Source organism: Falco cherrug, chromosome 5 (genome assembly GCF_023634085.1).
Source record: "Falco cherrug isolate bFalChe1 chromosome 5, bFalChe1.pri, whole genome shotgun sequence".
In the NCBI taxonomy this organism is placed as follows: domain Eukaryota; kingdom Metazoa; phylum Chordata; class Aves; order Falconiformes; family Falconidae; genus Falco; species Falco cherrug.
In genome coordinates, this window is record NC_073701.1 from 25,885,470 (window position 1) to 25,946,417 (window position 60,948).

A 60,948-nucleotide genomic window follows, 5' to 3' on the forward strand; every position below is an offset into this window, starting at 1 on the left:
GTTCCTTTGAATGAACCGAGTCTGTTTTTCTTTCTTTTCCAGTTGAGGACTCTGGAACTTGCCTGTGAAAAAAAACATATGAAGCTGCTGATTTTCTGTGTAGTTTTGTCAGTGTTTGCTTTAATATTTTTAGGATGTTTGGCATACCATCGCAGAGATTGTTTTGATTGACCATTGTCACCACGTTTAATATCCAGGGAAACTCCTGTGCCCCCCCTGGCTCTCAGAGGGTGGCAAAATGAATTTATGGCTTTAGGCCAGCAGATGGCCAACATTTTTAACTTGACTAATTGTTGGATATGTGGGAGCCCTTTAGGATTTAAGATTGGCCATGGACATCAAAACCACTATCCCCACAATGGCTCGTGAATAATCTGAGTGGCATAACTATTGGTAATAACTCGTTCTATTGGAATGAGGAGATCAGCCCATGGGAAATCCAAGTTCCAGAAAAAGGAGAATATTGTCTTAATCAGAACAACAGTAATAGAGTTTTTGTGGGTCACAGTGTGTGTAATTGGACATTTAAATATGGAAATCATTGTATTATTCCAGGCTGTCAACTCATTAATTGTTCAACTTATAACCACTCTCTTCATGTGAAGGGCGACATGGTATGGTGTTTGTATAGCAACACCACTGATGAAAAGCTTATCCCTCGCAGGCTAAGTTGGGCATGGGTCAATGAAACTCGACATAGAAAACAATTTAATAACTTTTGGTCTAGTATTGATCTCACTGGAGCTAAGGTATTGAGAGAGTCTAACCCTTTAACTTGTGCCATCAGTGGCATAACCAACCAAACAATAACGATTAAGTGTAACTACAGTAATCTGGTAGAAGCGTGGAAATGTGATCTTTGGATTAAAGGGAAAAAGGCGAATAATCAAATTAAGCACCCTTTGGGTTTAAAAAATACCACCTATTTTGAAACTCCTTGTAATTCCAATTTAAGACACAAAGGGAATGGACTGTTTGTAAATGGAACTTGGGCCTTAAAAGGTCATTATTGGATTTGTGGTCATCATGCTTATTGAAAACTACTAAATAATTGGAGTGGAATGTGTTATGTAGGTTATATACACCCCTTCTATTTCTTGTTACCAGAGGGAAATGGAGACAGTTTGGGAGTTAGGATATATGATTACCTTAATTGATATCGGTAGTCCATTGATACCTCTGTAACAGGTGGAAGTGATCAAACCTGGGGCAAAGAGGAGTGGACCCCTCGACATATCATACATTATGGACTTGCCACCTGGAATGAATGGTTTAATGGTGCTCGAGAACCTATCTATAATCTAAATTGAGTTATTTGATTGCAAGCTGTACTAGAGATCATTACTAACAAGACAGGCCATGCCCTTGGCCTATCAGTGGATCAGGCCACACAAACACAAACAACAAGACTGCAACATCGCATGGTTTTCGATTACCTGCTAGCCAAAAAAGGAGGTGTTTGTGGTAAACTAAATGATTCTAATTGCTGCTTAAAAATTGATGATACCTGCAAAATTGTTAAACATATTACCGCAGGAATATGAAAGGTGGCCCATGTTCCTGCCCAGACATAGAAAGGCTGGGGTATTGATATGTTTTCTTGGCTCCCTGGTGGTCCATGGATTAAGCAAATCCTATTTTATTTGTTATGTGGTCTTGCCATGCTGATGTTTTTACCATATATCATTCCATGCTTTATACAATTGATTTGACATGTGGCTAAGATGCAATTTATAACTACTGTCTCACCTGGCAGTGTTAAACAAATTCATGCCGTGCACCAAACTATACCACCAGCAGTACAGATTATATAGTGTTACTGCTTATTTTCCTTCACCTAAATCTGGGACAGAAGTTTCTAGGCCCAGATGGTATATACACTTTTAGCTAAGGGGGCATGGAAACTGATTTTCCTGTTGCATATCCCAACCCTGACTCTGGCAGACCAGGGCAGCAGACCACATGGACCACGACAGCCACAATCACTCAGCTTCATGTCATCAAAGTCACAGGAAATAATGGATCAGATGTATGTGCTTGTGCCAATTTATTGTGTAGCCTTGTGTTAACTATTGCTTTATTTGCTCTTGTAGTATGTGTTACTTGCCCTTGCAAATGCTCACCTTGTAATTGCCCCGGTAAAACTTTTTCTTCTTCTGAACCCCCAGAACCATAAAATCAGGTTTTGGTTTTGTTAAGTTAGTTATATATAGTTATTAGCCAAAGTTAATTAGATGTTGTTAATTATTGTGACATGCACTCTGTCTTTCCCTTCCTCCTTTCTCTACCTCTATTGTTAATGCCATGAAGAACAATCTCTAAAATAGAAATGTTGATACATGGGCAGATGTAAGAGACTGCGCTGGTGACCACCACCACAGCAGATGTTTGTCTCAAGCATTGCTATAGCAGGAAGTGGTCATCACAGAGTAAGGCGAGCTAATTCTGAGAAACTTAATCAAACCCCTGTGCATCAGCCCAGACCCAGGGTCAGGGAAATTGAGGGGCCTGGAGACCCTTGAGCTTGGAGACTTGACGGCAATGGGCATGCACACCACCGCTGAGTGGAAGGTGTGGTTAAGCAGAACTTCCCGTGACAACCCTATAGAAGAACGGAACCAACCAACATCAGACAGAACGTTCCCCCACTGGACTTGGAAATGAATTGGACTGTCAGATGCCACAGCTCCGGGGTGGTAGCTATTGCTATGAAATCTTTCATTCTTTCATTCTTTCTCGGCTTCCTTTCTCTATTTATCTTTCTCTCTCTCCTTTGCATTTGCAAACCTGTTGTTGGGCAAATAAAGTTCCTTGGCACTTGACTCTGTTTTGAGTCTTAATTCTGTTCCTGAGAATATGAGCAGAACCTCACCCCAGTCTCGGACCAGCATGTGACAAATAAGAAATACAAGAATGTAATAATTAGACTATGCAGGTATCAAACCAGGGAATACAAGATAAAGTTATATACCTGCAGGTACATTTAACTTCTACTGCACAGGAGATAAAGTTGCAAAAGTATCAGAAGCAGGCGGCAAGTCTGTAAGTTTTGATTTAAATGGCTGACTGTAGAAACCCAAGGTGATGGTACTACAACAGATAAAGCACAATGAATTTTTGCTATGTTAATTACATATTGTGTCCGAGTAAAGCAAAACATAAGCTATAAGGAAGCTTATAGCTTCTATCAGTTTCACCCAAACCAAATGAGTCCTTAGTCAGGCACTGGTCTTTCTGTAGGGAAGGGCAGTTTCACGATAAATGGTTCTTTTTCTTTTCTTTCTTCAGAAATTACCTTCTTTTATGTTAGTGTGTTACCACTCATGCATTAACTCCTTTTTCCTACCTCACTGCTACCTTCTCTGTCAAGACAGCGACATCCTACTTTCATATCAAAGTTTTCATGGCAATGGCAGTTTCTTTTAAAAAGCTAATGATTATTTTGTATCAGGAGGCATTGGTTCTTTTTGGTTCCCAACAAGAAAGACACAAACATGCTCAAGAAAAATAGGGTTTTTTTAATGTCCCAGAAAAGGTGATAACAAGTTATAAAATCTTACATTCCTTCTGCTGTTGGGAACCCTGAGATGGCACAGCATCAAATGGACCTCTGGTGATAGCACGGCATGATGCACAGATCTCACCCATAGTGAGGTTGGTCAGATCTGTGCTCACCTGCACTCTTATAGAGCTTTGCTCACAGTACAGATTCATCAGCCCCAATAGCAGTCAGGTTTGGGACATGGACTTAGCTTTGAAAAGTCCCTTGGCAATACACTTAATATCCTTATTACATTAATAAAGCCACACTTGCTAGGATCAGTATATACAATTGGTGATTAAAGACTCACAGTGTTTCAAGTGGACAGAACAATATACTACACATGTGCTTATGTTTAAACACATTGATTAATTACACAATGATTAAATACACATCTGTGTCAGGGTTAAGCAAGGGTCACGTGGTATTCATGACACAGGGGCAAACACCTGGCTTAGATATTATGTGGATCACTAACTCCTCTCACAATAGTCTTACAGGCTGCCCACTGCAATGACATATGTAGAAATCCTATACATCAGCAAAAGGTTCTCTACAGCTTTAACTATAAGCTTAAAAACTTTATGTGGCACTTGCGAGGGCATCTGTCATAATAGATATAGGCCTATGCAGGCAAAGGTAAAGTTTTAGCAGAGTTACAGCTACAGAAGATACAAAGCAAGAAACATGAATGAGAACTAGGAGGGTGTTAAAACCGATCAAACAGAGCAAATTCAAAAACAACTGAAGTAAAGCCTGGTTAGTGCAGATGGATGTCAGATGATGGGAAATACAATTGTTACATCAGGAATGTCAAACAGTAAACCCCAAACAAAACAAACCTAAAAACATTGCTTGAAATGCCAACCCCTGTAGGAGATCGCTAGGAATGGTACTGGGAGAACTGCACCACCGATTTGCACCTGCATACTCCTAAATATACAGAAACATCACATCTGCTAACACAGTTGCTAAAGAAGGAAACAGAGTGAGAATGAGGTCCAAGGCAGAAGGAGGCTGCAAGACAATAAAATTGGCAACTTTTCAAGATGCAAGGCTCAAAATGCCAGATTCAACACAACCTTCTTAGCTACCACGCCAACAACAGGCAATGTCTTGCCATGAAAAACATCAGGAAGGCAAGCTGGTACCAGCTACAAATCCAAAAAACCAATCAGCGCTGAATCAGATGATACAGTCCATGTTTGGACAAAGCAAATATCCCAGGTACACATGGTCAGAGATTCTAAAATCCCCTTTAAGGCATATCTTATTAGGATCATTGGCAGGAAATAGAGTTTCTTAGACTTGTGTTGCCTGAAACAGCAGATACTCCAGGAACCTCATCTCTTGGCCCATTGTTGCAACCATGTTAGAGCAGGCTTTGAGTGGAAGTAATCAGAGGCCACACAAATATCAGAGATATATTTGCCCTTAATAAGATAAAACTGAAATACATAACAACTGCAGAATGGCAGTGATTGATTCTGCACAGTTGAATCCGAGGCAATGATGCCCACACCATTTGCAGTTACTATCATATTGCAGTTATAACCATTAGCCTGCTAGTGGTGTGTGGGGTTTGTTGTCATTGTTGCAGTCTTAGATGCACATCTAAAGATCATTCCAATTCTGATTATGTTACATACATCCTCAACTGTTTCTGCACATGGTCAACTGACATGTCTCTTATGCAATGTTTGAATGACAGTTTTTCTTCAATATTGGGCTGCAACATGTACCATTTGTGTGGGCTGAAGAAATGCACTTTACTAGCACTGTAGAAGAATTGTAGAGGAATGAAGGCAGGTTAATTAACATTGACAATATACAGCTGTGGGCTTGCTTCAAGGCAGTGGGTTGATGGACGTGGATGATGTGCAGCTGTAGCTCGTTCCCACTAACTAGTTAAATAGCCCTGAGGATTGGGGGGGGGAAGAAGGTGGCTGCATGGAGGATAGTGCTGTGATATAGCACCAACAATTCACTGTTTGAATAACTGAAGTCTTAACAGTAAAGTGTTGTTATCAGTCTGATGATGATGGTACCAACATTAACAGTCTGATTCATATAACTATTATAGAAAAAGCCATGTTAATTAGCAGTTTTAACAGCTGTACAGAAACTTTCTAGTACCCCCCCCCGTTCTCTGGTGTCAAGACTTGTCATTCCACTGTCCCTGTTCTCTGGTGTTAAGATGCTTGATTCCACTGCCCAGCTGGCCCCAAAGGCTGACAGCGATAACTCTTACTTGGAAAAGAGAATTACTGATTTGTTGATGTCTTGTGTTCTTCACTGGGGGGAATTAGATGTTGCTGGTGCGGACTTCTTCCTTACTCTAGGGTTTGTGCTTAAATTTATTTTTATATATTTTGGAAAATGCAGCATATCTTCCCTTCTTTATTTCTTCATAATTCCTTACTATAAAAAAATTCGCTGTCTGTGGTGCAGTTTATGTTATGTTGGAAGCCTACTCTTTGTTCTCTGTGTTATCCTGAAAACCGGTTTTATCCAGCTCCCAATGCTGCATTCCTTTAGTGACCAGTAATTGACCACTGGTGATTTGTTTATAAACCTGGGGCCTCTGGTATCATCTGGTGCCTGTACTTTCAAGGCCTCTGCTATCATCCTGCACTTGTACTCCTTTACGCTTCTAGCTCATAGATAGTGCCCTCTACACAGAAGTACATCAAAACTACTATAACAATATAGCATACCATTGCACAAAGGTAACAAATTAAAACAAGTTAGGTAATATTATAGGTAATCTAATTGTTAGGCAACTGCTGTTACAGCTTGTAAGAGACTGCGCTGGTGAGACCCACCATCACCACAGCAGATATGTTGTCTCAACATTGCTATGGCAGGAAACTCATGCCATCCCACAGTGAATGATCTATACATTGTTAAGGCAGGAAGATAACACCACAACCACTGCAGAGATTTATCTATACATTGTTAAAGGAGGAAACCGACTGATGCCATGGAGCAACGGGGGAGGCTGATCCTGCAAAACTTAACCAAACCCCTGTGCATGTGCCCAGACTTGGGGTCAGGGGGATCAAGGTGCCTGGAGGCCCCTGAGGAATGTTGGGCACGTACATCATTGCCAGGTGGAAGGTGTGGTTAAGCAGAACAGCTTGTAACAACTCTATAAAAAAATGGAACCAACTAACATCGGACGGAACATTCCCCCACCGGACTTGGAAATGAATCAGACTGTTGGGATGCCGCAGCTCCAGGGTGGTAGCTATTGATGCAAACTCTTTCCTTCTTTCTTTCCTTCCTTCCTCTCTTTATGTCTTGCTCTCTCTCCCATTGCATTCACAGATTTATTGTTGGGCAAATAAAGTTCCTCGGCTCTTGACTCCATTTTGAGTCTTAATTCTGTTCCTGAGAATACAAACAGAACCACACTCCGGTCTCAGACAGGCATGTGACACAGCTAAACTTGCTAAGGCAAACCCCCAGGCAGGCCAAAACAAGCCCAGATGACTGATCCCAGCCTTCAAGCTATACCAAACTAAACCACAGCCTCCAGCCTCTGAACCAGCAGTGGCAACGGCTACTTTACCTGGGCTACAAGGCTACACTGTCAAGATATAGTTTCCTAACAGCACTTGCATTTGTGACTCCATGAGTTTTAAATCCATCAAGATATAATTCCTTGGAAGCATAGTTCATGTTTTCCATGGTGTAGTTTAACATAATTTAACATACAGTATCTTGTATAGTGTCTTGATAGTATTCTCTGGGTGTAGAGTCCTAACAGTCTCAGCACATTCCAATACGGTCCTCTTCTAGGGTTAATAACTAGATACTTCGTTATTCTAGCAACCTTCAGAATTCACTTTATACATTAATGATAAAATAATACAGGCATACAATGCTTCTTTCAACTGCTTGTCCTTAATATCTATGGCCTATTACTGGTAGGAATTAAATCTGATTCTTTTCAGGTTATGATACAATGCCTAACTACTGTAAGAGAATATCCTATGGGTAGAGGGGTTTGAAGCATGAATGCGTAATTTCACCATAAGCAAAATTTGGTTCACTGTTGCAAGTTCAAAGTTAAGTGGAAGATGGTGCATTGGGTGTGCAGCCCTGAACATCTGTGGGGACAAACTTCTGGGCAGGTGATCCCACATGTGATGTGGACTTACAAGTGATTTTCGAGATCATGAGGTGATAAAAGGATGGGTGGTTTGAGATTCAGATCATTGTGTGCAGGTGATACAATTCTGGATATATGCTTGAGCCAAAAGGTGGTAGAAGTCAGGAGACTGGAAGATCATTTCAAATAAGGATCCATGTAAGGTGACTGATAAATGGATGAATCAGTCTGGGAAACATTTGTGGATCAGGTGTGAAAGCTCATCAGAGGAACAGGATTAGGAAACTGAACAAAAGAATGGTGGGTAGGCCTGTTAGAGAAATTGCCAGCATAAGGCATGTGACAAATCTGTAACAGCAAATATTAGTACTCAACAGAAACATGATGTCATGGTTTAACCCCAGCCAGCAGCTAAACACCACACAGCTGCTGGCTTACTGCCCCCTGCATTGGGATAGGGGACAGAATTGGAAGGGCAGAAGTGAGAAAGCTCATGCGTTGAGATAAAGACAGTTTAATAGGTAAAGAAAAAGCTGTGCACACAAGAAGAGCAAAACAAGAAAACTATTCACCACTTCCCATCAGCAGGCCGTCAGTTCAGCCATCTTCAGTAAGCAGGGCTCCATCATGCATGATAGTTACCTGGGAAGACAAACTCCATTACTCCGAATGCCCCCCTCCGAGCCCTTCCTTCTTCTTCCCAGCTTTATATGCTGAGCATGACGTTATGTGGTGTGGAATATCCCTTTGGTCAGTTGTGGTCAGCCGTCCTGGCTGTGTCTCCCGCCAACTTCTTGTGCACCCCCAGCCCACTTGCTGGCAGAGTGGGGTGAGAAGCAGAAAAGGGCTTGGCTCTGTGCGAGCACTGCTCAGTAATAATGAAAACATCCCTGTATTATCAACACAGTTTTCAGTACAAATCAAAACCACAGCCCCATACCCACTACTATGAAGAAAATCAACTCTATCCCAGCCAAAACCATCTCACACAAAGATCAAGAAAACAGGAAAGGGAAAAGAAGACAGAGGAATAAATAAACATATAATTATGACATGATAAGTGGAAACATACCCCACATGCATGACCCCACAAGTCACTGACTCAGCTGGAGGTCTTTGCTTCAAGGGTTAGCGATCACATCTAACCTCCAAGGTCTGAGGATAAAGCAAAGGTTGCAAGTGCTGAATGACCTTCAGTCATCCTGACTGCACAAGTGGTGCATTAAAACTAAACCATTACAAAGGCATTATGGAAGATAGCGAGTAAGAGCAAGAAGGACTGAAATTGCCTGTTATTCCTGATCTTGACAGTTTTAAGAAGCTCCAGTTGATTAGCCTCTCCGATTTATTTCTTCCAAATCCTTTTTTTGGAATGCAGATGTCATTCATTATGCCCCTAATGTCACTCTGAAACTCCTTCAGAGGGAGATATTTTAACCTAGATAACTGAATGCATCAGGAACGGTCAGGGATAGAAGCGAAAATAAAGTACAAGATTTAAAGATCAGGAATGATAGAAGTGAAGGTGCCCCTTTGAATATATGCAGAGGTTGGGGACACAGTTTTGTACTTCAGAAAGCTGATGACAGAACACAATTAACAGGATAAAGGTGATGGTCCATCTGTGACTATAAATAGGATGGGTCTTCTGTCATACCAAATCAAGGAAATGCCACAATGAAAAATGAGCATGTGCATCATGTTAAAGGAAAAATTCACACAGACGTGGGTACCACTAGGCTTGCTTTAATCACAACTCAGTTGGGCCAACACCTCAGTGACCGGCAGAGAACAAAAGGTTGCAGTACAACTCATATACACTTATTAAATCATTAGTCAATGTCCAAGTTCTTAGAAGTTTCCTTTGGTCTTGCCAGTTCTGAGAATCCATTACCTGACTCTGTCCCAGTTCATTCATCTATCCTGGTTCCAGTCTCTGCCTCGGTTTCAAGGCCCTCTTTGATTCATGATCTTCTTTCCGCTTGCTTTAACTTACACAATCCTTCAAGCACACTTATTCTTTGAACAAGCAGTTCCTGTTCACATATACTAATGTTTCTAAAGACACCTGTGTTTCTGAGAGCACCTGTGTATACAAATTGTTCATCTATTGTTTCTCTATTCTTCTACTGATTTTCTTAACTGAGTTTTAAACCAGCCTTGGATTAGGGCTATCCAAGGAACAAGGCCTGGTTCTGCCTTTTAGCAGCTTCAGCACTTTAAATTTCTTCATTCAAAATATATTTTTTTTATCACATCACATCACATCACATCACATCACATCACATCACATCACATCACATCACATCACATCACATCACATCACATCACATCACATCACATCACAGTTCAAACATATGGACTACTAAGACTATTCTGCTGTTTTACACACCTTGGATAGCTATGTTAGTCATTGCAAGGCAAGGACTTGGAAGATTGGTGAGGAGTCGAGGACATGGCTTGGTTTGCTTGATCTAGCCTTAAGTTCATGAAGCAAACATCCTGCCCCTTATGAATTATCAGTTCACCATGACAACAGCTTCTAATTACTGCAACATTGAATTTTGATGTTCAGCCATGTGAGAGTGATAATACATAGTCTACTGTCAAAAAGAAAAGAGTATATACGTGGAGGCAGGGACACCCCTGAGCTGAGCCTCAGCTGGATGCCTGCCCTGACTGTTTTTCTCATGGGCAGCAGGGCAGGGCTGGCAGCCAGGGCCATCCCGCCACCCCAGATGAGGAGCAGGGCAGCCAGGGGCAGCCCCAGCCCTTGGCATTGGGCATTGCTGGGATATCAGTCTGTGGATGGGGGTCAGGGTCAAGCCCAGTGAGGGGGACCAGCATCAGACACAGCCCCAGGATGGCTGGGCAGTGCCCTGGAGATGCGAGGAGATTAACAACACAGACTCCTGAATACTGATCAGAAGACCCTTTATTAGTCCAAAACCCACGCTTATATATCCTAATTCACTGTTCACGCACACCATACTAAATATCATTGGTCAATCAATACTATTCATGAGCTTCTTAGCTACATTTCATTGGTTAGTTGCTAAGCTATAAACATACTAAACTTCTTGCTTAAGATCCTGTTTTTAAGCCAAAGTTCCTGTTTCTCTTCTGGGCATTCAGCCAACCTTATCTTACTTCCTTCCTCTTCACCCTTCAAGGTCCTTCAAAGGCATTGTAGCCTCTGGCACTCACCATAAAGCTCTTTGCAAGACTGGGCCAGGATATTGACCTGTGCCTTGGTGCAGCTCAGTGGGGCCCATTGCTGGGCAGGGCAGGGCTGTGGGGAAGCTGGAGACTGGCACTGCTGTGGTGTCACTGGCAGCCCTAGGAGGGCTCTGAAATGGGGTCCTGGGCCATAGTAATAAGAAAAGATGGATCCAGTTTGGCAGCATCCCCATTGCAAGGAAAACCCTCTTTCTTTCAGTGAAAGTAGGTTTTCCACCTATTATTGGCGATGATCATGGAAGTAATGAGTGCATCTGCCCTCACTCCAAGAACTATGGGAAGTCAGTGCAATGGGTCAGTAATATTGTTTCTGTTTCAAGATGCTGAAAACAACATTGTTACTGAGGGAGGTTTTTGATGGGCAGAAAATGAGCTGTGTGGACTAACTGCATGGTAGTAACCTGACCTGAAGAGTTTATTCAGACTCACTCATGTTAACAATCATTAAAACAGAGTAGTTATTATGGAACCTGAACATTGAGATGCACTGAAACACAAGGACAAAACATGCCACAGACTGAAATTAAGATGTGAGGCTCTAGGACAAAGTGGAAACTGAAACCAGGAAGTGTTTAGTCCACAGTACCTCAATTTTTGAGTATCACCACCTGTTGCAGCACAAACAAGCTAGTAGGCTGCAACAAGGCTTTTACCATCAGTCAGATTCTATTGTCCATGGTGTTTCTTCATCCTCTTCAGGCCAATCCTTCTTGCCTCTACTACATCCAGATTCTTCCTTCTCCAGGCTCCTCTTCATACTGTCCTTAGAGCCATTTAACTGCTTAGCAGGAACCAGCCACAGCTGCACCTTATCCATGTCAGCCAACCCACCGCCCCTGAAGCAAGCCCACAGCTGTATATTATCAATGTTAATTAACCTGCCTTCATTCCTCTATAATTCCTCTACAACCATCAATAAGCACTTACAGTCCTAGTGCTAAAAGATCCTATCCTTCTTTGTTCTTTATCTCCTCATATACCTAATTACCCATTTTCTCTTTCCTCCAGCCTACCTTTTCATTATCCCTACACATACTGGCTTGTCCCTACCCAGATGACTCCCAAAATAAACAACGCTACCCATTACTTATTCCTCATTGACATCAATTCTGTTACTTCTGCTTCTTAACCTAGTGTTTCCAGCACTGTTACCTAGACAATTTTGGCCTGGTGCAGTGTAACTGGTTGTGGGGGTGCATCTCGCCCCCTTCCCTGGGCCACTCTACGATCTCAGGAATCCCTGTTAGGCCTTGGTCTCTGTGTAATTAGTGTGGATGGTTAAGCGTCCCTTGACCACACCAGCAATTCTTGCATGGCTGAGGTGGGAAAACAGCATTGACCATACCACAACCGTTCATTATCTGAATCATAACATCCCCTGACAGCCTTGGAACATTCCTTATCTGAATTGTAACCTGAGTGGTACGGTATCACCGTTGCTGGAATTTTGAAAATTCCAGTAATTACTGACTTGGATTGTGGCCAGAATGGTAATTTACTGTTGACTAAAGCAAACCATCTCTGACCTTATGAACAGCAGACCTAAGTGAGGCCCTTTAGAGCTCTCCTGGACCTCAGTGTGCTGCAAACAGCACCTCCCTCTGAGTGAGATGCTTCTCAGAGTTCACAAACTCCCAAGTCTGCAGTTAGAAGGACCATCACCAAAAGCTGATGACAGAGCCTGGGCTGGTACCCCAACTCCTTGAGGCTCAACCCTTTGCCCATAGAGAAATGCAAAGGTATTCTGTGTGAATATTTCACTGGACTCGAGGGGAAATTTTAACAGGTATACCTTTGTACATTTATATATGTTCATCTCTATACATCTACTCCTTTGTGTCTCTGTGTGTGTGTGATCTGATTTTGGTACCTCATAACAAGTACAGAATGTTACCATCTTGGATCAATAATAAAGTTACTTTTGTGATTGTAGTAAATCATATTGATCCACCTTGTAAATGATAATTTAGTCAATGATTAAGTGTTGCTAAAATCTTGTGATCAACCCTAAACTGGGGATAGACCTTAGACATCCTTTAGATATAAACCATTGTTCAAGTCTGAGACTGAGATCAGATCTAGCTGCACCTAAGCTGTATCAAGAGTTTAGAAAGCAAGGGGGCCCACTCTGAATCTCATGACTCAATGGGAGGGTCTCCCTTACCCTTTTATGTCTTTAGTCTTTGTGTAAATCATTCCAGCTTAATTTTAATTTTACTCTTTGTGTGATTTATCTATGTAATAAGTAAGAGGGTGGGCCTTGCCATCAAACTTTGTGAAGTCACACTCCCACAAATTCATATTAAAACTATTTTGCTAATACCTTTGATGGTGATTCTTTAAGTGACCTAAACCACTTGCAATAGTGATATAACTGCTGGACTGTATCAGCCTTCAAGTAAAGCAGGCTTTACTACCTTCCAACACTCAATTCATCGTGGTTTTGTTTCATTTATGTTATATGCTTTCCAAAGAGAATGATTTCACTTTATCCTTGACTCTCTTTCTTTTGCAGAATGTTTTCCTGTCCATAGTTCAGCCATGGCAGCCATCAAGGTTCACTACACCCAGTTCCTGTTTGCATCATCCTATTGGTCACATCTCATTACAGGCAGCTCCTGTTTGCGTAGTATACTCAGCTCTTGACCCAGGAGAGGCCAGGCCTGACAGTGAAGGAGGTGCAGCCATACCACACAAACAGCACTAGGATGGGAGGCATGCTCTGGTAGCTTGGAATCTGGAGAAGGCAAAGGTCAAGGATCCCCAAAAGATTAAGCACCGAGTGGCAAAGAAACCATAAAGCCTTGGGCAACAGGGAAACTAATACCCAATAAGCACCTCAAGCCCATCTGCTGCATCAGACTCCTGATCTCTCTGGCTGTAATGTGAAGTGGGGAGGCGGGGGGTGGGGGTGGGGGGTGGGGGGTGAGAGCTGGGGGAAGGGAGGAGAGAGAGAGATATGGAGATTTTCAGGTCACAGAATCATAGAATATCTCAAGTTGGAAGGGACCCATAAGGATCATTGCGTCCAACTCCCTAGTACTCACAGAACTTTCTAAAACTAAACCATATGACTAAGAGCATCACCCAGATGTTCCTTGAACTCTGACAGGCTTGGTGCTGTGACCACTTCCCTGAGGACCCTGTTCAAGTGACCAAACACCCTCTCAGTGAAGAACCTTTTCCTAATGTCCAACCTGAACTTCCCCTGACACAGCTTTATTCATTTCCTTGTGTACTACTATTGCTGGTCACCACAGAGAGGGGATCAGCATTTCCCCCTCTGCTGCCCTCCTTGAGGAAGTTGTAGGTTGCAAGGAGATCACTGCTCAGCCTTCTCTTCTCCAGGCTGAACAAAACAAGTGACCTCAGCTGTTCCTTGTAAGTCTTGCCCTTGAAGCCTTTCACCATCTTGGTTGCTCTCCTCTGGACATCCTCTAATAGTTTGATGTCCTTCTTATATTGAGGAGCCCAAAACTGCACACAGTACTTGAGGTGGGGCTGCACCAGTGCAGTGTAGAGTGTGAAGATCACCTCCCTCAACTGGTTAGCTACGCTGTGCTTGATGCACCCCTGGACAGTTGGCCCTTCTGGCTGCTGGGGCACACTTGACTCATATTCAGCTTTCCATCAGCCCAGACCCCCAGATCTCTTTCCACAGTGTCACCAAAATTGGGAATAAGAAAACTCCTTAACACCAACGTAGCATTAAGAAGCAGGCATTCCTTTACTGCTGCACTGGATGCACGGGGGATCGCTCCACCTGATGTGCATGCCGTATGTTTCATTCCAGCAAAGTTATGTAGTCCACATACGTTTATGCATTACATTTCTCAGAAAAACCATACATATTCATGCAACAGAGAGTACTACGTTGATTAAATGTCACGCATGATCCTTACAAGTGTTTTAGAGTCTTCTAAGGGGTCTCAAACAATAGTCAACCTTATAGTTACAGCTGACCAATCACTGAACCTTGATTTCCTTCCCTTACATGGAAAGTCCAAGTTTGTTTCATTAGTTACCTATACAACAGTCTCCTCAGCTACTGTACAGTCTCCTCAGTGACTGTAAGTTTTAGACAATTCTTTCCCTCTCGGCATAAAATTACACAACTAAGGTTGGTTAACAGTCTCTCCATAGTGATTATTCTGAAACAAACAATATAGTTACAAAGCTAAAATAAACTATACCACATGGTAACAACAGGGCTGCTTTCCAGCCTCTCATCCCCCAGTTTGTACATATAACCAGGATTACCCTGTCCCAGGTGGAGAATCTGGCATTTGCTCTTGTTGCATTTCATACGGTTGGTGATTGCCTGAGCTCTCCAGTGTGTCCATATCTCTCTGTAAGGCCTCTCTAACCTTGAGGGAGTCTACAGCTTCTCCTAATTTAGTATCAGCAGCATAACTTTGACTCATGCATCCAGATCATTTATAAAAACATTGAAGAGTACTGGACCTAAAATTGAGCCCTGGGGGACCCCATTGGTGACTGGCTGTCAGCCTGATGTAACCCCACTTACTATAACTCTTTGAGCACGAACCACCAGCCAATTGCTCACCTAATGTATTAAGGACTTGTCTGGCTGTGTGCTGGACTCTTTGTCCAGAAGGACATCATGAGACAGTAGGGCCTTCAGTTCTCTCTTGCTGGTGCCACCTCAGTCTCTGAGAAGCTTTTTAATGTTTTGGCTTTTTTTAGTTTCTGTGGCCCCTTGCACTTCCTGATATCCTTTAGATTAATTGCTAATTCTCCCTGGTATATCACAATTTGTACAATCATCCCAGAGATAATCAGAGAAAATTGGTCACTGCACTGTTATCCTGCAGCTTTCTTAAGCACAGCATTCTTACATAGGTTATCCTGTTGCCTTCTAGACATCAGATCAGAGATCTAAATGTGCTAAACCAGCAAGCTGGTCTTTTTCTCATCACAAGAAATGCTAAATGTGTTTGTGCTGTGCTGGGAGTGTGGTTGCTGTCCTGTCGTGGCACATGGTCTCATTTCCCCTGTTGTGGGTTTGTTGTCTCTGGCTATTCTTAGATTTCCTCTTACATGTGGGATGATAGAAATTTGTAAGAGAAATTCTGAAGTTGTTTTGAATAAAATAGGGATGATGCATTGTTACTTAAGGTTGGCAGTTCACCTGGATCACAGCACAAGCCACACATGTTTTCATTCAATAGCCAGAGAGCAAGAAAATGAAGTCATGTGACTGATATCCCCTGCTTCTGACATCTGGTACAGGATTGCACCAGGACATGGTGACAACTGTTACAGAACAATGGAACAAGCGTATGTGAGATATTCTGGATGGCAAAACCCGTGATCTTCCTGTGGTCAGGGATGCTTCCTCTGAGTGCTCACTCTACTCTTGCTTAGATTTTGTCTAACGCACAGATCGTGCTAAGGCCTGATGTATGCTAGGAGCAGCATCACTAGGTCAAAGCCAGAGCAACATCAGGTAGACAGGATGGACTGGACAGGAAGAGATAAGAGATAAAGACCCTTATTCAGCCATTGCCACCCACAGCTTGCTGTCTCCTTCAGCCAGAATTCTTGCCTATTGTTTTTCTGGCAAGCTCTTCAGAATCTACTAGTTTATGGAAATGGTAAAGACCATACTCCCAAATTGAGAGATATATGTAGATCAGCTTATCCAAAAGGTTTTTGAAGTGGATCCAACAGCACCTGGACTGCTAAGACCTTTGTGTTCCCCAGTGTGATATAGGCACAGAGAACGCTAACCATCGGCTAGAGTATTGGCCTCCTTGTTCTTCTTCCTTTGAGGGTTGATACAGATTAAAACCAGCCCAGTGGGCAAGTATTAGCTTGATGCGTTTAGAGTGGGCAATCAGGAAGGGCTAATCTTTAGCTAGCAGATGTTTTACACTTGAATGAAAGCTAGATAATAGATGATGTGTATGTAGATAGAACAATGATCTTTAGCAGATAACACAAACTAAACAGTGAAGGCCTGCTAATGTATGCAAAGATAAGCAAGAATTTTAGGTAATCACCGAAGAAGAAACCCATTTCAAAGCATTCTATACCAAAGGTGAAACTATATCTTGAAGAAGACTGCGAGCCTTCCTCCCAGAGGACCTCCCACCACGATCAGCAGGTGTCAGTGCGCAGGCGCCAGAGGGTGGAGATTTATGATAATAAATTCTCGGAAATCTTATGTATATGCATGTCTTTGTATAATAAATACCCGGCTGCTTGTCGAAACGGTGTGCAAGTTAGGAAAAGTGATCCCCCTTGCACCCAGTGCTACAAGAATAACCTTTCAAGGGTTGTGAAGTTTATTTCTGGAAGTCAGGGTGAATGGGTAGACTCACACTTTTAAAAGTAAGTCTAGATTTACTAGTATTGTTTACTGATTATTAAGAATTTGACCTGATCTGTAGAGGGTGTCCAGGTGATAAAAAAATCTAGTTAACTGAAATTTTAGGTAATAGGAAAGTTATGCCAATTGCCAGAAATTCTGTGTAACCACCTATGCTGTTGCTAAAATCTTCATGTAACAATAAAGCTCTAATCTAACTACAAACCTGTGGGCAGTTCTCATTCTACAAGAGTCCTTAAAAGAACCTACCTGTCACCATGAAGTGGGGCACAACTGGCCTGGAGACAGAAAGTAACTAGAAAGGGAAAACAAAAGCACAACAATAACTAAGCAACGTTTTTGAAGACTCACATGGAGGCAAAAGATCACAATAACTATTTGCTCTGAAAGGTTATATATATAAGGTCTATCCAAAAGCAGTTTGTTCTGAGCAATGAAGAGAAACTTAGGATGTACAGAGACGATTCAGCAGCTGCCATGTCCTCTGTCACATACCAGTCCTATGTGTCACCCCAACCTGGTTGAAGAAATGCATTCTGATACTTGTGAGTGAGCAGAGTTGACTCATTTGTAAAGCTTAGTAAAAATGACTTTCCCTGACTATATAGTTATATAATGAGCTTTGTTTGCCTAACTGCTACTCAGGATACATAATTTATAAGATTTATACAGTTGACGTATGGAATTAGACTCTATAACTCGAAAGTTATAAAGTAGGTATGTTTATTGCGCGCAGATGCACGGGGGATCGCTCTACCACAAACGTGCATGCCCGAAGTGACGAACCATCTCACATTTATACAATAAAATAAATGAATATTCAATTAACACCTATACGATTTCGTTACCTAAACCCGCTTACTCTCGCTCCGTATGTTAATTAGCTTATCAGTCCTTTGCCTGGAATGTGGTGGTCTTGCAGGTTTGTAGGTGATTCATGTCCTTGTGACCACCCGATGTTCTCCAGCAAGAAGACTTAGCACTCCCTCCCTGTAGATAACATTGGAATGTCTCTCATCCTTTTCTCACCCTTTTTTAAATAGCCCCTTTGTTAGAGGAAGAAGGGTAGGTGTCTCCTCAAAGCTGTGTGGCTATGTGGCTATGTGACCAGACACCACACCCATGACCAGTCACCATACCCACATTCCTTGAGCAGACATATACAATCACGATAGATGTCCATTGTCCCCATTTCACACTATTTCTCCATATCACAGTGTAGGCTTGTTACTTGTATCAAACGGAAACTTAGACCTTTTAAGGTAATTCTGTGATGTGAAACTGAAGTACTTATGTGTATGAAACGGGAATTCATGCATTGCTTGCCAGTTCGGTAACAATTGCCTGATGGTTGAAATACAGTGTGAGTGCAGTGAGACAGGGGCCTGTTTTGCAAACATATTAGGCGCTGATGCTTCTGTTTCTGTAAATAAGCTTATAAGCAGGGGTGGTACTTATAAAATAAGAGTAAAGCAGCGATGAGAACAGCTACTGCCATGTACGAGGCCACGTAGGAGGTGAGCAGGGTCCAGGTGAGGGGAGGACCAGCGCCTAAGTACCAGAGGTCTGCCCGGAGGTCCACCCTACATGGGCCCTAGAGGTAGGAACCTCTGCCTTCAGTATGCATCGCATGTGACAACTATTATCAAATAACCAAAAGGTATAATTTACCTGTAATTTCAAAGATCGTTGGACAAGTACGGGGAGGTGCCAACCCCTACGTGCTCCCGGCACCAACAAAGGTGTGCTTTACTTGACAGTTGCAGACCGTGAGGTGATTTCTTTGAATCAAGTATTTCCATCAAATATTAAAAATTTTATTTTCATCTAGCTAGTATTTACCACAGAGCCTCTATACATACCAGTCTCCATTTCCCCTAATTGCAAGCTCCCCTTGAAGTCCCAGCTGGTCCTCAAGTCTCGGCGGGGGATGAAAGAAGCACTGTATTTTTCTTAGAAATCATGATGTGCCTGAAGCTGGAGTTCTCCAGGGACGGAGAGGGCAGGCAGGGAGACAGGCAGGGAGGAGGGAGGCAGGCAGGCAGGCAGGCAGGCAGGGAGGAGGGAGGGGCTCCGGCTGCAGAGGCTGGAGAAGTCGGGAGCCAAACCCGACCGCGCCGCACAGCTCCTGCCAGTTGCGCGGCGCGACCACGAGGAAACCTGCGCTCCCGCCGATCGACCTCGCCCCGCGTGGCGCACCGGCCGGCCGCACCGCTGCCTTCCCACCGCCCCCCGGCCGGGCGGCTGCAGCGCGCCCGCCGCAGGCCGCAGGCCTCGGGGCCCCTCACCGCCGCCCGGGGTCGGACAGAGCGGCGGGGTCGGCGCTGGCGTCCCGCCCCGGGACGGGCCTTGGCGTTCGCCTCGCCGTGCCGGCCGCCGGCGGCCTCCTTCCGCCTCTCATCGGAGTCTACGGGGCCGCTGGCTTCGCCTCTGCGCGCCGAGAGGCTCGCCGGGCGGCCGCGCCGGGTTCGGTGAGTACCGGCGGCGGCGGCGCGCAGGGAGGGGAAGGGAAGGGACCGGGGCGGCCGTGCCTGCCGGCGGCTGGTGACAGCCGCTCCCTTGGCCGCCGGGCGGGCAGGGAGGGAGCTGGAGGGCCGCTAGCAAGGGCCGCGTCGCTCCTCCGGCGGGGCCGGGGGCCGGTGGCGGAGCCGTTTCCTCAGGCTGGCCCAGTGAGGCCGTTCCCAGCTCCTCCCCGGGGCGGCGGGGGAGGCCTTGGCAGAGCCGCCCGGGGCCGCCGCAAGGCGAGTGTCCCGCGGGACCGCACGGTCTGCCGGGGCGGCTGGGGGCCCCCTCCTGACGGGCAGGGACGGGGGCGGCCGGCGGGGAGCGGGCTGGGCGCCGCGGGGCACGGACGGTAGTTTGCGTCTCGTCCCGCAGAACCGGCGGTCGGGGGCCGGCGGGGCAGGCGCGCCTCGGGCCGGGCTGTGTGCCTCCGAAACATCCCCCGCCCCCCCCCGCCTTCAGCAGAAGTTGATTTACTGTCTTTTCCCCATCGGGTGTGCCCATCCAGGGAGATAGGACTGAATTTTTTTTTTTTTTTTTTGAAAGAGTAACTGCATTCAGGGTTGTGAGCTAACAGTGTTTCGGGTCCCCTGTGTTTAAGCTCTGTGGTGGAAGCCCAGGGCTTGCCTGTGATTTTGGCTTGAGCCTTTCAGGTGGGTATCGCAAGGCAGGTGGTGAGGAGCCGGTGCTCGGCCTTGTGTAAGAGGGACACCTGCAGTCTCATATTGTGGTTGAACTGACAAACCTGTTTATATAACTAAAAAAAAAATTGTTTTAAAGAGCTATAGGTCGCTCTTACTGCTTTGGGTTGAATTGTGTAGTTGAAAGAATTATGTAGCTTATTCCATCTGCAAAGGCAGATGGAAATGTGAGAAAAGAGGCAAGTACCCCATTGATACTTCTTTATCGACTTTCTTCGTGTGCTCGGGGAAATATGTTTCATATGCTCTTGGTATTGGTTGAAAACTAGAGGCATCAGGTAGAACATGAGGTTTCCCCCTTTTCCCCCTGAAGTGCTGGATATACTTCAGAAGCCCATAGGAATGCTGGAGGTTGTTTTCCTAGAAGTTGTTGCGAGGTTGACTCAACTCTTTCTAGGAGCTCTGTGGTAATGTTGGGCCTTTCCCCGCTCTTAACTAGCCTCCTGGGAGGACTTAAAATTAGAACAAAACAAACCCAGCGCATCGTGACTCCTGGTAAATGTTTTCTAGCTCTTGCATCTGAGAATGCTGAGAGTGAAACTTGTAACGCCAAAAGCTGGGCTCTTATCGCCCGGTTTCCTTGAACTAACCAGCCAGTGTCCCAAAACGCTTAGATAGGTGTTCCAGGCAGAGACAGCAGACTTGTTAATGATCAGTTTTATATTACTGTCCACAAAATTAAATCCTTTACTCTTGATAGCTGGCCAGTATAAAAGTTCCCCCAAGCCTTTCAAAGCAAAGCCGTTGCCATTGTGCTGAGGCAGTTCTGAAAATGTTTATTAGGAAATGGTTGGTGCTTTGCAGTTAAAAGGATGGAGCCCTCTTTGTAGTTCAAGCTTAAACGATATTTTTTCTCCAGGAAATACTATATTGTCTGATGTTTTCGCAGAGAAAAACCACAAACATTACAGCATGCTTCGTATCAAGTCTGTTACAGGGTGTTTCGGTTTTGTGCTTAATAGTAGATGAAACTTCCTCCAGCTCACTGTTCTGCCAAGTTTTTAGAACTTCTATTTTGTCATTGTGGTTCTGTTTTATACTTAAGAGCACAGATGCTTTTTCGATCCTCCCCCCTCCTACCGCTCTTCAACAAAAATAATTGTAGACCAGTAAAATACTTAGATCTACAGGAGGCTGTCCTTTAAACAATGGCTTTTAACAAGTAAGCAAGTTATTATGGCTTTATGTGTTTTCTGCAGGCAAACCTGTTGTGGTAGTAGAATATTTTTACATCTGTTTCTAAAAATTACACAAAACAATGTTTCCCAGTTCTTTTGTTTGCTTTTTTTTGGTGAGAAATAATGATCAGAAGGGGCCTGTTGTGTTTGCTTAGTCACTTCTGATGGAGTAGAGGTGTGATGGTTCACCTGGTCAAGTGAGGGTGTGTGCTCCTCTGGCAACCAGCAGTTCTTGCCAGGCCTTTTGCCCATAATGGACCAGCTGAGCTACTTAGCTACAACCTCCTGAGCCATCACTCGGGTCTGTTGATTTTTGTCTGTGGCTTGCAAACAGGGAAGTGTTTTCTTAAATTCTGTATGTGCAGAGCTTGCTCGATTTCGTTTGCTGTGACCATGAGCAATGTATTAGTGGGCTGGAGATTTGTGACTTTGTCACAGTGTTTGTGGTCTCTCCTGGTCCTAATCAAAGCAATAATAAACCTGTTAGTTTGATGTTGAACCTTTCTTCTCATTGATTAATAGTCAACAAGAGGGCACAGGAGGGAGATTGATACTCCCCACCCCCTAATTTAAAAGCATTGAGGAGGGAAGGCTGGAGACAGCAAACAAAGGGAGCTAAAGTCTAAGAAGGTGCTGTTCTGCTATCTTAATTCCTAGAGTACTTCATGCTTTGCGAAGCCTGACCATGAAAACTTGTGAGAAACAGTAGAGCCTGCTGATGATTCTTAAGAAGAGGAAAGAAAAATTAAAAAAAAAAAAAAAAAGACAAGGAAAAATGATGAAAACAGCATTGTGGTTACCATTAGGTGATTGCTGTTCTTAGCCTTCATGAATTGATACTGGTCACTAACAAAAGGAAGCTGTTCACAGCAAATTGGACTTCCGAGCCTGCCAGGAAACCTGATGTATTATGAGTAATCAGGAATGCAGGAAGGCTGTCCAGTGATATTGTTGGTACAGGCCATTGTTACTTTGGTAAAAGTTGCACTTGCAGCTTAATGACTATTGTCCATTCCAGGAGCAAAGGCCAGTAAGGAGCTCCTGCTGTTCCACAGGGTGCCACAGATCTGGCTGAAGGGACACACAAAGAAGATTGCCGAGGTATGTAATCTTACTTTCTTTTTAAAAAAAATTTTAAAAAATACGAAAGCTATTTTATTACCTATAGTCTGGCTCATCCTGAAGCACCACAAGTAGCATCAGTGCTCCCGAAGATGTAGAAATGGGGAAGAAAATGAGTTTGGGGGAAATGTGAACTTCTTAACCTGTCTTTGCCACTCAAAGTATTTCTAAGCTATACTTAACTAGTATTACATATTACAGCCTCAGTTTTTTGAAGGACTCTAGTGCTTTCCCATTGCTGACAGGGAATGGATGTTTGCTTTTTCACACATTTGATTGCTAGACACCACTAAGATCTTTTTGACTATTATTTGCGTTTCTGATAAATACGAGAGTTTTAAGTTTTCAACAGTTTTGAAAATGCAAAGGGCAGTAAAAGTATAAACCAAAAAAGCCTTAAGATTTTAAACTTGGAGGAGTTGAAAGGAAGATAATGTAATGAGTGGAATAATATAACTTACAGTGTACAGGAAACTTCACAATTCAGCAGAGAAGAAAGGCATTATCGCAGCTATACTTTTTTTTTTTTAACTCCTGTGATCTTGAAGCTAGTAATATGCCTTATTGCCAGTATAAACGGTCTCCATAAAATGCAAGTATGCCAAAGAGCTCTTCTAGTACGTGTTTGTGAAAGATTACTGTTACTCTCCATGACTGAAATTAAGTTGAAACATCTTAATTTGTACTTCAGCTAGTATTCCATACATAGATTGCAAACTTTTCTTCTGTTAGTAGTCATTAGGTGTTGAATGATTAGAGAGCAGTACTTTTTTAAAAGGACATAACTATAACTACTGGAGATGTAAGACAGTTCTTTGTGCCTTAAAACTTGGAAATTCTTCAGAGATTGAAGCACGTTTCATGGTTTCTCTGCATTTCACTGCTGTTTCCGTGAAGTGTGATAAGTAGAAATCTGCAGCTGTAGCATAGGGGTGTAAGTGTATTCTAAGAAACGGCATTCCAGCCAAGAAAAAAGCAACTTTGGACTCTGCTTCATTGTTAGCTGACCTCTTCCATCACAGTAATGCTCACAACTGGAAAAGCATGAGCTATAGTTGTATACTTACAGGTATATATTTTATATACATGAACTATACTACAGAGGCAGGGATTTTTCCATATAGAGGAGTCTGCTAGTTTATCTGTAGGCTTCTGAATAGAATATTAGGAGAATATTTTGTGTGATGAATTCATCACACGTTACTAATGTCTTTTCCCTGCAAATCTGCTTTGTGTTAAAAATTACTTTCTCGTGCTTATGGATATTAGTCAAAAGTGAACATATTTTTTTTTCCTGAGGAGTATAAGCAGTAAATACTTTGTTGATGCCATCAAACCATCAGATACAATCTTGCAAATTTCGTTTTGGTCTGAACAGTGACATCTCTTTTGCTGATGTTGGTATGTTGCTTGGTATTGTGGAAAACTAGAATTTTAAAACTCCTTGTGAAGCATGGCTCTTCCAAATAGGTAGAGTTCTTACAGAAAAATCTGGATTTGTTTTAAGCAGCATCTAAACTGAGCTCAAAGAGATTATTCTGAAAGATAAAAGTGAATTTGCTGTATCTAGCGCTCCTGATGGTTGATATGTGGCATAGTGTTTATTTGTATTATCTCATCCTGATGAGAAGAATGGCCTCTTTACTGCTGCCCTTCTGGCTGTGACTGCAATTCCCGTGACTTTTATGGCAGTGCTGCCTGGTGCGATTGTATAGCTATAAGACTGATCAGGTCCATTGCCAGTATGATGGAGTAATTTGTCCTTGGTTTTTTTATTTTTGTCCTATCTCTGAATAAGTCTTAAAATTTAATTATATGATTGTGATTTCTCAGCTGCAGAATTTCCAAGTTTTAAAGGTGCATTCAGAGACAGAAGCACATTTTGTGGTTTCTCTGCATTTTGCTGCTGTTTTCATGAAGTGTGATGAGAAGTAGAAACCTGCAGCTGTAGCCCTGCCTCAAATAGCCCCATTGAGACATAATTTCAGATTTGTAACATAAATATTGAAACTGCCACAACTCATGTATCAATGGAAATATGTGAGAAAGCAGCAGAAGAAATAGCGGACCAAGAGTTAAAAGAATTGCCTGCATTGGCAGTGCAGGGCTACTTTTTCCAGGACACTGTTTCCAGCAATAAAATTGAGGAATGTGTGGAATGTAAGGGTACATGGAAGGTGAGAGCATCTGCTGCTTTAAGGTTATCTGCTCAAGGACTGACCTCTTCAGTGCAAAAGAGACAGCAAGGGGGAAGGAATAAACCAAATGTTCAGGGATGCAAACCTGATGGGCAAAGAGTACTGGGGATAACAAGAAGCAAACCTCCTCAGCTGTGCTAATTGATAAGAATATGTGGGATATGAGTGTTTATTTCGGCAATGTTATCTGGTCCTGGACCTTGTCCAATTGGATTTTAGGGAAAAGAAGGAAGCAGTGAAGAAGGCTTAGAGAGACAAACCTGATTGACAAGGTTTGTTTCTTCTGTTTCCTTCACACTTGCCTGTTTCTTCTAATTGATGGACCACTGAGAAACTGCAGACAAACCTAGACTTCTAAACTAGTGAGAATGCAAACCTGGGAGTCACAGGTATGGGTGGGAGGAAGAGGATGGTGGAACTACACAGAGAGAGAACAGACAGAAGAGAGTATGAAAGGGGCTAGTTGTGTCTAAACTGTGACTGTCCAGGAGGTCTGTTGTTGTGATGGAGAGACGGGACGCAGTTTGATGCAAGCAAATGTCAATTTATTGTACAGAAGCACGAGTTTATATACATTTTCAGAAGCTGCGCGTTTTAAACAGATTGGTTCTTTAAGCTAAGCATTGCATACTAGGCAATCACCGATTGGTGGTTAACTACCATCAATTAACAGCAAGGTGTTACCTCTCCTTGGCGCCATCCCCCCCACTCCCCTATGCTCTCTCAGCATGACTCATCATGTTAATGTGTCTATTGACACTCCTTGTCCTCCCAGGGTTTGTGACCTACAAGCTCAAGCACATTCCCCTCAGCTAACTGATTCCTACGCATGGTCCTAATTTCCAGCCCGCTCCTGCAGTCTGTCTGACTGAGCCCTGTGCCTGACTCCTGCAGCCAGTCTGTCATCTTCAGTCCTTTCTTAACTATCTGTCTGCATAGTCTCACTCTGTCCTTGTGTGTATGTGCTGCAAGGACTAGGTGCCAGCTACTGAGGTGACCAATGTGAGCTGGTAACTGGGCCAGCAAGTGGAGTCAGACTGGAGGTGTAGTCATCCCTGGGCCATTGTGCCAGCAACTGGAGCAGGAGGGTGTCTGTGTCAGTAGCTGGAAAGACCATAGCTCCAGGGAGCATCTCCACAGGTTCCACAGACTTTGTCTGGAGTGCCAGCTACTGGGGGGACACATGAGTGGATTTGGTGCGAGCAACTGGGGTCACAGTGGGGTGTAGACACCTGTAGCCTGTGGTGCTAGCAATTGGAGTAAGTGGGGGCCTCATTGCAGGGTGAGTGGAGTGAGAAGGTGGGACTGTGGGTCACAGCCTGCATGCCCGATGCTGCCTGCTGGTGGGGGTGCATGGGACATATCTTCCCCAACTGGGTTTGTGGCATTTGCTTGTATAATTTGCTAGCGGATTTCAAATGGACTGATTGGTGGGTAGGAGGGTCTAGGTCCAGGCAGGGGCATCAGATGGGCAGAGGGCCCATGCTGGTGTTTAGGGGGATCTGTGAGTGTGGAGTGCTTATGAAACAAGTGTGTAAGTGCACGTGTCTGTTTGCTAGTGAGCATCAAGCTGGACCAGCCTGCAACTATGAGATCCTGTGAAGTGGGCAAGAGGGCCTGAGCTCTGTGCGGGGGTATAGAATGGGCAGAGGGGCTGTACTGAATTAAGAGATCTGTGGATGTGTGTGTGCCTGTGACTGTAGAGGGTGGGGATGTGTGGATTTTAGAGAGATTCAGTCCTGATCAACCAAAGAGGAGGAAAGAGACTTGTCTGTCTATACTTCTGTTTTATGTGAGTCATACATGTAGATGCTGTTGAAGGCAGCACCTGGTCTGTGGCTGTTTGTGTCAGTGTCCTACGTGGGTCTCTGGCTTGCATGCCCAGCTTTGCTACTTGTTGAACCTGCAAACAGGAAAGCAGCAGCAGCTGTGTTAAAGGGCCTACAACGGAGACATCTGGGTCTCCAGACTGGGCTCCAGGAGCCTCTGGGCAAGAGGAACCATCAAGCCACAGAGTTTCTGGAGGTGGTCACTTAAGGCATCCCTTAACAAGTACTGGGGCTATGCTAATGACATAATTTTGAAGAGGATAATTTTGATCATTTTTGTTTTAATGACTGTCATTTGAACCAAAAAATCTTCGTCCTGTTACTTTATCTGTTCTGAAATGGTCCTGTTTGTTCTGAGTGCTCTTCCTGCTGTGGTAGATTTGGGCCCTGAGGACTCGGAGAACGAAGTGTGATCATTTACAAAAAATAATCCCCAAACAAGCAAAAAGAACCCACTAACAAACTGCCTCAGAAATACTGCTGGATCATACTGAATAAAATCACATAAAATATCCTGGCAGTTCAAAGAGACAATGCTAAGAACACAGGAAGGCTGGGAGAAGAGCCGGATTCAACATGAAGTTCATGGATGTAAAACTAAAATAGGCCCATCCAATAATCACTTTGTAATGCGTATCTGTAGCAGCAGATGGCATTAGGACAACAAAGGTGTTATAAATTGAGACCACAATGGATCATAATCCAATTAAAATTTTATTAATTATAGCAAGTAGAATATGAGCAAAGACAGCGCTGGACGGCAGGGGAGTCTGCGCTCCGCCAACTGCCGTCCTGAGCAGTTCAAACAGTCCCTTTTTATACATCTTTACTTCCGTGTTCATGAAGTAGTGGAGGTACTCTGCGCATGCTTCAGTTGTTGTTAGGGGGTCGTTTTCTGCCTCCTGGTGGTCGTTGAGGCCGAAGTAAGAAGTCTTCCTCCTTTGTCCCATAGTTGACCCCTCACTCATATGTCCTTATATGGGGTTGTTTGTCCTGTTTCTGTCGGTTCCTGGACATCTGGCGGTTATCTTATCTTGCACAAGCGGTATCTGGTTTAGTTTGTGTAAGCGATTGCGGTTATCCTATCTTACACAAGGGGTGTCTGGTGGCTGTTTGCATAAGCGATTTCCTATCTTTTGTTGCCTAACCTTTACATTGGGCTTAACATAAATCTTAATAAACAATACCCTAGTCCATAGTTTCTTACAAAGGTGAAGTGGAAGTGAAAGTGGAAAATACACTGTTGGAAGTAGTGGAATGGGAATCTGCAGAGAGAAGTGACTAGTCTCTAGATCAGGGGTCCTCAAACTACGGCCCGCGGGCGGGATACGGCCCCCCAGGGTCCTCAATCCGGCCCCCGGTATTTACAGACCCCCCCCCGCCGGGGGTTGGGGGGAAACCAAGCAGCCGCAGATGACTGCCTGCCACTGCATCCGCGCGCCGGCCCCCTGGTTAAAAAGTTTGAGGACCCCTGCTCTAGATGCTTACAGTTACTCTAACCACCCTGTGATTGACTGTCAATCTGAGATATAAGTAATTTCTGACAGATTTTCTCTTGCATAACTGCTGAGAATCCTCGTGGCAAGAAAACTTTTGTCTGCTTGTTCTTCTGTGATATCTAAAATACAGTTATAAACTGAGGAAAATGAGAATTCATGGTGTATATGTACTCTTTGGGCATGTTTGGTTGATTTAGGCCATCTTGTACCACAGGTGCAGGTCTGCCAAGCTTCTCTAATCTTTCTATGATGTCAGACATGCTGAATTAATTTTAAATGCTTTTGTTTAATTGAGACTGACTGCTAGAAGTGCAGAAGCAGAAACAGGGGAGCAAAGGTGTGCTGGCCTGCAGCTGAACTTTTGTCCTTTCAGTTCTTGGAAGTTTGTATTTGCTGAACTCCATATCCTGGAGAGATGGGAAACAACCGAGATCGGAGTGACTGGCATTGAAACAGAGTTTTGGTCCAATTAAAGGAAGCTTTTAATAATGAATAAGAATATTTTATAACTATTATGAGTGCCTCAGTTACACTTGTTGCAGAAGAGGTTTACACCACTTAAAGAACCACCATCTAAGTAGCAGCAAAAATGGGTTTGTTTGAAGTAAGATGTTGTAAAGGTGAGGCACAAGGAAGTCCAGTGGCAAGGTTCAATCTATTACTTACTGTACGGAGGGTATAATAATAATTCAAAAATAGCAATACAAAATCTTAGTGCCCTATGATACAAGGTTATGCAAAACATTGGTCACATACCAAAGAAGTTGGTAAGGGGTCTCTCAGCCTTGAGGAGTAACCTTGAGAGGCTGCCCAAACTCAAGGGGAGATCACTGCTGTGCAGCCAGTTGCTTAGCAGGGAGAGCTCAAAAAGGTTTTCAATCTGTCATATTTATGGAATAAAACGGTTGGCTCATAGTCAAATTACATGTGATGGAGAGGGTAGGCATGAGATTATTTGTACCCACAACTTCATTTGTTCCTTGACAAATTAGTCTTGGAAGAACCACCTGCTATTCATGTGTTAATCGTATGATCAGCGTTCCCATTTCCCAGCTCATGCATCAAAGCTCACCATGTCATCCTGCTCCTGTGTGGGTTTTCAAAGAACAGGTTGAAACTAGAGAAGTTCTTGACCTGGTCATGACCTAGGCTTTTGCTTCCTTGGGAGCCTGAACCAAACTATTTGCTAGTTTGGTCCAGAAGTCAAGTGTATCCATCACACTCCACCCTGTGACTACAGTCAATCAAACTTTATTGACTCAGAGTGGTGGTATGGTTACTTCTTGCCTCTGCACCATAAATACGCAGTGTATTGCAGATCAGCGGTAAGGCTACAGTTGAGTTGCTTAATGCTGATTATATACCATCACACATACAGAATCAGTTGATTACATATGTTTTACATGTTGGATTAACAGGATTTGTTTCCTTATTCACCCAGCTTTGATAGACAGAATGATTATAAGCAATAAACACAAGTCAAAACTAATAAAACTGCAACTGGATGTAACATCAAATTCAAAGCTTTAGTTACTGTTGATCATTCAAGATCATGAATACACACAGCTGTTGCCGACATAGACAAGTACTGTCTCAGCTTGTTTGTCAGAGTGTACTGAAAAATGTCATACTCCCTCAGGGGAATTCCTTTCACGTGAGCCCCATCCTACATCAGGGATGCAAGCTTCAATATCTATCTATTGTCATCCTTTATTTCTCTGCCAGGCCTGTTGTTGATCCATAGGATGGATCACAGATCCATCTTGGTGTAAAACCAGAGATGGTAGGGTAGATTTGTTTAGTAACATCTCCTATAGTCAATACACAGGCAACAGCTAAGTTTGCATTTGCATTGTATGGAAGTTTACTGAGAGCTGCTGGGCTTGCAGGTGTCATTTGGTGTCAGTGGCGTTGTTCTGGACAACTTCTATGCATTTGAGCAGCTGGGATTCTGCTGTCACCTTGTCTTAAAATTCTGGCTACTGCAGCTGAAGTGCTTGGTAGGGCTTGAAGGCAGCTCTGAGCTGAGGAAAACCCCAGAAGATTAAGTAATAACGTGCAGTCACTGTGTTTTGGACATTCCCATAAAGGTAAAGTGTTTGTGGTCAACCACTGTCCTAGTCCCAATTTAAGTAATAACTATAAGGGAAAGTGGAAGATTCTCCAGTGAGGGGGTCATTGTGTTTAGTTTATTGGTTAAGGCTTCTGCACCCGTACTGTTGAGCACTCCAAATAGTTTGTAAGGCTTCCGTATGTTCTGCTGAGGTAGCTTACAGCTGTGGAGCCAGGCTAGCTATCCTTCCGAAGCGGTAGACAAGAAGGGGGGGCATACTGAGTCTAGACACATTGGTTAGCAGTGTTAACTCTGCCTGTTTAAGGACCAGTTAGGATCCAAAAGTAGCTGTTGCACATGATTTTTTCTAAATCACCTAAGTACCTGTTTGTCCAGAGGAGGGCCACGAAGAGTTCAGGGGGCTGGAACACGTCCCCTTTGAGGATGTGTTGAGAGAATTTGGGTGGTTTAGCCTAGAGAAGAGAAGGAGACCTCGTAACAGCCTTCTAGTGTTTAAAGGGAGCCTACAGGAAAGACAGGGAGGGACCCTGTCTTGGGGAATGTAGTGATAGGATGAGGGATAGCAATTTTAAACTGAAAGAAGGTAGATTTAGATTAGATATTAGGAAGAAATTATTTACTGTGCAGGTGGTGAGACACTGGAACAGGGTGCCTAGAGGAGTTGTGGATGCCCCATTGCTGGAAGTGTTCATGGTCAGAATGGATGGGGCACTGAGCCACCTGGTCTAGTAAAAGGTGTCCCTGCCCATGGCAGGGGGGTTGGAACTAGACAATTTTTAAGGTCCCTTCAACCCAAACATTTGATTCTAATCAATGCTTTGGTAACAATGGGAGATTGAGTTGAGAGTTAGTCAGGAAGAGCAGTTGGAGGCTTGGCTGCGATAAACTTGGGAAGGGGAGTACCAAGTGGGACTCAGACAAGAGAATACTATTAAACTTAACCTAAAGGCAGACAATGTCAACAGGGTGAGAAGATATAAGGGACATGCGACAAAAGGGTTGGTACAGGCGCATGTGTCCTGTTTTTTGTGGGTAAAGCCTGTGGGTTTTATCTTTTTGCAGTTCTCTGTGGAAAGGGGGAAGTGAGCAAGCAGGAGTGGTTAAACCATGACAGTCCTTTTTGGTGCCCAGTGTGGGACAAAGAAGAGTTGAGATAATGACAGATCTGACCAGAGCATGTTAAACCCAACTTTTTTATAAGCATTCATTGTATTAGTTTAATAATGACTGTTCCTAATATTGATTTATTTGTGCTGAGTTGTTGCGCTTGTTCTTACGTTACGTATGTGTTCTCTGTTGTGGTGTTTGTCACCTCGGGGGGCTGGGCTAAGGTTATTTTGTAATACTGGCTTATAATATGATAGAATTGCTGGTTGTGAAACTAGTATTTGTACTCAGCCCTGCAGTCACATCTGCCAGGAGCCATCTATTGGAAACTATTAATAATTACACCTTTTACCTTTGTCTCCTCAGAGAGCCAGCCTCTGGAGGAGACATCTTCCCCTTCTCCTCCAGGCTAATTACGGTAGCATCTGAGAATTTTCAACAACTTGAATATCCTTGGGATGTTGAAACCAGCGTGGTCCTATTGCTAGAAACCATGAATCTAGTTCTGGTCATCTTTAGGGTTAAGCTATTTGTGGCTACTCCAGTGCCAGTGACAGGTACTGCAGCTACTCCAGCCTCGGTGGTGAGTGATGCAATTGATACAGAGGACCAGCCTGTGCTGGTATCAAACACTTCTATACACAACAAGAAATGGGTTTGAAAGACAGCTCATTTAGTAAAGGAGGATGAAATAGAGCTACCACAAGAACAGGAGGAGGAGGCAAAACAAGAGGTAACGACTTGATCCCTGTCCCTGTGGGATATGCAAAAAGATTTCGGCTGTCGTCCAGGTGAGCGCATTATCACGTAACTGCTCCAGTGCTGGAATAATGGGGCTGATAGTTTGGAATTAGAGTAGGAAAGCTAAGCAACTGGGATCACTTACTAGGAAAGAGGGTATTGACGAGGCAATTGGAAGAGGGACACAAGTCCTGAGCCTCTGGAGGCGACTCCTGTCAAGTGTGTAGGAAAGGTATCCCTTCAAGGAAGACACTATGTGTTGCCCAGGCAAGTGGACTGCAACAGATGAGAGGTATCCAGTATCTGAGGGAATTAGCTGGCTAGAGATGATTTATTGAGACCTGAACAACACACAGTCCCCCACAGATCCAGACGAAGTCTGATGGACTTGACCCGTGTGGTGGAAATGTCTACAGAGTGCACCATCGTTGTATGCCAGTTCCTTGGCAGTAATGAGCTGGAGAGATGAAGTGGTGCCAGCAGTGGATGAAGTGGATTGCCAGCTCTGGGAATATGAAGAAAATCTCTCTTCCTCACTCAAGCTGTGGAGAAACTGGTTGAGCAATTTGATGAGTATAGATCCTACTCCCCATGTGTACCGACCCGGATCTCGGCTATTAACAGCAAGCGTCCGTATGCTCAAGAGGAAGGATATAGAAGGTACACACCACAGGATACCCTGTGGTTTTACCTACAGGACCACAGAGAGGACATAAGGAAGTGGGATGGAAAAGCTGCCTTGACCTTAGAGGCATGAGTATGTGAATTCAAAGGAAAAACAATCACAAATGGGGATTCTTCCAGGAAAATTGCTACTCCAATTTCCAGTGGGTAGTTCCCCAGACGGAGTGAAAGGGCTGGTCTTACTCCTGATCGTATGGAAAGCAATTCTAATCTGTTCTTACAAGAAGTGGAGGATCCTATGACTAGGGCTAGAGAGGCTCTTCCTCCAGCCAGGTGGAGGAGAGAGAAACTGGGTTTTGGACTGTGTGGGTCTGTTGGTCTGGCATGTTAGGATTATAAGGCTCTAGTAGACACTAATGCACAGTGTACCCTAATGCCATCAAGCTATAAAGGGGCAGAACCCATTTATATTTCTGGAGTGACAGGGGGATCCCAACATCTAACTGTATTGGAGGCTGCAGTAAGCTTAATTTACGGGTATGAGTGGCGAAAGCACCCCATGGTGACTGGCCTAGAAGCTCTGTGCATCCTTGGCATAGACTATCTCAGGAGAGGGTATTTCAAGGACCAAAAGGGGTACCAGTGGGCTTTTGGTACAGCTGCTGTGGAGGTGGAGGAACTTAAACAGATGCCTACCTTGCCCAGTCTCTTGGAGGACCCTTCTGTTGTAGGTTTGCTGTGCGTTGAAGAATAACAGATGCCAATCACTACCACAACAGTGCAGTGGTGGCAATGTCACACCAACTGAGACTCTTTGATTCCCATCCGTAAGTTGATCTGTCAACTGGAGAGTCAAGGAGTGATCAGCAGGATTCACTCATCCTTTAATAGACCTATATGGCTAGTATGAAAGTTGAATGGAGACTTAACAGTAGACTATCATGGCCTGAATAAAGTCGTGCTGCCACACTGGCTAGGCTACGACTTTGATATGAACTGGAGTTAAAGACAGCCAAGTGGTATGCCACAATTGATATCACTAATGCATTTTTCTCAATCCCTTTGACAGCAAAGTACAGGTTGCTTTTACTTGGACGGTCATCCAGTACACCTGGAATTGACTGCTGGGGGAGTGAAAACACAGCCCTGTCATCTGCTATGGACTGATCTGTACTGCACTGGGGCAGAGTGAAGCTCCAGAACACCTGCAATACATTGATGATACCATCATGTGGGGCAATACAGGAGAAGTTTTGGAGAAAGGAAAAAAATTGTCCAAATCCTTCTGAAAGCTGGGTTTGCCATAAAACAAGGTAAGGTCAAGGGACCTGCACAGGAGATCCAATTAAGAATAGAATGGCAAGATGGATATTGTCAAATCGCAATGGATGTGATCAATAAAATAACAACCATGTCTCCGCCAACTGGTAAGGAAGAAACAAGCTTTCTTAGGTGTTGTAGAATGCACATTCTTTCTTAGGTTTTTGGAGAATGCACATTCCAAATTACTGTCTGATTGTAAGCCCTCTTTATCAAGTGACCTGGAAGAAGAATGATTTCAAATGGGACCCTGAGCAACGACAAGCATTTGAACAAATTAAACAGGAACCAATTCAAGCAAGCAGTAGCCCATGGGCCAGTCTGAGCAAGGCAAGATGTAATGTGCTCTACACTGCAGCCAGGGAGAATGGCCCTGCCTGGAGCCTCTGGCAGAAAACATTGAGGGAGACTCAAGGTCAGCCCTGAGGCTTTTGGAGTTGGGGATACAGAGGATGTGAGACCCGCTATATGCCAACTGAAAGAGATACTGGCAGCTTATGTAGTGGTTTGAGCTGCTTTGGAAGTGATTGGTACTGAAGTGCAGTTTCTTCTGGCACCCTGGCTGCTGGTGCTGGCCTGGATGTTTGAAGGGAGGGTCTGATCTACACTGTGCAACTGATGCTACATAGAGTAAGCGGGTTGCACTGATCACGCATCAAGCTTGAATAGGAAACTGCAGTTGTCCAGGAATCTTGGAAGTGCTCGTAGACTGGCCAGAAGGCAAAGAACTCAGAATGTCACTGGAGGAGGAGGTGATATGCTGAAAAGGCACCACTGTATAATAAATTACCAGAAAGTGAGAAGCAATATGCCCTGTTTTCTGATGGGTCCTGTCATATTGTAGGAAAGCATTGAAGGTGGAAGGTGGCTGTACAGAGTCCCCTACAACAAGTTGCAGAAACTGCTGAAGAAGGTGAATCACCTCAGTTTGCAGAGGTGAAAGCCGTCCAGCTGGCTTTAGACATTGCTGAATGAGAAAAATGGTCAATACTTTTATCTCTATACCAACTTAGAGATGGTGGCAAATGCCCTGTGGGGGTGGTTGTAGCAACTGGCAGCCCAGAGGTAAACCCATCTGGGCTGCTGTACAGTGGCAAGATACTGCTACCTGGTTGTGAAGATAAGTCATGTAGATGCTCATGTACAGAGTTGGGCTACTGAAGAACATCAAAACAACTGTCGGGTGGATCAGGCTGCTAAGGTTGGAGTGGCTCAGGTAGATCTGGACTGGGACCATAAAGGTGAATTACTCATAGATTGCTGGGCCCATGACACTTCAGGCCATCAAGGGAGAGGTGCGGCATATAGATGGGCTTGTGATTGAGGGGTGGAAGTAGCAATGGATGCTATCACACAGAGTATCTGTGAATGTAAAACAAGCGCTGCAGTTAAGCAGGCCAAGCAGTTAAAGCCTTTTTGGTACGGAGGATGATAGCTGAAGTATAAACATGGGGAGGCCTGGCAGACTGATTATATCGCACTCGCACAAGCCTGCCAAGGCAAGTGCTACGTGCTTGCAGTGGTGGAAGCAACCGCTGGATGGCTGGAAACAGACAGTGTCCCATGCCACTGTCCACAACATGGGCCTTGAAAAGGCAAATCTTACTTGGATGCTGCACCCCAGAAAGAATAGACATGGATAATGGGGCTCATTTGCAAAACAACCTTATAGACACCTGGGCTAAAGAACACGGTACTGAATGCCCCTATCACGTACCAGCCTCCAGGAAAACTGAATGATGCTATGGACCGTTAAAGGCTACACTGAGGGCAGTGGGTGGTAGGACCTTCAGACATGGGGCTACACATTAGCAAAAGCCACCTGGTTAGTCAGCATTTGAGGATCTGTCAATTGGGCTGGCCCTGCTTAATCAAAACTTTTACATACTATAGAAAGGGATAAAGTTCCTGTAGTGCATATAAAAAATACGCCAGGGGAAACGGCCTGGGTTATTCCTGCCTCAGGCAAAGGCAAACCCATTTGTGGGATTGCTTTTGCTCAAGGGCCTGGATGTACCTGGTGGGTAATGTGGGAGGATGGGGAATTATGATGTGTGCCTTGAGGGGATTTGATTTTGAGTGAGAAGAGCCAATGAATTAAATTGTATGATGTTAACTGCTTTATAATATGGTATATCATAATTTCTATGGTGCTATATGTCATATCAAGAATATTACAGTAAAAGTCACTCAGATTAATGAAGCATGAACTTCAGTGAAACCAGAGCAGCACAGCAGTGATATAATTGGAATTGACTTCAGCATGCAACAGTCCAACATCATGCACCATCTTTCCTGCTCTGAAAGATTTAGGATGGATGGAGCCTGAAGTTAGGGACTAAATTAACTCAATGGACTTTTGTAGGGATTGCCCCATAGACTAAGGGGATTGTACGTGTGTATATATCAATAGACAGGGAAGGTGGTGGGGGTTAACTGGGATGTACTGGAAAGTGTGAGGCCTGGGCATGGCAAATGGTATAGAATAAGGGGTGGATGCTGTCCTGGTTTAGGCTGGGATAGAGTTATTTTTCTTCCTAGTAGCTGGTACAGTGCTGTGCTTTGGATTTAGTATGAGAATAATGTTGATACCATACTGCAGAGCAGTGGTCCTCAAACTATGGCCCCCCAGGGTCCTCAATCTGGCCCCTGGTATTTACAGAACTGTGCCCCCGCCCCCCAGCCAGGGGGTGGGGAGGGGGAACCAAGCAGCCGCAGATGACTGCCTGCCACTTCATTCGCATGCAGGCCCCCTGGTTAAAAAGTTTGAGGACCCCTGCTGCAGAAGAATGCAGCAGTGGGTTGATTAGCATTGATAATATGCAGCTGTGGCCTTGCTTTGGAGGCAGTGGGTTGATGGACGTGGATGATGTGCAGGTGTAGCTCGTTCCTGCTAAGTGGTTAAATAGCCCTGAGGATGGTGGGAGAGGTGGCTGGATGGAGGAGGAGCAGTGTGGTCTGGCCTCTGGAGGGAGGAGAAACAGCATGGACAGTAGAATCTGACTGATGGTAAAAGCCTTGGTGCAGCCTGATAGCTTGCTTGTGCTGTGACACCACACTGACATTTTAGTTGTTGCTGAGTAGTGCTTACTGCTTACCCTAAGTCAAGGACTTTTCAGTTTCCCATGCTTTGCCAGTGAGCCAGTGCACAAGAAGCTGGGAGGTAGCATGGCCAGAGCAACTGATCTGAACTAACCAAAGGGGTATTTCCTACCATTTGTGCTTAGTATATACACTGTGGGGAGTTGACTGGGGTGGGGATCACTGCTCAGGGACTGGCTGGGCATCAGTCGGTGGGTGGTGAGCAATTGTATTATGCATGGCTTGTTTTTCATGGGTTTTATTCCTCTCGCTCTTGTTTTTGTTATCTCCCTTTTCATTACTGTTATTATTTAACTTACTAAATCAGTCTTATCTCAACCCATGGGTTTTACCTTTTTCAGATTCTCCTCCCCGTCCTGCTGTGGTGGTGGGGGCAGAAGTGAGTGAGCAGCTGCATGGTGCTTAGTTGCTGGTTGGGTTAAACCATGACAACACCAGTTCTTGTGACACTTTGTGCCATGTCTGAGGGAAGATGTATTTCATAGTGTGCTGCAGCCCTGACTAAAGCTTTAGCAGCAGGATGACCCCAACACTTGTGCAACCAGAGAGCTACTATGGTGGTTCTGTGGTTCAGGTTGGAGGCTTGGGTTGAAGATTCTGCAGTTTCATCTGTTACTGTTGAACTGTGACTGGCTTTATCGTAGGTGTCAGTGTTTGCTACCACTGCTACCCTTCTCATCACAGCAGTGACACCTGCTTGGGCATTTCATATGGCCTTGGCTATGGGACAAACAGAGTAGGAATGTGGCTGACAGCCAAAGCACGAGTGGGTGTAGTCCTGTATTTCTTCAGATGTGTGACTTGGCCTGCTAAGAGGCCTGGGGAATAAAAAATTGTCTGGTTGGACTGTCCTGCCTTTATTGAGTCATGGAAGCATGATCTGGATTTGCTGCCCAGGCGTTGCATCCAACTTCTCCCTTCTGTGCTGCTTCTTTTTTTTGGTGTGATCAAAACCACTGTATAATACAATACTAACCCCTCATTTCCACCCCTTCATTATGTGATTCAGTGGGGAAAAGCATTCTTGTTGTGTCCTGTTTGTGCAATGCCAGGACTGATATCTGTGCCACACGTGCCCCCTGAGGGTATTGAGTGCAGAGAGGAGTTTGTTGTGGAGTCTCTTTATATTGTCCCTTTTAAATGGAAATACTCTGTTCTTTTTAGAAAATGTGAAATCTCAAATGACTGAAACAGAAAAAGCAGAGGTCTGGAAGGAGAGTTTGTAGGGCTAAAACTGGGTGTTGCCCTGAGAATTGGGTTCTCTCCTGGTTGTGCTACAGAGTTCTGGTGGGAAGATGGGAAAGTGATGCAACTAAAGGCATTACAGATGTTAATAGTCTTGTATGTTTTGTGCAGAGCTCCAGCTTGGCCCTGGGCAGTCCGCTGACCCACAGAAAGTTAGATCCAAAGCAACAAGGGTTAAGCAGGAAGGTTTGCCCAGCTGTGCCTGAGGGTGAGTGGATAGGAGTCTTTGGCAATAAAGAAAAGAAAAGGGGCTGGATGGGCAGTCAGGCTCAAGTGCTTCTGAATCAATTGGACCCCCTGCTGTGGCAACTCGGGGATCCCAGCACCTGTGATGGGCATGGGCTGGGGATGCATCATGGTGCAGTTTCCCCTTCCAGGCATGGTACCCCAGTCTCCTTCAAGGGACAAGTGCCTGGAGTGAACTAGGAAGAGCTGCTGGCTGCTCACGTCCCTGCCCTGGGTGTCCTGCCCAAGGTAATGGCTGTCTGGTGTGTCTCTCTTGTTCCTAGGAGAAGCAGCCATCTCCCACTCCCTGACTCAGCTCCAGGACTCACAGCACCCCTGGTTTTGTGCCAGTGCTGCCCCAAACACCGCTTCCGAGTTAAGGGTCCCTTTCTGTTAATACATGTAAACCTGAAAAGGCTCCATAAGAATCAATGTAAATAAATAGCAGAAGGAAGGAAGGGGAGCCGGCAGGACTAAATCGCACACCAGGGACCCTGACTCCACTCACCACAAACTTAAGGACAGGTATAAATTCTCCTCACTTTACTCATGTGAAAAAGGAAAGCTGGCTTACTCTCGTTCTCTCTCACTTTCTTTCTCTCTTCACTGCAAGCTCAGACACTTCTGTCATTAGTCGCTCCTTGTTGCTCTAAATTTCTTTAGATTGGAATTGGATAATTGCCCAGGTTCTGGGAGACCCATTTGTCAAAGGAACCTCTGTGGATATAGCCCCTATTTGGTGGTGTGTTAGTAGTTACTGACTCTCAGATTCAATGGGCTGATTGAAGATATGATTCTTCAGTAGTATGATTCCTGATGTATTGCCAACTATTTTTAAGGAGCTCTGTAACAAACTGTTTATGCTTGTACATTCACGTTCCTGTATTTTATTTTCTGATAAATAAGACCCTGAGTTTTGCTGTCATGATTTGTGTGTCTCACTGGGAATTTGGACGTTAAGCCTGTATGCTTGCTACCCAGGACCTTGGAGATCCCAAACGTAGGCACCAGTGAGGAGATGATCCCGACCAAGTAGTGCCCTGGGCTTGTGTGGCAACAGCAAAATGACACCACTAAGCAGTGACTGCAGAAAGCACTGAGGAGAGTGATGTATGAACTGCTGCCTGGGAGCCCTGATGGGAGCACTCCTGAGGAGTGGCTGGCCCATGCCTTGGTGATCCTCCCTGTTACTTGGGATGCCAGGTGAGGGCACTTTCCTGGGAACTGAGTGATGCCTATTAGGCAGATTGTAAGGAATTTGGAATAGAAACAGGATAGTCCTCACTTGCAGGGTGGTGTAATTGTTACCTATTTAACAAGTGCCTTATCCCAATAAACCTCACTCTGTGCCTTGAAACTATTCCTTCAAGGGGTTCATAGCAGCAGAGGCTCTGACTACAACAGCACAATTTGAACTAATTTCTCCACACCAGTTTATTTTTGCACTCTTTGAGTGTATGAATGGCTCTTAGTCACATGCACGAGCACTACATGTAGGGGTGTATATATAGTAGTGAGAGATCGCTTTTTAATGCTGTTGTACTGGGTGTTCAGGCTAACAGTTTACATTGAAGATCCTCTCAGTTAAGATGTTCATTCTTAGTTTGTGTTCCTACGTTTTTACATGTATATATAAATAAACTTTTATGTCAAGTTTGATTTAAGAAAAAAGAAGTGGGAGCTCAAAATGCAGTTTTAACTTAAGTTCCCACATATAAGTGAAATGCATAGCATCAGTATCAGCAAAGCATGTTGGCTTGAATGTGATGCCAATGTGCAGTTACCTCTGGGCTCAAGCCAGATCTTATTTGGCCAGCTAAAAATACATAGCAAGATTAGGTCAGTCTGTACTTGGCCGAAGAGACAAGACTTAACACCTAAATGGAAATAATTGGTATGTTTATTAATTAACCCTTACATACAAGTCGTCATCTTGCAAACCTGAGGCAGACAAACTACTTTTATTCGCATTGCTTTCTATACCGTGCATTACTTCCTGACTGTTTATATCCCTGATTAATTTATGTATACTTGTGTGCTGTGGGGATATTGTAGGACAGCCTCTGTGCTGTCTGCATTCTCCACCTGATTATCCCAGGACAGCCATGGCACTGGAGCACAAGGATCAATTTGTAGCAGTTGATACCTTTAATGCCTTCAGCATGCTGAATTTCATCATGTTGTGATGGGACTAGCTGATTGATTAGTGTGGAAGTGGATATGCCAGGAAAAAAGATGAGCCTGTGATTCAAGAATCTGTTACCTGAAACTAATAAAACAGTAGTTCTAAATAAGGCATATTGGCTGTGAGTTTTACATGCTCTTTGCAGCCCTGTACTGAGTGTGGCTGGGATGGAGTTAATTTTCTTCACAGCAGCTGTGTGGTGCTGAATTTTGGATCTGTGGCTAAAACAGTGCTGGTAACTCACCAGTGTTTTGGTGACTGCTGAGCAGTGCGTGCACAGCACTGTTATCCCAAATCAGGGTTCTTCAAGCTGATCCACGTGCAGAGTCAAGATACTAGTTAATTGCATGTCTGCACAGAGCTGGGTACTCAGTGGTAAGTAAACAAAGCTAGCACACCTCTTAAAGCATATAAATTGTCTTACCATGTGTTGAACAATTGTTTACAATTGCATTTAGTCACACTGTTATAAAAATGAACTAGAGTCAATTTGCAGTTTGAACGGTTAATTTATTGAGATTAGCAAGCAAAGCAGTGCTGGGCGGCCGGGGAGTCAGCACTCCACCAACAGCTCACAATTTGCAGGTTTGCAGCATTCCTTTTTATACGTTCTTCTTTTGATTTCCGAGAAATCCCCTCCTTACTCCATTTCCTGGGTTTTGCATAAGCTTCAGTCTATTGCGCATGCTCTTGTCTGTTACTAGGCGTCATTTGTCCTCCTTTGGTGATCTTGGGATGCGGAGAATATATGTGGCTGATTCTTGTACAATCGCATATCCTGTTTGATTTCTTTGTCCTTATTTGGCATACCTGCAAAACCCACTGTACACACTTTCGTGAACAGCTTTGCAATCTTTACAACTGCAGTTTTCCACTTGATTGTGCAAACATGAATTACAACCGTGCTTTCCTTCATTTCAGTACAGACAACCATTACAACACTTAATTCTCATTGGTTCTTACAAGCCCCCTCTCCCATTTAAAGGTGCATGTTCTGTGTGTGGGGGTGTGTGCTTTGTTAGTAGGGGGCTTGCTTTGCTCGAGGGGGGATCTTCTAGTATGCTAGTTAGGATAGTTCGAGTATAGGTCAAGTAATTTTCTGTTTGGTCTCATTAACCATTTTGTTCTCCTTGAGCTGATCTTATTATTTCTTTGTGGGAGAGGAGGATGGAGAATGTCTGATCATTACTGATGGGAGATAAGAGAGATCTATGAGAGGACAGAGAATGTCTGAAGAGAGATGTATGAGAGGAGGATGGAGAATGTCTGATTTGACAGGAGATAGAGAACAGCTGGGTATTATGAAGGAAAGTAAGAAAGATAAACATGGTTATCTAGCCAAAAAGTGTTTGCATGCTTGTAATAATATATAGCTATGTAACTGCATAAACAGTTTCTGCCCTGAGCCTGGTGGTACCTGCAGCTGGAATTTATATCCAGACTGAGATATATTAATATGACCTCTGCACAATAGTGTCTCTGGTTGAACCACAACCGGAGTCTATGCCTTCATACGCCACATCTCTTAGCTTGACTTATTTATGGTGTCTATGCCTTCCCTCAAGGCCATATCTTATTAACTGTTTATAAGGGTTGATTAACATCCTCAGTTTTTTTCAAATTTTTTTCATTATAAATATTTACATATTTATTTTTAAGATAAATAATTATTGTATCAAAATCTTCCTTTGAGACTGTATAAAGGAAGAATTTATCTTTTTCCCGTATATTAAGTCTCGCCTTTTCATTAGTTGGTCCACCCAAGATCAAACAACGTCCCTCATGTGAGTACATATGTATTAATTCAATGTACAAACATTAGAACTCCTACAGTCACAATGCATATCACCACCTTTATCGGTGAACCTAAATCTGGTACCCAAGAGGTCAGCCATTTCCATGTTTCAGCAAAGACAATAGAAGTGTCATCCTTTTGCATCTCATGTAAAATTTTAGTTTGTTTCCAAATATTGTTGATCTTCTACTGCTCTGAAACACCACCACACACCCCCCTTAGATGCTAATAGCATGTCAAATAAAGCCATTCTATTCTGAATAGTATTTTCTGCTAATTTTGATACTTCCTCCTATGATGTGGACGCTGCATCCCAGGTCTCATTTCCTATTTTCTCTACTATTGCTGATACATTTATTATAGCTTTTTTGAGCTCACTTACTCCTAACCGTGCTGTAGGTCTTTCAGTCAAAGGATTACTTCTCTTGTGTCTCTTCATATGTGATCATACCCATAATCCTGGTGCCAATTCTTCGACTGTAGTTAAATTGGGTAATATGGCTCCTAAAGTACGAACTCCTGACCAATGTACAGGTAAGGCCTTTCTTGCTTTTGTGCCGCTGATCCAATACCAGTCTGTTCCTTCTGTGACTGGCCAAGATCAGACTTGGGTTTTAAGAACTGGTGTCAAAACATCAATTGTATTATTATTATATTTTGGTTATTTCCAAATGAAAGTTGGATAACCTGTTTTGCTATCTAATTTACTTATTCCTTTTGGGGCACTGGATACCCCAAGTGCAATAATTTGCTGGGAGATTGGGGTAGTTACTTCCCGTTCCTTGTCTTCTATTCCTCGGCTTATATTGAAAGACTTATTTGTCCACAATTCTCCCCAAGAGACGTTAGCAGTGGTGGGAATCCCAGTTAGAGGTATTCCGTTTTCTGAGGTTTCTGGGAGGTGTGTACAGACCCAACAATTGTTTTTGCTCACTATTTGTATCATTTTCTGTCCTCCCAAGGATCCTTTCGTGGCTGCTTCTTAGGATTCCTGCATTGTCCTATCACTAGCTAAGCAAAGGACAGCAATTTATAGGAGTATTTTTTTGTTACAAGGAAGTTAGTGTTTCTCTAGATGTGCTCTATCATTACTAGCTCTTATTAGTAGTATGCAATAATGCAAAATGAACTAGATTATACTTAAGAATTAAAGATGTGATTTTTCAAAATCCCTTGTACGCTTCATCAAAGTTTAGAAATTTTTAATTTACAGTCCCCAGTTTACTTAGTGATCCACTGTTTCATCACTCTGTAATATATTCAGGAGTCTGTTCCTAATTTCAGTGCTATGTCAGTAGGCAGACCAAACAATATATGGTCCTTTCCACTTCTCTTTTAGGGGTTTGTCTTTCGAACTTTGAGGCAAACCAAATCTCCTGGTCAAAACTGATGCACTGGGGAGTTCAAAGGTAAAGGAGCTCTTTGGTTCACATATCTTAATGACCTGTCTCCTCTCATTGGTACAGCAAGGGAAAGCTGCTGTCCATCCTGAAAAGGTGTCTACTAAAACAAGCAAATACGTAAGTATTTACTGATTGCAGCTTGGTGACTTAGGAAAATCTATTTGCTAGTGTTCCCTAGGAGTAAATTCCTGTGTTGGTGAGAAGGCATTCCCATGAGTTTACATGCATACAGCTGAAGTGTGGCACCCTACTTGTTGCAGCCCGCACTGTCAGTCCTTTAGCTGGATACAGGCTAGGCTTCTTTCACAGTGCAATAGAATCATTTAGGTTGGAAAAGACCTTTGCGATATCAGGTCCAACCATTAACCTGGCACTGCCAAGTCTATGGCTAAACCATGTGGCTAGACACATCTATCTGATGGAGAGGGTGCTCTGTCTGGCGCAGGTAGAGATTGTGATGTTGGCAGGGTAACTTAAGGCACTGGTACACGGGTCTTGACTACTGCTGTCTACTCGAGAGTGTTTTCCTCTTAAGTATTTCATGCTTCTTTTATACTCCTATTGAATACTTTTTTGTTTCAAAACTGTCTTTGATCTTCTCGAGTTACTATTTAATCTAGATGATGATTGTATTCTGCAGCGATGAGAGATGGGACGCTGTTTGATGCAAACAAATGTCGATTTATTGTACACAAGCACGAGTTTATATATATTTTCAGAAGCTGCACGCTTTTAAACAGATTGGTTCTTTAAGCTAAGCATTGCATACTAGGCAATCCCTGATTGGTGGTTAACTACAAACAAAGGACACTTTTTAAGTGTTTACAGTCATCAATTAACAGCAAGGTGTTACCTCTCCTTGGCACCAAGGGGCCACCCCCACTCCCCTGTCCTCTCTTATGACTCATCATGTTAATTGTTGTGTCTATTCACACTCCTTGTCCTCCCAGGCACATTCCCCTCAGCTAACTGATTGCCATGCATGGTCCTAATTTCCAGGCCTGCTCTTGCAGTATTCCTCTTCAACACCATCAGTTGGTGGTTGATAAGCATCTTTGCTTTTGACTTGATAATTTTGAGCAGATGCCCTCCCAATAAACCAGTCTTTAGCATTCAGACACACCAGGTATTAAAAAGTAAAAGTTACTTTTACTTTACCAGGTATTGTTATCCACCCCATTTGTCAGAGGTTGACTATAGCAGCAACCCCAGAATAAGTTCTCCCAGCCTGTTACAGTCCACAAGATCCGTGTATTGGTACTTAACAGACCATGCTTATGCCACGGGGGCTTGAACAACACCTACCTGTCTTTGTGTTGACATAGCCTGGCGATGGATGCTTACCTCCATAACAATTTTTAAGGTGGTGGGGATCTTCAGTGTTTTGATCCTCTGCTGCTGGTCTTAGCCCACAGTTGGTGAGCTATCTTTTTATACCCTTTAATTTCAGCAACCAACCTGCTTTCTGCATTTTCTGACTCTCTATTTGAACTGATTGTCCATGTTCCCTGGTGAATCACAGAAACCAATTGACAGGTCAGCAGTTTACCTGATGATCGTCATGCAGGTGTCTTAGCTGTTGTCTTTTTGCATTTACCATTTAACTGAAATGCTGAATACATTAATGCTAAATACATTAATACTACCAAGCTGCTTTCTGCAGAAATGGTGTTGACAGGTCAGTAGTTTACCTGATGATCATCATGCAGGTGTCTTAGCTGCTATGTTGTTGCATTTACCATTTAACTGAAACGCTGAATACATTAATGCTAAATACATTAATACTACCAAGCTGCTTTCTGCAGAAATGGTGTTTGCTCGGGGCTGGCCATTCAGTTACTGTCCAGTCTTGGCACAGTAGTTTCCACACCATGGTTCTGTGGCGTCTTGCTGCATTTGTGTTAACTTTTTCTTCCAGCAATGTGTAGGACAAGGGGTGTGACCTCGTGAGTCCACTCCATGTCCACTGTCTTTTTGACTGGTGATAGTGAACTGGTTTTGGGTGTGCTTTCTATACTCTAGGTGTCAACTGTTACTGTGATCTTGGTTGGTCCCTCATGAGTCTGACACATTGCTGAGTCTCATATTCTCCCTGTGTTTTCCCTGTTATGTGTTTTCTGGCTCCAGTGTGCACATGTACAGACTTTAGTGTTAAGTTACAGTGTTCAGTGAATGAAGTATTAAATCTTTGCTGGAATGTCTTAGCCAATCCAATAGATCAACTGTAGAGGAATTATAGAGGAATGCAGCTGGGTTAATTAACATTGGTAATATACAGCTGTGGGCTTCCTTCAAGAGCGGTGGGTTGGCTGATGTGGATAATGTGCAGCTGTGGCTGGTTCCTGTTAAGTAGTTAAATAGCTCTAAGGGGGATGGAAGAGGAGCTCTGGATGAAGAGAGACCTGGAAGAAGAAGAGGGAGGAGAGAGAGCGCCTGGGACATAGGAGAAACAAGGAGAGGCCCTGGGAGAAGCAGAGAGAAGAACGGGGCCCAGATGAGGAGAGGCTGCTGGAAGAGGCCAGACACAGCAGAGAGAAGCAGCAGGGTGGACTGGCCTGAAGAGGATGAAGAAACAGCACAGACAGTAGATGAACCTTTGAAACCTTGTGGGGGATCAGTGGCTGTGCCAGGGCAAGGTGTGGGAGCTACTTCTTGAAGTTAACCTGGTATGGGATGGTAAAAGCCTTGTTGCAGCTGGCTAGTTTTGCTAGTGCTGCGACAATCAACTGCCTGTAACAATTTATTCTGTGTTTTAGGCTTCATTTGTTTTCTTCTCTATGTATTTTCTTAGAGGAGGGCCTCTCAGAAGTAATTAGTAACAAACATTGGCAATAAAAATTGAGGTCTTTCCTATCAGAAATTAATTTAGATGTTTTGTGTAGATTAAGGCTATTAGAAAACAGAAGGAAATGTAACCTTCCACTGTTTGGATGTATTGTTCCTTTTCCCCTTTATAGAAACCTGTAGCAGTTAAACTTGCTGGGCTTTATATTATATAAAGTACTGAGGCCTGAGAAACAGGCCCTGAGACAAAGTTGACCTCCAGATGAACCTACCAACCAAATATTTTTATATATATTTAGTATTCGATCATTAATGGAATATGCATGATTGTTAGTGAAATATGTATGATCATTAGCAAAAGATGTAGCTCAGATAAAATATAATCATTAGCAAAGACAGAGTGCATCCTTCCTTGCTTAAAGGCAGGTGGTCAAGGCCTCGAAACCAGACACATGGCCTTGTTTGGAAACTGGTGGTTAAAATCGGGTAGGTAAAGGAAACCCACTTGGTTCCTCCCTGAGCCCTGGCCAGGCTTTGGTGGGATTGGAAAGGAGAGTGAAACCAGATGTTTCTGCATTTGTAATTTGTAATTATGTGAGCTTGTTTATTCAACAGTATGAAACTTGGACCTTTTTGCAGTGGCTTTGGAGACCTCACCTACAAGGGGATGCCCTGCACAGGACTTCCCAATTGCTGGGACAGGCCTGCCAAATCCTCACTGCAACAGGGGCTCCCCAGTGACTGCAGATCTGGGTGACGGTAGCGTATTAGGGTGATTGGTGATGTATCTTTTTTAATCACTATAGCTAACCTTACGTAGTAATGATTAGGTGCATTACCTTGTCTCGTTTTATTCTTATAGTCTGCTGTATATAGTAGTAATTAGATGCCTTGCCTTGTCTTATTCTTGCTATATTATTTCACTTACTATTCTATTGCTTTAAATGTAAGTAAAGATAATCTCACTTCTTTAACTTGGTGTCTGTGTCTGTTGTGCTGACCCTGTCTATTGGCAAAACAATAGATGACCCAAATTCCCCTGAAACCTTTCTGTGAGGTGAACGTGAGGTGTCTCTGCAGAGTGATTCAGAGTCACTACATAAGACAGAGGCCAGAGCCACACCTAAAACTATTTGACAGAGAAGTCTACGTGTAGCTGTTTTAGTTGAATGCTAGATTTGTTGAAGAGCTGTGCTGTTACTTCCTGCTTTCAGTGGGGATGTCTCTCCATTCCCTTTCTATGCATTGTCAATCAAAAGTTGGCAGTTGCCTGTGTGGTAGTTGCTGGTGGTTTCTGAGGCTTGTGGTCAAGGTGAGGAAGTAGCAGGTGAAGGAGTGGAGCAATCGTATGTGCTTTCAGAGTTTTGTACTGATAATGAACCTCTCAAATGGTCTTCCTAAGACAAGTGCTTTCTGCCAAATGCCACTTTTTAAAGTAGCATGTTTTGTTGTATTGGTTATAAAAATGTTAAGATTGTCATCAGTCACAAACTTAATTTTCTTAATCCAGCTAATAATGATGATGAACTGTGGTTGTACTGATTTTTATGGTCTTGACAGTGACAAGACTTGGGTTTACTCTTGGCAAAGTTGTGTGTTACACATAGTCAATATTTTTCCTCTGTTCAGCAAGAATTTTACAGTTACTACTAGTTGGCATCTTAATCTTGTTTATATACCTCGATCATATTTCTGGAATGTATAAATGTCTTTAAATTTCTTCAGCAGTAATCTAATTCAAGGACATGGTTGTTTTATCCTCTGATTATTTTTCAGGAAATACCCAGTGTATCATTAGCAGTCTGAAATCTTTAGCTTGGATGCAAAAGCCTGTTTTCTCATTCCTGCATCACTGTAAGTATTGCCTTAATAATGTTATTGATGTTTTTTACAAATTTCACATGCGACTTTGTTTTCCTGTTTTCTTTTCTTATTGGTGTCTTTGAGAGTGGAACAAGTAAAAGAGAGAGTGAAGGAAGATAGAGCTATCTTTGAATCTTGATGTAAGACCTGGAAAATTATAAAGCTTGTGTCTCTTACAGGCCAGATCTGAGTGATGCTTCTAATTTCTACGTTTGAAGTCAGGAGAGTCTTAAAATCTAAAAGAGCCCATGAAAGAGAAAATTAGGAGCCTTGAGTGATCTGGGAGAAATTACCTGAAACATTTTGTTGGGAAATTGTCTTTACACCCTGCATAAAGTGAGGTGTTTGCTCTGTGCTAGGTGGGTTTGACCATACTGAGAGGAACTTACTGACATGCAAGCAGCATTCATGCTTGTAGGTTGTCATGTTTCTTTGTGCCTTTCTGTTCTTGAAGACTGAAATAATATTTGTTTTGAAGATGTTGTCTTTTAACAAGTTCCCAGAGGTTGTTCAGAAGTAACATGCTCACCCAGTTGGGCTTTTGGTAATCAATGTAAATTCAGGAATATAACATATGAAGAGTTAGAGATTTGTGACTTCACCTCCTGGAGGTGTATTTATTGCAATAGTAGAGGTGATGATATAATCTCTATGCTTCATGCCTTCTGCTGGCTGAGTAAGTCAGAATTAGGGGTGCTTTACTTGTAGCTACATGTGCTGTTCACTACAGTCACAGAGTCATCTTCCTCAAATATTAGTAACCGCTCACAGTGTAGCAGAAGGGCAAATGACATGTAAAATAAAAACAAGTGGGCCACATTATTATGAGAGATCTTCACTGAACCCAAATTAATTTTATCTTTTGTTTTCTTTGAAGGTGTAATTGAAGTTGAATCTTCTTGTCTGAAAACTGAGTGACCTGTGTTTTATATCTATATATATAAATACGTGCTGCTTATGCTCAGCTCTTGAGCATTGCTAATTGTATCATGTTATGCAAAATACATTGGGTTTTTTCCGTTGGTTTTGGGTGAGAAGGTAAATACAGCAATCTATAGTTAAATTAAAAAGTTGAATGACAATAGAATTAACGGACTAATGTGAGGATTTTGTTATTCATCAGACAGTCAATAGAATTGTTAGTTGCTACTCTGTCATTTTGTACCTTAACCGTGTTCTGGCAAATAATTTATGCAACTTGACAACTTTGATGTCCATGGGATGTGCCAATGGAGTTGCCCTTCTGCTTAGCAATTCAAGTTCAATGGTTTTGTTCATATTGCATTCTAAATTACTCCTTGGTAAGTGAAATAGGTTTTGATCGAAAGATCAAAGTTTGAATGTTGGTTTTTTTTTCCTTAGCATTTTAGTTTTTGGCTGAAGAAAAAGAAATTAAGAAAAGATGGACTGGAATGCAAGATCACTCCAGAATGCTGATGCAAAGAAGAACCTGCAAAATGAAGAAGCATGTCACAATCAGTTGCTTTGTAATGCACATGATTTTCCTCAGACAAACATCTGTTCCTCTAAAAATGCATGCACTTGTGCTGGAAATAACCAAATGGTGTATCTGCCAACTAGCAATGTTGCCTTCCCTTTTGTAAATTCTGAAGGACTCAAAACTTCAGATCAGGCCTTACCAGAAGCATCTGTAGCTGGTAATGATTTATTTATTTCTAAATACTCAGTTAATCGACATCCACCACCCTACTTACCAATAGCTCCAAAACCTCCCAATCATACACCACGTTTGCAGGCAGAGATGACTCGGGCTTCTTGGCCAAACTCTGACGCCTACTTTTGTCCCCTTAGACAGTTACCTCCCCTGTCTTCTCAAATAAACACTGGAAATAACATGAGGAATGTACTCCGGGAACCTCAGTATGTCACCACAAACAGTTACACTGTGCAGCCACAAATACTGCAGCATAATTCTGTGAGAACTACAACATTATATCAAAGTAACATTCATTCCCAGAATAATTCTGTGTCCCTTGGTACATCTGGGCACCATGTCCAAAGCCATATGTATCATCCCAACACTCAGTTTAAAGTTGTACAATCGCTGAATCAAGATACTGAAGCAAATGTCCAGCTGCTACAACAATATCGACCAAGTCAGTTGGGATCAGAAACTCCTAGAGGATGTTGTGCACCATCTTTGTTGCCTGCCAACTGTGATTCAAGAGCTGCAGCACAATCTTCAATAGGTGTTCCACATGCTGTTCAAAATGTGCCTAATGGATACGCCTTTAGCCAACAGAGGCACCCATCAGATCCAAAAAATGCTTCTGGTTTTAACAGTTTTCAGCAATGCTATCAGAAACAGCAATCTGGGTCAGTCAGTCAATCAGTTAGGAATGTCTGTAATTCAAGGGGAAATGTGACAGCAAATCGGCCCTTTAATGAAATGCCTGTGCCACCCACCGGCATTTCCAAAGAACTGTATGAGATTGTACAAGAAATGGAAACTCTTTCTTCAGTGACTGCTTCAAAGCAACTTAGTGAACCTGTTTCAGTTCAGGAAGGCCAGACTAGTAGTTTAACGAATAGGCCTGTTAATTCTCAAATTTGTTCAGCAGCAGCAGTAGATGGAAAAACAATTACAAAGGACAGATTAGTTTGGGAAGCTCAAAGGCTGCACACTATTAAAAAAAAATGTGTCCTGCTTGAAAGGATGCATCATTACAGAAGGAAACTCTTATCAGCTTCAGAACATGACAAAGGTACTCCCCTGCTTCCTCCAAGTTATCAGGCTACTGTTGCCAATTGTCTTCCGTGGATGCCCAATGGAACTCTATCACCTTCCCCATCTGAAACAGCGAAGACTGAGTGTCCAATACTTAACTCTTCACCTGAAGAAAAAAATGACAAAAAAGCTGATGCTGATAACAGAGGATTAGAGGTGACTCAAAGTGACTCTCAGGTGGAGCAAGGAAGCCTTTCAAGCCCTGCTCCTATTCCCTCTCAGAGCAAACTACCAACTCAATTAAATAATCTTGAGAGCACTCCCATACCAGAACAAAAGGATTCATATGCCTTGGCCTCATCTCAAAACTTTGTGACATCCTTGAACAATGCTTCATGTTTTAGTCAAGTGGATAGCTCTGTCAAAACAGCATCAAAGAATGTGCCAGCTAACCCCAAGAACTCATCATTTCTTCAGTTTGTATTGAGCAGCACAAATGTATTGAAAGAGAAGACAGCTGGTGCTACTGCTGATAAAATACTGACAAGTCTCTTGTGCAGTGAGAAACCACTGGTAGGTGTATCTGTCTCGGGTGGAAACTTACTAAAAGACACTAGTGAGAAGAATGTAGAAAGTGTGAAAGGTGAGCAGCCATTTATTGTTGACACAAACTCTTCTGTGTCAGAAACAACTGAATCTGGTGAAGTTAAATTCCAGAGTGATGTGGCTCAGAAAAAAACGCCATTTCCTGAAAATAAATCTGTTAAACAGAACAATTATCATTACTCTATGGAAGAGCTAACTGCATGCCTGGACTTGTGGAAAAAACATTCGTCAGAATCTGTAAGTGTGCAAAATAGTCAGGTAAATGAAAGTCCCACAGCAAATCAGATTTCACTGCACATCCAAAATGCAAAAAATAGAGAACAAAATAATGTTCTTGTTAGTACAGATGAAGCAATTTTGCCTGTAACAACTGCTTCTGTAGGACAAAAAGTTGATACTTTAAGTTGCAATTTCATAAAAAGCGTTGAACTCCAAGTTGCAGTTGTCTCTCCTTTAGTACTTTCCAAACAGAGAACACAGAGTGAGCAGGCAGACAAAGGTCCAACATCTGCAGGTAAAACTTCTCCAGTGATTGATTCAGGAAGCATATGTAGCTTGCAAGAAGAGGGGAAAAGTGGTTTAAGTGTGGTAAATACCAGTAAAGGAACAATAGATACTGCTAGGTCATCACCTAGTGATTGTGTTCTGGTACAGAAGGTGGACCCGCATTTGCAACAGCCAAAATTAGCTGATGGAAACATAGCAAAAACCAGCGTGAATGCAAAAGGTTCATATGGTGAAAACCAAAGGGAAGCTACTAGTCAATCGGCACAAGATGCCAGAGGAAATCTGCAGCCTGAATTACAAAACAAGCCACCTCTTCCTGAACTGGGCATAAATTTTTCTAGTCAAATTGTTCAGGAAGGTATAAAAGACCATAAAGACAAGCAAGCTGTGTTAGAGACAGGAGATGAATCCACAGCAGTGTTGGGAGAACAGATGTTTTGTATTTCTGGTGTATGTTCTCTTGTTGAAGGTGATAGATTTTATAACCCACAAATAGCAAGTATCTTCAAGTCAGTCCCTGAGACAAATGCACCAAATGGTACCTCATCAGAAGGAAATGCAACTGACCCAAGACAAAAGGAACGACAGCTGGACTTACGTAAAAATAAGCTGAGCAATAATGCTCCCCAGAAAGAGACCTTGCTGCAAAAGATGTTGAATGAATCGTCAAGCTGCATGAGGAAAGCGGGTAAGATTTTGGATGGTATCACAACTAGTAATTTGGAGAAAGGAAGCAGTGGCAGTCCTCTTAAAACAGTTTCTACCTCAGAACAAAAAAAGTCATTCAATGCATCTTTCAAGCATCCTAAAAATTACTTGGAAATGCTTGCTGGCATAAACCAGGAGCTAGCTCAACGTACACCAGATGTCTCAATCAGTGTAACTGCTGAAAGAAATGTGTTTGCTGTTCAAAGGGGCAACAGTAAACAAAATAACATATCCAGTAAAACTAGCACAGAAAAAGACATGAACGTTTTTGGAGCAGAACCCATTAAATGTCTAAATGATCAGTTGTCCGAACTAGTGAAAGAGTTTCCGTATGGCATTGAAGGTGCCAATAGGCTGACAAAAGAACCAGTACAAAATGATTCTGTGGCTGAGCGGATGGAGAGTCAGCTTCAGAAAGAGACTCAGATCTGTGACAAGAATCCTCCTTCGAAGGATCCAGTAGATCAGATAAAAATTGTAGCATTAAGCGCTGATCAAATGCAAGAACTGTTTCCTGAACGCAACCCGAGTTCCTCTAGTGACAGCAAGACAGTAGTGAGTCAACAGTCAGAAAAGGCTTCAGCTGAGGAGAACCTTGAAGGTAGTATTCAGCCTCATCAGAGTCTATGTGAGAAGAAAGAAACCCCACAAAAAACCTCCAACCCCAGGAGAAAAAAAATTGAAAATTGTTCTTTAATGGGTTTGCTATCTGTAACACATACAACGCCCTGGAGTCCTGGTAAATTGGGAATGTCTGGTTCAGAGAAAAATGCTGATCAGCTTTCAAAAGCTGAAAATACTAGCTCTCTACAGAGACAAGAAGACAACAGTAAATCTGATGCTGAAATGAAGAACAGCTGTACAGTGGGAAACCTGCAGATTTCTGAAAAAATCCCAAATACTGATAGCAAAAATAAAAAAGATACTTGCGAATACACCTCTGTAATGAACAGAAAAGCTGAGCTAAAGGTGAATGATGAATGCAAATCACTTGCAACAGAACAGGAAAAAATTGGACCACTTAATTCCTCTGAGAACCAGGATGTTGATAAAGCTAAAAAGAGTAGCTGGAAGGAAGAGCTGCAAATTGACAGAGCGTTCCCATTGTTAGGCAAAGAACTTAATTCTGACAAAAAAGATCATCAGACAGCCTTGGAAGAGTTGTCAGAGAAAGCTGGCCATCCAGATGCAGACAACATAACCAAGTCATCTGAAAAGCAAGAGACAGTTTTCAAAATGGAGTCCCTTTCAAAAGATAAAACCAAACCAGGTTTGGCAGTGAAATCCAAAACTGATATTCACAAATGTACAGAGTCAGTAACTGTTGAAATTAAGCACGCTGAAGTCATTCAAGGACAAAAAATTAAAACCTGTCAAGAGAACTCATCTGAAGAACAGAACTGTAGGAAAGAAAAGGAGATACTTGGGCAAGATGTAGGAATTAACATCAAAGAGAAAGCCAAATTGTCAGCAGAAATAAAACATAAAAAGCTGAATGGTCATCGTGCTGATGCTATGAAGTTCCCATATTTTGGCGCTATAGACTTTAAGTCAAGAAACCCTAAATATTCTCCGCATAAATCTATGAAAGTTTATCCTTCACAGGAGCAGCCATACAAACGGAAGAGGAAAGAAAATGTGATTGGGAGGAGAGACCCTAAGAAAACAAAAGTGGAAGAGGAAAAACTGAAAGAATCTGAAGCAAAGAATTCCAAGCAGCTTTCACGTAATTGCACGGTAAATACTGACAAAGCTAAAAGACTCAAAGCAGAAAATGGCTGGAAATCAAAGAGTTCATTAGCAGATCTCTCTGTGCTTAAGCTACAGAGAAAAAGGGCTCGATCTACTACCGTCTCTAAAAACTACTTTTCTAACAAAGAGAGATGTCATGATGGTCAAAACGGAGACAAATGCTCTGAGAAAACGTTTCCTGATAAAAATTTGCTATATTTAAATAGAAGAAATAACAGATTAAAATTGCATCTTCAAAAGGAACCAAAAAAACACTATCTGAACAGAGTGGGATTTAAACGTATGGCACAGGAATGCATATATCTGACAAAACTGGAGACGTCACCTGTCAGACCTGTCCGGCATATAAAGCCCAAAGTGTCACAAAACGATGCAAAAAGAGGTGCTTCTCTCTCAGAAGTTGAGAAATCATGCAAAATAGAAGTACTTGAATTTAAGTTGTGTCCAGAGATACTGTTCAGAGAACCAAGCACTGGTGAAGAAAGCTTAGCCACAAAGAATTCCTTGGAAAGAGAGAAGGCCATTGTGGCAGGTATGATGCTATCTTGATTATTAATCTGTAAGTAAATTGATTTGCAAGTAAAAAGTATTTTTTATATATATATACTGCTTCTAAATTCATGGTACACAGAACTACAGAGTGAAAACGCGGGACTCGAGAAGCTGAAGGTTGCAATAGCTTAGCTAGCTTTCTGACAGACTGTAGCTGTGTGTTAAGCTGAAAAAGAATGAGTCTTTTTCCTTCAATTTAATGTTTTATTCCTTTTCCTTAAGTTTTACAGAATACAGAGTAGTTCAGAGCATGTCAGTTTCAAGTAAAATTGAGAAGGCTTAACCTGCTTGCACAAGGTAGCTTGTCTTGTTCATAGAAAGCAGATTCCCTTGGCGTAGTTACCAAAGGTGATCTGATCTGTGTTCAGCTTTCACCTGGTTGTAAATAAGTCTGGCTGGGTAGATGGGGGAGAGGAAGATCTTTTGGAGCACTGAGATGGAGAGAGGGCTTGGGCCAGACGTATCCTGCACACTGTTTCTGTGACCTTTGCTGTGTATGCTTTAAGCTGCCTTCTTTGCTCCTCTTCTTCCCTATCCTGAATCTTTCAACGTTTAATATGGTGCATTGTGAAGCATATTTGTGTCAAATGTAGCATTTTGATTTTAGATAAAGCCAAATCTTAAGTTGTATGTATCAACACTTGTAGTCACTTTCACACCCAAATTTCCTTTTGCATGTGCTGGTCTATCTGCTAAAGCTTGATGCTGAATAGAGACCGAAACTTGTGATATACCAACCTCAAAACATTTTTTAAATTTTCTCTTTAGGTGTCAAAAGTAAAAAAGAAGATTGGTTAAAATGTAATCCAGTGAAGCAAAAAAAGCTGGAAGAGATCTTTACAGGTGAAATGACTCATTATTTATTTTGAAATATAAGTTAAATACTCTTTGCTTGATTTCAAATAGCTTGATTTACAGTAGCAAATCTTAATTAAGAATTTTAACTTATTCTTTACTAGCTCTGCTGCTGAAATGGAAGCTGTAGAGTGGACATATGAGTTTCAAAGATTTGTGGAGATTTTTATTGCTGTAAGAATTTGTTGTTGGAAACTATTGGAATTTTCCTGCCTACATGTGTGCAGTTGAATCAGAAGTAGCACTGGTGACAAGATGCAAGTACAATTTTAAACTGTAGGTAAAAACCAAGCTAACCCTTTCCCACTTTAAAATGTAGGAAGTAATGTAACAAAATCTAGTGTGAGCCGATAAACCAAAAACTGTTGTTTTAATTTTATTTGGCTTTCACAGCAAGTTGACGCTGTCTGTGCATACACCCATGCTCACAGGTACTGGGACCTTTGTGTCCCAATAGTATGGACAGGATTACTTGTATGACACACAGAGGGAAAGTGGTGCCACTATTACATCTTTCTTGTTTCTCTTGATTGGCAAATTACTTTTTAGATGGTCTTTTGTACCCTTTAGGAGTCAATAGTTTGAACAGTGACATCTTTAATCTCAAGATCTTGGTTGTTCCATCCTTTGTAAATCTTGAGTGAGGTGGCTCCCCACTGTCTTTGTTTCTTTGCTTTAGATACCTTTCTAGCTATAATCCTGTTTTCCTACTGGTCTCACAGGGAGCAAAATGATGCATTCAGCATGCTGTAACCTTGTTAGACTTATCAGAGTGCAAATCCTCTGCTGACAAGTTATCTGTGGTGTGGTCTTGATGCAGGCAATGCATTTTGCAGTTTTTACATCTTTTATTGCTGTCGCATGTGTCCTTGGCTATTGGTGCCTGTCATTAATTCTTTTAGCCCTTTGTCTTGTTTCTCTCTTGCTTTTACAAATGCACATCTTCATTCATACCTTTCTTAGTATTCTTTAGAAATCTCTCTTACAAAGACACCCAAACAACCATTTGGTGCTTAAGGATGCTTGGAGATTGATTTAAATCTGAGGTGCCTGGTGCTTTAGGAAGGATGTTTGTGGCATTCTTTTTGCAATGGATGGCCTTAAGTACCACATACATTAGGAGCAGTCATTTGATACTCTTCGACTTTTGGTTTAACCTCCCTCTTTGTCTGTCTTTCAGCTGAGGACAGTATTCCACTTGATACAGCTATACAGATCCTGGATGGCGGTGGTGAGGCTCCTCACACTCCAAACAAAGACTCAAAAGAGATGTTTCAGGCCTACAGGAAGATGTATCTGGAAAAAAAGATGCAAAAGCCATGATAGCACTCCTGTGTCATAGGTCTTATTCAATATAACTGGGAAAAACATGCCAACACTAAATGCTTTTTCCTGTTTACTTCATATTTCTGAATAATAGTAAAACAAAAAAAATATATTTTTTTGGTTGTTTGCAATTTCCCCCCCATTGCCTCATATTTGTGAATGATTGAGTTCTTATTTTGTGTTTGTTGCACAAATATGCTGAAAATGCCATTGTCAAATATATTGTTTCTTTTTGGCATATTTGAATCTCTTTTAAAAGACGCAGGAGTTAGTTGAACCTTGACAAAACCCCTCAAACTCACTTAAATTGTCATATTCTTTGTTTTCAGATTCTAGAAAATTTCTGCTTTCCATTGCTGGCAGTGGAAAAATATTGCTACTGGAAAGGGATTGCAGTGGATTCCCAAGCACTACACCTTCATTTTCTATTTATGCTAGTCTGGTTGTGGTGCTTCTAACAAGGCTTTCTGTTATTGTAGAAACTTTTTTTTTTTAAATGTAAACTGGGAATACAAATATAAAATCCTCAAAAAAACCATACAGGTCAGGGGATTCCACAAAGTATTTATGCTGCTATGTAGTTTTCTTACTTTTCTCTTTGTGGAACTTGTACAAATTGAACTCTCAGTTCTTCATCTGAACACAATGCTGTAAACCGATAGTTGACTAAGACTTCTCTTGTTTTTCTCTCCTCTTTTTTCACACTTAGAAGAAAAGTGCTGTTGTTGAAGCGCTGGGAGTTTGAATTCACTCCTGTCTGGACTACGTTGCTCGCTTTAACCAGACTGTAATTAATGTCTTTGTAAAATGTTCACTGTGACATAAGAGTTTTCTTTGTTGCTGGATATCTTTTGTTTAAGTGCCTTTTCATTATTGTTCAGAGTTTTGAATGAAATCATATTTTTTCAGAAATTTGGTACTTGATTCTTTCTATCTGTTTAAACCTTTATACTGAAAGTAAGAACTCAGTAGATATTTCACTGTATGATTTTTATACTTGAAATAAACTTTTGAAGGCTATGCCTTGTCTTTTTTTTTTTTAGTTTAAAAGTATAAAGTTGTGTTTATTGCAGTTAATTAAAATAGTCATTTGAGATATTCCTGTAGATGCAAACCAGCTTTAAAATAAGTGCCAGATCTTTCTTCTTAAGAGGTTTCATAGTTGCAAGTGAGGACTGGACTTGAGTACAAGCTTTCTCTAGTGATCTCCTTAACAGCACATACTTACACTTCAGAAAACACCAGGAATGTTTTTCTCTTCAGCATCTTGCCCCCTCCCACCCAGCTCTGACTTGGAAATTGGTTGTCATGAGTACTTAAAAAGCCTTCAGTACTGCTCCATTTCTCAAGATCTGTGCTTGTAGGCATCTTGGCTACAATTACCCAGGGGAACGTAATGTTATAATTTCCTAGCTCTATCTGTATGCTGAATGAAAAATTGGCTTTTGGGGATGAAGTCCTCCCCTTACATCATGTGTATGTTTCTTCTCTCAAACTAGGGAACTGTTCAGGAGGTTAACTCCCTTTCTGTCTGGCACAGCTATCCCAATAACTTTTCTTGCTGCATGCCCAGCTATTAGTCTGGGGGGAACATTGCCACTGGAGGATTTTGTAATAATGTTGGCAACTCTGAGAAGGTTTTTGTTTGCATTTTCTTGAGAGTTTAGCGGCTGTATTAACTGCCTGTATTAAGGAAGATTCATTGTAGCCTTAAGTGTACCCAGTACAAACAAGACATAGTTCTGCCAAGTATTTGTTTTGGGTTTTGTTCTGCATAATGATACATGAGCCTGACTTAAATGCTTGAGTGAATTCTTTTCAATGGGAAATTATTCAATCCATCGACCCATGACGATTATATTCTAAATACTTGGAGAAGTTTGCTCACTGGCCCAGTGCACACAATAAGTGAGAATGCTAGTTTTGAGTCTCAGTGGCTGCATCTTCTTTCTTTTCTACCAAGGACTGAATCTTGGCTCTGTGACCATGTTTACACAATGACTTGTGCCTGCACTGCTTGGGTGCGGCTGGGATCTTTGGGGTAGAGTGGCCACATCCTGTCTGCTCGGTTCACGTGTTGGGTCACTAGCTATTCCGTAAGCCTTTGCACTTAAAGTACTTTGCACTTTATGGCATGCCTGTAGCCTGTGCTATGCTTGCTGTGTAATTCCAGCATGCACCTGCATACTTAGAGAACTGTACCAGATGCTCTAACTCTGCTGCCATTTCTCCTGCTTCTTACTGAATAGTGAATGCTGTACCACTTATCTAAAGGATGGCGCACCTATGTTTAGTTACAGTCGGGACATGTCCAAGGACCCTTATTGCCCCATGATGGATGTACAGACTGCTAAGTCCTTGGGTTGGTTGTCTTTAGAAGGGACATTTTGTCTTAGATTCCTGTTGTACATGCAACGTGGCGAAGATGGAGGCTTTGAACATGGCCACTAAGGAATAGAGTCTGCGCAGAGACAGCTCCTCAAGGACAATGTCCAGGCACAAGATATGTTCATGTTGTTAACTTGATCCCTGTCCTGCCTGCCTTGGTTGGGTGCTGTAGGGATGAGGCTTTGCCTGGTGAGGCCCCCCCAGCCTTGCCAGTCATAACCTCCCTTGGCTTCTTGCTTCTGTTTCAGTTTTACGTTGCTATGGCACTAGTAAGTCAAGTGCATGGGAAAGGGTGTTGGGACTGTAAAACAGCCTGCATCATCATGCACCTCAAGCCTTCCCATGTCCCCTGGGGGACTATCCTCTGTCCTCCAATTATAAATGCTAGTAAAAAAGTCATAAATAGCATTCTCCTTAAAAATAAAATTAAAGTCCCTCTGCCATAGCAACACTTGTTAACAGACTACAAGCTGAAATCTGGAAAAAATAATCTTTGTAACAAAGTAATCTTGCAGTAAGTCACCACAGAAGATGGTCTTCAGACCAAAATGGGGAGATACAGCTAATAAGGAGTAAAACAGTACTCTGCATGTTAATTGGCTCATAGTGCCTTTCCCTTACGTCCCATTAGATATTTTTCAGAAAGAAATCAGCCGCAACTGTACTCTCACCCAGTAACTTTGGACTCTTGACCAATATCAAGCAAAACCTGTAGAAGTGTAGTGGGTTTGCATGGCAAGGTTTTGGTAGCAGGGGAGCTTCTGTGGGGAGCTGCTAGAAGCTTCCCCTATGTCTGGTGGAGCCAATGCCAAGCA

The 60,948-nt window shown here is 42.7% G+C and overlaps 1 protein-coding gene and 1 long non-coding RNA gene across 5 annotated transcripts; one reads left to right on the plus strand and one right to left on the minus strand.

The window, feature by feature from the left end:
• Nucleotides 1-7,546: 7,546 nt before the first annotated feature.
• On the minus strand, nt 7,547-19,196 carry LOC106631292 (uncharacterized). Its single transcript, XR_001334865.3, has 3 exons — nt 19,116-19,196; nt 17,503-17,548; nt 7,547-8,300 (listed from the first exon to the last, which is right to left on the minus strand). It is a non-coding gene; the product is annotated as an uncharacterized LOC106631292 (long non-coding RNA).
• Nucleotides 19,197-19,408: 212 nt separating this feature from the next.
• Nucleotides 19,409-58,765, plus strand: RESF1 (retroelement silencing factor 1). 4 transcript variants are annotated; one of them, XM_055710788.1, is made up of 7 exons: nt 19,411-19,724; nt 22,653-22,735; nt 33,898-34,141; nt 48,664-48,741; nt 50,113-55,544; nt 56,333-56,407; nt 57,600-58,765. In XM_055710788.1, the coding sequence occupies exons 5-7, from the start codon at nt 50,153-50,155 to the stop codon at nt 57,740-57,742; spliced, it is 5,610 nt and encodes a 1,869-aa protein (XP_055566763.1). In that variant the 5' UTR covers nt 19,411-19,724; nt 22,653-22,735; nt 33,898-34,141; nt 48,664-48,741; nt 50,113-50,152; the 3' UTR covers nt 57,743-58,765. The 4 variants fall into 4 exon arrangements, with proteins under 4 accessions (XP_055566764.1, XP_055566763.1, XP_055566762.1 ...); XM_055710787.1 differs by lacking the exon at nt 33,898-34,141; XM_055710789.1 differs by lacking the exons at nt 33,898-34,141; nt 56,333-56,407 and having other exon boundaries at nt 19,409-19,724.
• The last annotated feature ends 2,183 nt before the right edge of the window (nt 58,766-60,948 follow it).

What these genes read in the sequence shown, in the direction of transcription:
- RESF1 (XM_055710788.1), top strand. Translation starts at nt 50,153, where the DNA reads ATGGACTGGAATGCAAGATCACTCCAGAATGCTGATGCAAAGAAGAAC. An exon ending in AGAGAAGGCCATTGTGGCAG is followed by an intron (nt 55,545 to 56,332) that starts GTATGATGCTAT and finishes TTTTCTCTTTAG; the next exon opens with GTGTCAAAAGTAAAAAAGAA. An exon ending in GCTGGAAGAGATCTTTACAG is followed by an intron (nt 56,408 to 57,599) that starts GTGAAATGACTC and finishes TCTGTCTTTCAG; the next exon opens with CTGAGGACAGTATTCCACTT.